Source organism: Canis lupus, chromosome 3 (assembly GCF_011100685.1).
Source record: "Canis lupus familiaris isolate Mischka breed German Shepherd chromosome 3, alternate assembly UU_Cfam_GSD_1.0, whole genome shotgun sequence".
In the NCBI taxonomy this organism is placed as follows: domain Eukaryota; kingdom Metazoa; phylum Chordata; class Mammalia; order Carnivora; family Canidae; genus Canis; species Canis lupus.
Genome location: NC_049224.1, coordinates 64920382 through 64992470, shown reverse-complemented (window position 1 = coordinate 64992470; position 72089 = coordinate 64920382). Strand labels below are relative to the sequence as shown.

General features: G+C 40.4%; 1 protein-coding gene and 1 pseudogene across 1 annotated transcript; both read right to left on the bottom strand.

Annotated features, from left to right (window-relative positions):
- Nucleotides 1-9622: 9622 nt before the first annotated feature.
- On the bottom strand, nucleotides 9623-12709 carry FGFBP1 (fibroblast growth factor binding protein 1). Its single transcript, XM_038532107.1, has 2 exons — nucleotides 12558-12709; nucleotides 9623-10765 (listed from the first exon to the last, which is right to left on the bottom strand). Exon 2 carries the CDS (start codon nucleotides 10743-10745, stop codon nucleotides 9978-9980), a length of 768 nt encoding a protein of 255 aa, XP_038388035.1. The 5' UTR covers nucleotides 10746-10765; nucleotides 12558-12709; the 3' UTR covers nucleotides 9623-9977.
- An 18967-nt stretch (nucleotides 12710-31676) lies between these two features.
- On the bottom strand, nucleotides 31677-50652 carry LOC119876161 (annotated as a pseudogene).
- Nucleotides 50653-72089: the final 21437 nt, after the last annotated feature.

Genomic DNA, 72089 nt, shown 5'->3' with positions numbered 1-72089 from the left:
TGGAGGCCACAGTCTTAAGACCTGGATCACGTGGAACAAAAACCCCTTCCTCAGCAATCTTTGCAAGTGACCAAACCTTTAGTTGTTCTGGGAGAGAAATTCAACTGAAAACCTAAAGATGCCTTGAGAAAAAAACTGACTCCCCCAACCTCCACCACTCCCAAGGTAAAAAGTGAAACAGCATAATCACCATACCCTCTTCCAAGCCAAATTAAATGAGCTAATAAAAATCAGTGCTGGGGCAGCCTGGGTAGCACCACTTTTGGCCCAGGGCCTGATTCTGGAGACCCAGGATTGAGTCCCATGTCAGGCTCCCTGCATGGAGCCTGCTTCTCCCTCTGCCTGTGTCTCTGCCTCTCTCTCTCTCTCTGTCTCTCATGAATAAATAAATAAAATCTTTAAAAAAAAATCAGTGCTACTGAAATGTTCAATTCATCTAAACACAAAGACTATTGGTTTCCAGCCTCTCTGATTCTAATCCAATAACACTCATCAGAGGTCTTCAACCAGATTGGTACGGTTGGGGGTTTTGTTTATAGATGTGTGTACATAAAGGAAATCTTGAAGATTTCCTCACTGTAGACTGTTATCTTGCTCAAGGTGTCTGGACTTCTGTTGGATGAGTTCATGTTTGAACCTTAGCCTTCTTATGTGAGTTGCAGAAAGAAGCATCTTTTCTTCTACTCTGATCTTATAGTGTGACTACCCATCCAGCCATCCACTCAGTCATTCATTCACTCAGCAAGCATTGACTGAGTACAACCATGTGCTGGACAATGTGCCTGGCACAGAAAATATAGAGTTCCCAGCATAGCAGTGGGATTTGGGGGTCTGGGCAGATAACCTGGCAAAGCGTGTAGAAGGTACTTGGCCCTGGTCCCTCTATGTCTGGGCTCCATCAGTGATCAGTGATCTTTGCTCTTCTGAAGTATGATCAGTTTCTCCCTCTGCTTCTCCTTCTCTACCAGCTCTTTTTCAAAACTAATTTCATACCAGAAAATTCCACTGACCTGGAGTGGTCCACTCCAGTGGACTCAGAAGGAGTTGTCCTTCTAGGTAACTTTCCACTCTTCTCCCTCATCCAGATTTGTACGCAGAAGAATCCATTTCTTCATCTTCACTTCATTTCACAACCCATGGCAATCCATCTACCAACTTCAGTCATTACTGCTCTTTCTTAGAGACACCCATGACTTACTTCCAATCTGCAGTCGCTCTTATCTTTCTCTTCCTAGTGTATTTAACAGTGTTGGTCCTCTAGCCTCTGCTCTCAGAAGCTTCATTCTCCTGATTCTCCTTGCCTTCTGTCTTTTCTTTTTAAAATCAAAGCTTAATCTTCTTTCCTATCAATGCCTTTTTCCAGCCCCTTGTTATCTCTCACCTGGACATGGTCCATCTCATTCCATCTCTATCCATATTCTTCTGTCTCTATCCCTTATTCCTCACCATCTCTCACCTTGCCCTTTCTTTTCCCTGGACCAACAGGTCTAGGAAGAAAAGAATCTTTTCTTATTCAACTTTCATCTCCCAAATACAATTTAATAACTGGTATAGAGTGGCTGCTCAATGAACAAGTGTTGAAAGAAAGAAGGGAAAAAAATTTTTAAAAATTAAAAAAAGAAAGAAAGAAGGAATAAAAGATGGAAAGTAGGAAAGAAGAGAAGTAAGGAGAGAGAAAGGGAAGGATGCCAGACTTGAGGGAAGCATCAGGAGCCAAAGAAGACAAGAAAAGGAGTCTCTACTTGGTTGGGGATGGGAATGGAGTGGAGGCCAGGAGGGAGCATTAGAAAAGGACTCTTACAGTTGGCCGCAGGTGCAGTGTGGGGGAAGGGCACTCCAGGCAGAAACAAGCATGCAGTATGCAAAGGCAGTTGGCTTGCGAGGCACAGGGCACCCTGGAAAGGGCAAGTGCTTGGATTCTGTTGGGCATCTAGCAAGAGCTGAAGGTCATGGGGAGAGGGGAGACTGGCAAGGCAGATGGAGCCTAACACTCCTGCATGCTGTGCTAAATTTGGATTGTATTCTCAAGGCAATTGGGAACCATTGAGGAGTTTGAAGCAAGGGAATGACTTGACCAGATGTGCTGCCCACCACCTTTTCATCTCTGAACAGCCCATGCCCAACAAACAATACCTGCCCAGCACCACCTCTTCCAGCTGGCACCATCGTCACCAACTGACATCCAACTCTTGTCATGTCCACAGTGACAACTGGGAGAATGAGCTTTGAAGTAAGACAGATCTAGGTTCCAGGTTATTGGACTTACTGAAGCCTCACTTTTCTCCGCTGTAAAATTGCCACAAGACATTGCACCTTCCTGAGGGAGATTTTAGATAATGTGTGTAAGGCTCTTCTTGCTGAACCGATGTCCCCTGTTTTTCCCAATGTTAATGTTACCGCCATGGAAGTTAGCTGTTCTGACTGCAACACCCTCCCCTGTGAAGTGCTCCTGGTGAAACAGAACAACTTCCGTCATCTGAGAGACTCTCCAAGTCCCTGTGAGGCTCTGGAATGTGAAGAGCTTCAGGCTATTTTCATCAGAAGCCATCAAGATTGCCTAAGTTTCTTTTCATCTAACTGAGGAAAATTGTACTTAAGCTCTGGGAACAGAGAGCTACCAATATCCTCAAACAGTAGCAGAGGGATGATTGACTTCCTAGTTGGATTTGTTTTGTGCCTTTGGCAGCATGTAGAGCTGACAGGAGAGCATGCACAGCTCCAGCTTGCCTCTCAACTGTCCATTAAAAAATGTTTTAAGAGAGAACATGTGCACATGAGTACGCGGGCGGCAGAGGTGTGGGATGGGGAAGGTGGGTACAGAGGAAGAGAAAGAAGCAGACTCCCCACTGAGCAGGGAGCCTGAATGCGTAGTATTTCAGCCCAGGATCCTGGAACCTGAGCCGAGGCACCCACTTAACCAACTGGCCCCCAGGGCAGTGGTCAACTGTCCTTCATTTTAAGCAGATTTAAAAGTCCATATAGTCTGGAGAATCAAGAAGCCATTCTTGTATACTCTTCTGAAAGAATCAAGCTCATGGGATGTCACATGGCTTTTTAACTTAATTACTGAGGAAATAAGGAATCATCCTGACAGTGGATGGGGTAATATCTCACCTGTCACCTTCTTATCCTACTGAAAATGTCAACCAAATTCACATTCCAATGTCACAGCTCTTCTTGATCTTTTAGAAGTTAATTACTTCTTTTATTGATAAAGAATAGTACTGTAGACCATTTGAAATTGCTGTTTTGTGGGTCAAAAATGAGAATGTCAGCAATTTCTTATGATTTAGATTAATATAATGCATAGTGAAAACATTTTAAATGTACAAAAGGTAACTAGATCTCTCTCCTATTCTAATTGCCTGCTTCTTTTCCCCAAAGGCAACAGCTGCCACTAATGACTTGAGAAAAAATTGTATATAATTTGAGAAATATTTTACACACATTTAATTTATAAACACACAGAAATATGATATGCAAGCTGTTTTTTTAAAAAATCTTTCTTTAGCTGCATCTCTTAGAAATCATTCCAACTAACTCATCAATATCTTTAACCAGTGCCTATGGATACGAAGATTGTTTCCAGTGTTTTGCTCTTATAAAACAATGCTGTAACAAATATCCTCACACACGTATCTTTGGTTTGTGCAAGTATATGCAGCATAAATCTCTGAAAGGGAAACCATTAGGCTAAAGAGCTTGTGATTTAAAATTCTGAGAAATATTGACAAATTCCCCTCAAAATAGGTTATACAATTTACATTCTCTCCAATAGCATGTCTTTCTTGCTCTATAGTTAACACTTTATACTTGTCAGACTCATGCCTTCCCTCATAATTGCAGATATTTTTTGCCCATAAATAGCTTATTTTAATTAACAAAGCTAAACTAAAGTAGCAATGCTCAGAGTTCTGGTCATGGGTCTGTTGGCTCTCAGACCTATCACCATCCTCTCTCATGCTGCTTGGTATGGGGGGGGGGTGAAGGGGTGAAGGGGGGGCTAAGCAAACTAATTTCCCAGACTCCCTTACCCACTGGCTTCTGTTGGATAGGGCAGTGCAGCCAGGACCCTGTTCCCTCACTCTGTGTCTGGTGGCATTCCCAGTAGCCACTGACTCTAGTTCCCCTCAGGGGTTCCTCCCTTCAGGGTCCCAGATCTCACTCTGCATCCTGGCTCCTGGGCTCACTGTGCCTTGTTTGCCCTTTTAGCTTTTCCAATATCTTTGTAACTGGTTCCCCATACTCAATCATCTCTCTTGAATTATCTGCTTTACTTTTGTGCGTTTGATTCCTATCCCCCACCCACCCTTAACCAAACACTGAATTGGTATACCCAGAATTGACAGAAATGAGGGAAAATGGCCATGTTTCAATACTATTGGTAGGAATGGAAATTGTTGCAAAATTTTTTTGGCAGGCAGTTTGGCAATCTGTTCCAAGAGCTTTAAAAATGAGCGTACTCTTGCCCTATCATTTTAGATATATGTGTTGAAATACTTATGAGTGAAATGATGTATATCTGTGATTTACTTCTAAACAATCTGAGAGGAGGATAATTGGGAAACTGTATAGATCAAATGAGATTGGCCACAAGTTGATAGTTGTTTAATGTGGGTGAAGGATACTTAGACATTTGTTACAGTCATCTCTTTACTTACAAATATTTGAATTTTTCAGTAATAAAAAGTATCTTTCAAAAGCCAAATCTTGGACCTTTCAGTTTACTTTCTAGGAATTTATCCTAAAGAAAACAAATTCCTAAATGTTAAAAAAAAAAAAAAGATTTATCTTTAAGGATAGTTTTCAACAGCATTGTTTATAATAAACAATTGGCAACAATCGAATTTTGCAACAGTGGGAAGGTCTTACCATAATTTCAATATATCATATACTGCAAGCTATTTAAACTTAAAAAGATGTTGCAGTCACAAGTGTATTGTCAAAGATGTTCATGATTTTTTTTTTGTAATGATTTAAGTAAAAAAAAAAGTAATAAAGGCAGGAGATATTATAATCCAATTAAGAATATTTTAAAATGTATCTAAGGGAGGATGTGAGAGATCCACACTCAAGTATAATTGGTGTTATCCCTTGATGGATGGGGCGGGCAGAGTTCTTTCTTTCTAACTTGTGTGCACTTTCTGGTTTGTTCATTGCTGTTCTTATGATGTACTACTTTTGAATTACCAAAAATGACTAGCATATTCTTTCTACCTTACCCCTTCTCTTCTTTCTTTTAACGGGTCCTTTTTGAATGAACGCTCTTCTCCACTGAAGGTGTGCATGCACTGGGCAGTCACACCTTAGCTTCTTTCTAGCAAATGCTAGTTATCTGTTAACCTTTGTGCAGAGGGCTTAGGAGAAAATGAGCAGTTTGGGGACCAAGGGATGAAAGAGCAAGGTGGGTGCTAAGGGAGATGGGGATGGCAACCTAGAGGCTCTGGGAACCCTCGTGTGATAGAGCAGACCCCACCCTGTCTGGTCTCATTGGGTGCTGTCACTGGACATTGGAAGCTAGTTCTGACATACAGTACAAAAATGCCATTGCCAAGTCACATGACACATGGTGGTCAGGTTCTAGCGTCAGTGCCTGCTTTGTTAAAATTGATTTTAGTCAAAATTGCCTTTATGGCCTTCCTTTGGTTGAGTGCCAGAACAAGTCCTTGGTTTGCATTTAAAACTAAAATAAAATGCATAATTCTAATTCACTGAGCAGCAGCAAACTTACATTTTTCATGTTGTGTGTAGTTCCCTGTGGACCAGGGCAGACAGAATTGTCAGCTGCCTTCATATCTTTACATGTCTCTCTCCACCCCTGGCCTTCAGCAAAATACCTGCTTCTGAATGAACTGAGCAAGCTGAGAATGTGGTACAACTTTCCCATTGTCTAGTGGGGGTAATTTTGTCCTCAGAGCATCTAGGAAACCCACACCTAAAGGTGTGCTGCCTCCTTGTGCAGACTAGCTTGTAGGAGAGAGGGGATAGAGTCAGAGGACCCCAGTGTAGCCAGGACTGCCAATCAATGTTTTGGTTCTTTTGTTTTGACAATTGAGAGAGTGCCCTCCAAACTCCACCTGGGCCACTCTCTGTGCTCATTTGGTTTGTGTTATTTCCCACATACCCAATTACCTGATAAAAACTCCCCTTGGATAACCCACTTTGAACTCACCAGCCCTTTTCTGAAATCTCCCCATCTTCATCCGGATGCCTCATTTATCAGGGCTCCTAATGAATGTTTTCTTCCATATTGTTCATGAACTGTTTCGGAGTGAAACATCTGAAGGTCAATGTTGTATGTGTGGTGCTATGGGAACCAACACCACAGATGATGGCTGCCCTTGCGTTTGTCAGTTCCAAACACTTTTGCCTCCCTTCTTTGTTCTGCCAAAAACAATTCAGGAGAGAGGTGGGGGAAGTAGTGGGTGGGTAGGAGGCCAGATGACGTAGGCTGGACTCCAGATATTCAAGTTGGCACTGGTGTAGTTGTGAGTTACTACATAAAGCCAGTGCCGCAGGCAGAGCAGAGGCCCTCTTTATGCTGAGAGGTAGTTTTATGATGAACATAAGACAATCCCATTACTGAGCTGCTTTAGGGGGTGCAGACATGCCATCCTGAAGCACCTCTTACCTACCTGAAATCTTCCTGTCTCTTGCTATCAAGAAGAACCATATCTTAAACATGTGTACACACACACGGGCACACATGCAAGCTGGCCCCTCCACTTCATATTCAGAAAGTCTCCAGAGAGAAAATATGGAGTGCCAAGTTGGATGGAAGCTAATGTAAAATCTATGTTGTCTTTAAAACAATTTTTTTTTACTGTGTTTTTAAAAACATTACACTGGGATGTAAATCTGTAGGAAGGCTAAGCATGAACAAAAGCTTAACTTCTGGAGCTTTCTTTTTGTAGGGCATGAAAGGGGATGTACACATGGAAAGGGTGGAGGCATTTATGGCCTGGTCCATGTCTAAAACCACAAATTTCATTCTTCTCCCATCAGGTAAAGAAAATCATGAGCTTCAAACATGGAAAGGGTTGGGGAAACTCCAGACCTGGGTTTCTCACTTACAGATCTGCTTGGTGACCTTGGGAAGTTGCCCAGCTCTTCTGTGCCTCAGTTTCCTCATCTAGAACACAAGGATGATAACACCTATCAGACAGGGTTGTTGAGGGGGATTTATATAAGCCAAGGGCCAAAGCCACTGACACCTGCTAGATTATCAATAATCACTGTTCTTCTTTGCTTATTGCATTAGGGAAAAAACCCTTCACACTTTTTAAAAGTTTCAATAAGGAAATTTTGAACTCCCTTGGTCCTGTGCTGTGGACTTTAGGCAGTCAGTTGTGTTGAACACCTTCTGTGCAAGCAGTGGGGCACTAGGTGCTTTAGATTTATTGACCAATGTAAGACTTACAGCAGCCCTTCCAGATGGGTTTCACTGTCCCCATTGTTGAGATGAGCTCATTGGAGTTCAGAATAGTTAAACCATTGGCACAGAGATGTTGTATGGGAAGCAGCAGAAGCAAACCTCTAACCCAAGTCTAGGAAACTCTGCCATGTTGGAAACAAACCTCCTCCCAGTTCTGCAGTTGTCAAAGGCCATGAATGAACTAGAAAAATCATCCTCTCTTGGGCTGGAAATGGCCTTAAAAAGTCTTTGCATCTAATCTAATCAGTGCTTCAATGTTCATGTCATTCTGGCTAGAACAGGGTTAATATTTAATGAGACCTAGAAGTGTTCAAGTGTTTTCTTGTCTCAGGACTACATGAAACTGAGATGTAGGAGTAGAGGAGATCCAGAGGACTTACAATCTGTGTAGACTTTAAGGGGAAATGTCCCTTACATGGGGTGGCTAGGAGAGGCCTCGGATGGACTGGAAAGTTGGTTTAGTTCTTTTGCAAATGTGGGTAAGTTTCATTAATCAGGTCCTGGGCCCTATCCTACAAATGATTCCGCAACCTTTGGTGTTCCTGAACATGCCAAACATGAGTCAGTCATTGGAATATAAGCACCATGAAGAGAAGGATTTTTTTTCTTTTTGTTCGCTGCCATTTTCTACCCCTAGAACAGTGTCTGGCACATAGTAGGAGCTCACAATAGGCCATTAATTAATTTCAGGGCATTTGCACTGACTGTTCCCTTTGCTTGGAGCATCCTTACTCCAGAATTCCTCACTTCTTACATATCTAGACTCAAAAGTCACCTCCAAAGAGAAGCCTCTTCTGACCATCTAATCTAAGACTGATTACCTATCATCACTGTTACCTCCATCTCCTCTTTTACTTTCCCTATCTCTTGTACGTTTGTGATTTTATCATCACTTTCCCCACTGGTAGTTCCATAGGGGCAGAACATCCATATGCTCATCTGCTGTGGACCGCTGTATCTCTCTCTAGCACCTAGAACAGAGCCTGGCAGTCAGTGCTTAATAAATTACATATTGAATGAATGAGTGAGTGGATGAATGCATGCAGACTCCATGGAAAGAGCTTAGCACAGTGCCTCGCACATGGCAAGTAACAGATAAATGTTATTGCTGACATTGTGAATAACAACACATTCTAGATTGGCTATTGACAATTCTCAATGTAGGTCCTGGTAATTTGGTGAGTGTAAATGGCCACTCTTACACCCCACTTGCCATTCCTCCTTGCAACTGACAGAAACTCTACAGTACAGTGGGGTGTTTTGTTTTGTTTTGTTTTGGTGTTGGTTTTTTTTTCTTTCTTTTTTCTTTTCTTCTTTTTTTTTTTTTTTTTTTTTTTTACCATTTTTTGCTCTTCATTTTCTGCTTTTAGTGAAATTGTGACAAGGCATTGGGGGCACAACCTCCTCTCTCCCCAACTGTTGAATAAAAACACTTTCAGATCCTTCTTAATAACATGTAAATGACTAACAATCGCATCACCCCTACATCCCACCATATTCCAGCCACCTGGCCTCTCCCAGTTTCTAGGATTTTTATATCTCTTCACTTTAACACATGTTGTCATTTGCCCAAAGTGTCTCCATTCTGCCCCATTGCTACCTATGGATACTCTTTCCAAAATCCAGCTCCAATAATAACTCCTCCATGAAGTTCATCCAGAATTCTTCCAGCAGCTTCCACCTCCTCTCTCCACACTGCTTTTTCCTGTTTCCATTGAAGTTTTCATCATAGGATGCTGTACTTAATCAAGCCTCTATCCTTCAGGCCAGAAATGAGCCCCTGAAAATCAGGGGTTTCACATATAGCAAGAAGTAATGCCCAGCTCTGACCTGAGTCAGTGGAGGACGTCTCCCTAGCTTGTGGACTTGGCTTTACGGATATCCTGGGTTCAAACCCTTCCTCCCTTCTTACCATCTGTGAGATCCTGATTTGTGTTTTTAATCACACCATGCCTTATTTATCCCACTTGAAATCAGGGATCCTAATTATTACGGCACAGTAAGCAACAAGCACCACAGACCAGTGGATGAAAGGATAAAGGTAAAGATTCTGGAATGGGTCACATTTGGAAATGACGTAGGATGGGTAGGGAACAAAAAGTCATTACTTACATATTTTTCCCACTGATATATGGGGACTGTTTATGAGTTCATTGAAAGTATACATAAAGAAACAAAAAATGGTTGAACATATTTCTGAAAAACACCCAGAGCTTTATTAACTTTGTTAGTTTAGCAGAAAGTGCAATGCACTGGAATCATCATTCTGGTTCATTTAGATCAAAGAATGTATACTGCTTATATACACATAGCTTTGTCAGCCGTAGAAACATATGCTGAGGTAAACAACCTCTGAAAATAAAATTTAAGGAAATGAATATAAAGTAAACTCCAAAACACAAAAACAAAAGTTATAAAACCCATTTAAATATTCCACTGCACTCTCATAGCACAAATGTTCATCTTATTCAGAGCACTGTACCACATACTGAAGGGCTTTGACATAAAACCTCCTAAAGAACTTTGTTCTCTTTTGATCTCATTAGCATGAATTCCCCTGGACCATGGTGATGAAGAATTTGCAGAGAGACCCCCAGGATTCCCCACAGTAGTCCAGGGCTATCTTTGACTGCTTTATTAAGTCCGGATCTTCCTCACACTTGGGGTCTTTGGTGGCTATGGTCTGGGTCTCCACTGAGCCAGAAGGGATGTTCTCTTTGACCTTTATCTGCTCCTTAGGGAATAACTCTTTGACCTTGTTAGGTTCCACCAGGGAGGCCTTACTGACTTTGCTCTGCTCCCTGGGAGAGGGCTCTGTTAATTCCTGGCTGGGTTTCTTGGTCCAAATCAGAGTGGAGTTCACCAGCTTGAGATTAGACTCTGGAAACTTCTTTCTGCACACCTTGGTTTTCAGGATGGTTTTGGCATCCCCACAGATGACCTTTTGAGAACGCAGGTTCCGGCCAATTTGTTTCCAATAGACATTCTTTTTGTTTGACTCTAGGCAGAAAGTTGGATTGCCAGTAAAGACACAGGAAAACTTGTTATCCTGTCGAGTACACTCAACCTTCAGGGCGATACCCTCTTCTTGCTCAGTCACCACCCATCTGCAGTTGGCATGGTCTCGAGTGACAAATTTGCCTTTGGTCAGTTGCTTGTGTGGCTCAGTATGGGTCTCTCCCAGAGCACGCAATTTATCTCTGGTGCCTTTGCTGACATGTCTATTTTTTACTTCCTTTTTGCCCTTTACCAATGATACCTGAACAGCCAGAAGAAGGAAGGAGAGCAGGGTGAGGCTATGGATCCTCATGTCTTCAGCTTGGTGGGAACCTGTTTGACAAGAGCAGGTGAGTCAGTGCTGGGCAATAGTTCAGCAATACAGTGCTGCAGGATGACCCTCCCTATACCCTGACACATGCCTCCTTGCTTAGAAGTGAGATCAAGAATTCTTCTGGTTCCTGGAATTACTAGACTAGCGGCCTATCTATTCACATTTCTGCTTGACTTGAGTCCTGAATGTCAAAAACCTCCTACTCTTTCTCCATTCCTTCACCACTCTCTGAGCCAAATAAAGTCTCATCCCTCATTTACTACTCCTTTACCCCTGCATTCACTCACTCACTCACTCACTCACTCACTCACTCCTTCATTTACTCATTAAACAAGCATTTATGGAGCATCTGCTATATACCATGCCTCAGACTAGATGTTGGCTTTATTAATGTGAATGAGTAGGTCACATCTTAAAGAGATTAGAAGCAAATTTTTGAACAATATAAATAGCATTGACAAGGAGTCTGTCCCAATCCTGTCCCCAACTTGATCTTGGCCAAGTCACTTTCCCCTCTGGTCTCAGTTCCTCTGGATACTGAGGTTTTAGGTGTGATCATTCCCAAAGTCTCCTCTGGCTCCATGTGATAGATTTCTAACCTAGTTCTACATGGACTCAGGTGACCACACAACAAGAATGGACATGGCAAATGACATGAAGGATGACGTTTGATCCGACATTCAACATGTGTGGGATTTGGACACTCTGACATAGATGGGTTTGTGAGGGGGGCATTTAGGGTGCAATAAAAGCATAAGGAAAGGCATGAAGGAGGGGAGGTCATACCATTTGACTACGCAAAGTGAACCAGCCTGGATGGGGTGAATTTTTACCACAACATTTAGATTAGGAAGTTGAAGGGAAGGATGATACCTAAATGATTTCTGGAGCCCTGGGTGGCACAGTGCTGGGCATATAGAAAGCACTCAACCAATGCTTTTAAAAATAAATCACTGCATGGGTGCCTCGGTGGCTCAGTCCATTAAGCATCTGCCTTTGGCTCAGGTCATGGTCTTGGGATCCTGGATCCAGCCCCCATCAGGCTCTCTGCTCAGTGGAGAGTCTGCTTCTCCTTCTGGCTCTGCTACTCCCCACCGCTTGTGCGCGCTCTCTCTCTCTCTCTCATGCATACATGCTCTCTCTCTCTCTCAAATAAACAAATAAAATCTTAAAAAAAAAAAAAAAAAAAGCTGTGCTTGGTAAGTAAAAATAAATCACCCCAGGTAACAGATGTGAAAATTCAGGCTCATACTGTAAATAAATTGCTCAATATCCCTTATTGGGCAAGTGACAAACCTGGGAAAGGAGCCAGAACTTATCTCTTTGATCTTTTATACCACCAACCACCAAGTTTGCTCACTTATTGCGTTTCAGCTTTACTCTGTCCTTTGGAAAATACTGACAACAAATAAAGTTACAAACTACTCAGGGTTTCATTTGGTATAATTCATGATAAGATGATTCATACTGTCAGTGCCCCACTTAAAAAGAAAATATAGATTTTGCTTGTATATGGGGCAGGCCCAGAAAATGGTCCAGGTCTTATTTCCACCTTGGGCTTGTGGCCTCTCCTCAGAATTGAGAAAGAGAGACAGTCACAGGTATGTGGGCTCCTGAATGAAGCATGGACAGGTGCCTAGGCATGCCATGTGAAGACCCACTTTTTCATCAGGGCATTGAGACTCAGCCCCCATGTGTCCCTGATAAGATCCATAACCCAGGATCCTGAGGTCCTCAGGGAAGTGAAAAGAAAGGTGGGGACTGAAACTCTTAAAAGAGCCAGACTCTTACCTTGTTCTGAGTATGCAGATCCAGTGTAATCCCAGATGTGAGAGTGAGCTTGCAGGCTTACAGCTGTCTCATCTGCCGTGCCAGGCAGGGAAGGCTCTTTTTATTGAAGACCGACAGGATTTTACAACACACACACACACACACACACACCTGTCTATCTTTATCACACTCCTCCCAGCCACGCCCCTTGGGAGGGAGCCAGTTCCTGCAGGGAAAGTGGTTGGTGTAATGGTGTAATCCTGTGGGAGGGAGGTACTGCAGGACATTAGACCTGCTTCCTCCAAGACCTTCCCTTTCCCCCAGGGGCCGGGATAGGCGAGCAGTTCAGCCTTGCAAAGTCCCTCCTAATGGGATGAGGACTGTGGCAGCAAAATCCGTGGAGAATTATAAACAATAACAAAACTATCATAGCTGCCAAGCCCTAGTGTTGCCCATTTTACCTAACGTGGTCCTTGAATTCCCATAATATCCACCCCATGATATGGTAACAAGGATTCCTATTATTTTACAGATGGAAAATTGGAGCGTATTGATATTCAGGGCTTGTCCAAGGTCACAGAGATGGTAGGATGAGAAGCCCAGAATTGAGCACTGGGACTCCCCACATGCACTGTCTGATCTTTCCCACTGTCTCAAGAAAATGTTTGTGAATGATTGACTGAAACTGGAAAAGCCATCCCAGTTTCTAAGTCCGTTTTCACAGAAGCACCTGAAATTACCATAGGGGCAAAGGAATCTATGGTTTTGAAAGGCTGGTTAAAAGTGGTCTGGGGATTTCTGCTGTAAATATTCACTTTCAGGTCACACAGACAGACTTCCCTTTGGTCAGTGTTCTATAGGGAGAGTCTTACACTAGAATGATCTATGTGGAATCCTGGAGATAGTATTCTTTTGGCTGTGTGACCTTCTCCAACCAGTTAACCTCTCTGAACCTCCATTTGTTCATCTATAGATTGCTGACAATAGCAGTACTTTATTTTGGGCTCACATTAAATATTTTATGGGGCTAAGCTATTCACATAAAATGAAGCAGAACAGATTTGGCTCAAACTGGGGTTTCAAGGTGTATTTGTTAAAAACAGACATACTTAGTTTTCACAAACATATTGAAGGAGACTCATTTCACAAAGATGTGGATCTCACTACATTTTGTCACCTCACCTTTCATGATTTTTGGACTCAAGAAATCATTCATTTTCTATTTAACTCAGGTTTGAAGAAACAATAACACCAGAGTGATAGTAAATGCCAACTGACCCTTGTCTTTGGGGGTCAGGGACAAAAGGAATGATGGGGATTGTGGCAAACTGGGTAGTCCTGATATCTAAGTGTCAACATCCAGCATTGATTGACTGAGAGAATGTTGGCATAGGGGTCAGTATTTTCAGAACTCATGAACTCTTTTCACATATACATTAGTAAAAATAAATGTGGAGACTTCATGTACTTTTAAAAAAATAGATTAACATCCAGATGTGTGGATATGAAATTGGGTTGGTATCTAATAGAGATTTTCTAAAAACAGTGTCCTGGCTCACAATAAAGATGCAAAAGTCCTAACTATGGTTGGCTTTCATCCAAGAGCTACCTATTTGGGAATTTCAAGGTCACAGAGGTATGGATATTGATCAATTCACTCAGTGGTTTAAAGAGTTTCTTCATGAATTGTATTGGAGGTGGCTATTTCCCCCTCGTCCCCATTGTCCTGAACACCTTATTGAACCATGACCTGATGTTTTAGTGGATGATTATCTGGACATAGGCAAAATAAAACCGCTTTGTTTCCCAGAAAGCAATAGACCATAGTGATCTTCTGCAAAATGAGAAATTCATCTTGACCCTTAAGAGGCAGTCGGGTTCTTTCTGGAAGAATACTGTAGGTTAGAACATAAGGCATATTTATAAAGAAAACGTGGACCCCAGGATCTTTTCTGAGAATTATCTCTAAATTTTGCCAGGGAACATGGAACTTCCTCCTCTAGCTTTGCATGGACATTTAGTCTTCTGTGATCTCATCCCAACTTCTGCCTTGCTTGTTCTATTCCAAGCAAGGGTAAAATATTAGACCAAGCTGTATAGTTCTTTCCCTGTTGGCTCAGCTTGTCATTCTGAACTCATTCTGAACGCGCGCACATGCGCGCACACACACACACCCTCCAATCAGGCCACATTAACCACTGGCCCAACATTTCCTGAATACCTGGTGCACTTGCTTGTTCCCCTCCTGTCTTTGATTCTGCTGTTCCCTTACTTGGTGTGTCCTTCCAGTACTACTTTGCCAGGCATACACCTGTTCATCCTTCAAGATTCAGCTCAAATGTCATCTCTTCCCTGTTGGTATCATTGGTCCCTTCATCCTTGTCCATGCCCCTGCACCCTTTTATGGGTGTTCATGGAGAGAAACAGACTGTCACTCCCTGTTAGTTACACAATGTACTAGCATTGTGCTGAAACTGTGTTATTATTTTATGTCTCCATATACTAAGAAAATGATGCACTTGTACTATAGTGCCCTGGGGAAACTGGAGAGGTTTGGAGCCCCACCAAGGCTGTCCACAGCAGGTTCCCACTGCCTCCGCATGCTCCCAGAATGAAGCAGATTACTGCATATTGGAGAAGTATGTAAAGAAAGGCTCACTGACTTTTTCCCACACAAACCCCAAGAGGAAAGTGCACCCTGGGTCTTCATGATATAGACATGGAGCTGAGGCTCATGTGGGCTATGCACATGCCTGGCATACTCCTAGAGAATAATTAAGTGGAAGCCAATTCCAATATTCTTATTAAAAAGAAATTAATGTGCCCAAACTAATAAATTGTAAATTCTTTCTTTCCTCATTCTAAATTTATATAGTTTCAAACATAAGAATATTATTACCCTTAACAAAACATTTGTAAAGTTGGTACCTTACCCTGCATCCCCCCCAGGTCTCTGTATCACCCATTCTTTTTCATTATAGTGCTATAGTTATAAAACTATTGAACCAACATGAATATATTATTACTAGTTAAATTCCATACTTTGTTCAGCCTTCATACTTTTTACCTAGCATTCTTTTTTTAATTTTTTTTAAATTTTTATTTATTTATGATAGTCACACAGAGAGAGAGAGAGAGAGGCAGAGACACAGGCAGAGGGAGAAGCAGGCTCCATGCACCGGGAGCCCAACATGGGATTCGATTCCGGTTCTCCAGGACTGCGCCCTGGGCCAAAGGCAGGCGCTAAACTGCTGCCCCACCCAGGGATCCCTAGTATTCTTTTTATAATCATTAATAGAATTTGTTTTAAAGTGTAGTTTTTGGTTCCCAGCAAAATTCCCAGAGCATACCTATCATCTATCTATCTATCTATCCATCCTCTGTTGCTCTCTGACACAGCTACTCACACTGTCAATATCCTCCATTGGAATGGTACAACCATTATAGTTGATAAACCTTTCGTGACACATTGTAATTACCCAAAGTCCAGTTTCTTTCATATATATATATATATATATATATATATATATATATATATACACACACACATATATATATATAGTTGAAGATCAATTTGCCAACACATAGTATAACACCCAGTGCTCATCCCGTCAAGTGCCCCCCTCAGTGCCATCACCCAGTCACCCCATCCCCCTGCCCGCCTCCCCTTCCACTATCCCTTGTTTGTTTCCCAGAGTTAGGAGTCTCTCATGTTTTGCCACCCTCTCTAATTTTTCCCACTCATTTTCCCTCCTTTAATCCCTTTCACTATTTTTAATATTCCCTGTATGAGTGAAACCATATAATGATTGTCCATCTCCAATTGACTTACTTCACTCAGCATAATACCCTTCACTTCCATCCACATTGAAGCAAATGGTGGGTATTTGTCATTTCCAATGGCTGAGTAATATTCCATTGTATATATAGACCACACCTTCTTTATCCATTCATCTTTTGATGGATACCGAGGCTCCTTCCACAGTTTGGCTGTTGTGGACATTGCTGCTATGAACATCGGGGTGCAGGTGTCCTGGTTTTTCACTGCATCTGTATCTTTGGGGTAAATCCCCAGTAGTGCAATTGCTGGGTCATAGGGTAGCTCTATTTTTAATTCTTTGAGGAACCTCCACACAGTTTCCTAGAGTGGCTGAACCAGTTCACATTTCCACCAACAGTGCAAGAAGGTTCCCCTTTCTCCACATCCTCTCCAACATTTGTTATTTTCTGTCTTGTTAAATGGTGCTGGGAAAATTGCACAGCCACATGTAGAAGAATGAAACTAGACCGTTCTCTTATACCATAAACAAAGATAAATTCAAAATGGGTGAAAGATCTAAATGTGAGACACGAATCCATCAAAATCCTAGAGGAGAACATAGGCAACACCCTTTTTGAACTTGGCCACAGCAACTTCTTGCAAGATACGTCTATGATGGCAAGGGAAACAAAAGCAAAAATGAACTATTGGACTTAAGATATAAAGCTTCTGCACAGCTAAAGATAACAGTCAACAAAACTAAAAGACAACCTACAGAATAGGAGAAGATATTTGCAAATGACATATCAGATAAAGGGCTAGTATCCAAGATCTATAAAGAGCTTATGAAACTCAACAGCAAAGAAACAAACAATCCAATCATGAAATGGGCAAAAGACATGAACAGAAATTCCACCAAAGAAGACATACACAGGACCAACAAGCACATGAGAAAATGCTCCGCATCACTTGCCATCAGGGAAATACAAATCAAAGTCCACAGTTTCCATAATAGTTTACTCTTGTAAAATCTATGTATTTTGACGAATGTATAATGACATAATTCATAATTATAGCATCATAAAGAATAGTTTCACTGCCCTAAAAATCCTCTATATCCCACCTATTTAATACTCAGTAATATCCAGTCTTTTTATCATCTTCATAGTTTTGTCTCTCATGAATGTCATATAGTTAGAATTCTACAGAATTTATTCTTTTCAGATTGTCTTCTTTCACTCAGTAATAAGATTTTAAGTTTCCACCATGTCTTTTCATGGTTTGGTAGCTCATTTCTTTTTAGCACAGAATAACATTTCATTGTCTGGATGCACCACAGTTTATCCACTTACCTACTAAGGGGATCTATTGGTTTCTTGTGACATGTTTGGCAATTATGAATAAAGCTGTTATAAACATTCATGTGGAAATTTGGATGTGAATATAAGTTTTCATCTCCTAATGGAGGATCCCAGCCAAGATTCCATGTGACATTAAGTGTTCATGACTTTTTAGGCTCTTCTTGCCTATGATGTTTTCCGGCTGTTCCTTGTTTTTAATGACCTTGGGAATTTTCAGGAGGACTGGGCAGGTGTTTTGAGACTATGTCCCTTTTGGAGTTTGCCTAGTGTTTTTCTCATAATCAGCTTGAGGTTATGTCATTCTTTTCTTCATCGAAGATTTAAATGACGGATGTCAGGTTTCTATTGGGGGTTCCACAGAGTCTGGACACAATTGGTGACCACATGTAGGTTAAGATTGGTGGTTGGATACTTGTCTCAAGCAATCTGGTCGCTGGCAGGTGGTATCAAGTTGAAAAGCTGATTTTACAGGAACCTGGGTGGCTCAGTCAGTTGAGCGTCTGCCTTCAACTCAGGTCATGATCCCAGGATCCTAGGATAGAACCCCTAACTAGGCCCCCTGTTCAGTGGGGAGCCTACTTCCCCCCACCACCTGCTGCTCTCCCTGCTTGTGTGTGGTCTCTCTCTATCAAATAAATAAATAAAGTCTTAAAAAAAAAAAGAAAAACTGATTTTACATTTTATTCTCATGTATTTGTTACTGCAATATCATTCCAGGACCCATCGGTACAGTCACCCTTTTATTACTGGGTGAGATTTTGTTCTGAGCTGAGCCTAAACCATGCAACAATACCAAGTCAAACTTGGTAGAAAAATCACTCCTTTCTTCAAAACTGACCTCATATTCAGACAAAATGCTGAGTTGCGGCATCAAAGCGATGTTAATTTGTTGGGTCAAATCATGTGCTTTGAAAACTTATTTGTTGTCAGCAAAGGAGGAAATTGGCTAAACAGCATTAGCTGAAATCTAATTAGGTGGCAAAAACCATTCATCTTAGACCCACTGAAGAGTATTGGCATTCCAAATTTAAAAGGTTCATTAGTCGTGAGATTTCAGAATTCCCATTCAGCAAATCAGATGATGCATACTGCTAAAATTTTACTCTAGAAAAAGAAGAGACTGTAAAGAGTTGATGGGATAGGATTCAGTATGAATGCAAATTAGAAATCTAGTAAAATTTACTTATCTTAAAGGAATACCCTATGTCACACCCCATAATATTGCACCCATTATGTTTGAAGCCATGTGCAAAACTGGCTTCTTGTTCTGAATCCATCTAAAAAATAACTCACAGTTTTGTATTAAATTAAACCAAAATTGCTGTTTGTGGTAGGTAAAAATGGCAAAGAATCGGTAATTTTTAATAGATCAACCTAATAATAATAGGGCTTTTTTTCCCTTAGATAATAAAACAGTTTCACTGTTTTATACATTCTTTAAATCTTTTTTTAGTGTTTTATAACAAATTTTCCATACAAGGTAACTTCACTGATCATCTTTGTGTTCTTCATACCTTTTTTTAAAAAAAAGAAAATCACTCTAACACATCTTAAACATCTTACAAAGAAGTCTAATCCTTTTGGATAAAATTCCCAAAGTACACAGATGGCTGTGCACCTATACACACATACACAGACATACATCACATATGGTATGAACATGTATGCACACTTCCACGTCAGTATCTTCAGCAGAAGAAGGTCCAGAGATTCTCTTTTGAATTTTCAGTCCCTAACCTATGTTTGTTACAAAGAGTGCCAGTTGCCATCCTGGAAAGAAGACAAGCTGCCCTTTCTCTCTGTTACCACTGTGAGTCACCATGCACATAGGTAAATGAATTGCAGCTCTGTTATGTGAAAAGGTAAAAATATTTAGATGAAAGACATCAGAAAATGGCTCTGAAAAGGCCTGTGAGGCACCTGGGGCAAATGGCACACATGCCCAGGGAACAAAACACTCTTACGTACTGACACTATTTGGCTCTAGGAAGAACAGAGCTGACCTCTAACCAGACATCCTTCATTCTGCCAACCAATCATTCACTCATTCTGTCAATTACTCATTCTTCTATTCACCCAAAGAGCACTCATGAAGCTCTGAATGTCCCAGGGTTTCTCTGTCATTGACTCAAATGCACATAAGAATGACACTCATGGTCCTTTTCATTGAAAAGATGTCAAACAATAGGGGGAAAGACAAGGATATCAGTTATGACAATATAGGAATAATTGCTGTATTGGAGGGAAAGCTGGGGTGATCTGGGTGGGGACATATAACGTGACATCTGATGGTCAGTGGTATCTTGTGCATAGCCTATGAATATTCATTGCTGTTCACTCAGTTAATCTCAAGGGGCTTCTCGGGTAGCCAAGGAGTCTGTGGGAGGGGCCACCTCCTCCATTACAAAGACATCTGGTGAAGGAGTGAGAAGAAGAGAAGTCACCTACTTCTTCATGTGAAACATACCAGAGGGCTCACGTTTAGCTCCATCCTTTCTTAAGGAGGATTTAGTAGCTGTGTATAGCCTGTGGGGTACTGTTTCCATGACCCAAACCATAATGGGCAGTTGGATTTGGAGGTACATGGGCTGAAGGCCTGTGGGAGCCTCTATTTCTGGAAGACCTCAGGAGGCAGCAAGTCATTTGTTGTTTTAATGATATATAACATGAAGCTGAAAGAGGCAACTTCTTGCATAATAGCCCTTGGCCAACTTACAGCCTTCAAAAGTGGTCCAGGAACTCCAAGAGGCAGAAAAGGTAGCCTAAGCCTCAGTGGGGAGGAATCTCTGAGGGCACGAATGAGAGTACCTGTTGACTTTGATTTGGAAGTAAAATTTGTAAATGAAGGATATGTTGCCACCAGATTCCAAAAAGAACTAAAGGATGTTGGAGTTGTATGTCCATAATGAGTGTGTCAAATGATTCTCCTTAGAGGAGGATGTCACCAGTGTAATGTTGACCCTGTGTTCCCGGTGAAAGGTAGAGGCCATTAAGATCCTATCTGCCATGGGGCACCTGGGTAGTTTAGTAGGTTGAGCATCTGACACTTGGCTTCTGAGTAAGGGACAGGCAGGACTACATAGGGAGAGGGAGAAATAGGTAAGGGGGCATGGAATCAGGCTCACAAAAGAAAGTCCCAAAAATGCTGAGATGCAAGGAAACTAGGGATAAAGAAACAAACCAGATAACCCTGCCCTAGATATGGGTGGAAAAGATATTTTTTTTAGGACAGTCACCTATGACTAACAAAAAATAATCTGATCCAAAAGGAAGCCATTAAAGATGGTATCACCAGTCCTTACTCAAACCAAGACATCACAAGAATGACAAGGCCACAAGCTCCGTGGTCAGCTCTAAATAAAAGACTGTCAGTGAAGACCCATGTTGGCAACCCCGAGAGCCTTTTCTCACTCCTGAGAGCCTTTTCTATATCCTGGCTTAATAAACTTCTATCACTTTGCTCACACTTTCTTGTGTCCGCAAGATTCATTCTTCGACTCTGTGAGACAAGAACCTAGCTCTTCTGCTTCATTTGGTGCCCAAATCTGGGATCACTCCCACCAAAGGGTGGGTAAAAGTGAACTCCTTTCCTTTCTTTCCTAGAAGACATCATTCCCTTGGATAACCTCTTCTTTTGATAAACAGCCAAATCAAGCACCTATTGGCCAGTTAAAGGTGAATAGCTTGGCCACAGATCTTAAGACTCAGGTGATAGGCTTCTGGAAAAAGGTTTTGTCAATCCCTCTTGCTCAAAAGAAGGGAATGTTGGCCTAACCCTACCCAGTTCTGCTTTCTGTTCTTTGGCTTTTCTTAAATGGCTTTCTCCTGCCTCAGGAACTTTGCTTTATAGTAGGGCTCTTCCAATCTCTGCTGATCAATATGCCCTTTTAATCAGGGATTCATTTCAGGAAGTGTGTTGTCTATGTAGGTACAAGGCTTTTTCCACTAAAGAGGTCTTTTGTGAGAACTTAGGCCAGGAGGGGAATCCTGTCCTCATTTTTGTCGCCTGGTAAGACGTATGTTTTTCTGTGAGTTATAATTTAGGTTTAATCACAGCCAGGAATTAAAATCAAAATTATTGGCAAGCAGGATTAGAGCAATCTCTTTATATGACAAGTTGGAGGCAGCCTGATGTTTCCTGGGTATTTACATCCTTGGAATACTTTGGGCATTAAGGAGGGAATTACAAATTCCCAGCCAGTTCTTCAACTGGTTGCATTAGTGGCTGGGACTTAAGGGGTCATATAGTTGAGGCTTCCTTGCTCCAACAACAAAAATATGGAATTATAATGATGCTAAATCTTAGGGTCTGCACCTCTCAGTAGGGCCATGCTTGCAGATGGGACCTCAGGTTATATGAACAGAAAAAGTGTCAAGAGTAAGGTAAGGAAACATAATTGAAATTGGTTTATAATTGGCCTGATAAGGCACAATGGAGCTAGGAACGCAAGAGAATTTACCTCATCAAGCAATGAGAGCTCAAGCAAGAGAGCTCCGAAGAATGAGTTCATTTAAAGGATTCCCTGCTTTGTATAAGGTTTACCTGGAGAGTGCACAGAGGACTGGCAATCCAGTGCTCTGAACCAGCCCTTTGGTTACCATTGGTGACCTTGGGGTCGCTGAGACTGTAAAAGGATGGAGATCGGCCCTGGGGGTCACACCCCAGGGAAGCCTCATCCATAAACAGCACACGCCTCCTGCTTAGAGACTATAGGTGTTTCACTCTCATTCTTAGCCTTCTAAAAAGAATATCACAGTTTAAACTGTTAACCTCGCTAAGCCCTTTGATTAGGCCAGAGATGAGTTGTCTTTGCCAATGATTTAACTCAAGATTCCCATCATCTAGGAATTCCATAAGCCAATAAGCATAAAGGATAATGTTTTTTAATAAGCCAGTAAAGAAATCACATACTCCAAGTCAATGATAGATAATCACATTGCCATGTCAGGCAAGGGAGATGAAAGGGATAAAGTCCAAATTAGCTGAAGAGTACCTTTATATGAGTTGGTATTAGGGAGAGAAGTCCAACTGCCAGTGCAAAGTAAAAAGTCTCCAGTTGCTAGAGCACGTTGCTGGGGAACAGTAGTGCTGGGTGTGGACAGGCAAGAGGTCTTCTTGGAGCCAGGTGACTGCAAGGCTTTTGCTACTTCAGGTAAAGTGGCCTTTACTGTGGCAGGACCTAATGGCCCCAAGTCTTTGGAGAGCTCTTTCAGATCAGCAAAGTGTAGCCTTGCCAGATGGAAAACTGTCAGATTGTCCTTGCAAACTCTTGGTGTTCAGACAAAATGTCCTCTTGCCACAATTGCTTCATCATGTTTTTCTTGCTAAGTCCCCAGTGGAGCTCCTCACCAGCTGAGCAACTGAGTTCTTATCAAGGACAATGGATGAGATCATGACATGTCTTGCAAGAAGTTGCTTACACACAACTTACTTTATTCTTATACCAAAACAACTTTACTTCTGAAAACAACTTCATTTTTCTGTCTTTGTCGTGAACAAGTGGGTTTGAAATCATATCGAACCAGTACATAATTATATATATAATTTATTTAATGACCTTTTCCCTTCCTCTTCCTATATTTAAGGATTTTTTTTTCTTCTGTTTAAACTTTTAGCTGCTTAAAGTCACAGTGTTCAGATTCTTTCTCTGACTGGTGGGAGGAAAAGAGGGGACAGAAAGGGGCTGGCGACTCTATTGGCAGAAGCTTCTCCCCATGGAGCTGTGTCTGCAGCTCAAACAGTCCCCTTCCTTCTACCTCCCCTTTTTTCCCTTCTTAAACAACATCTTTTAGAATGACATATCTCCAGATGGCTAAAATTGTCTTCATTTTTTTTTTCCTCCTGTCTGTGGGACCATTTTTTCCCCCTTTGAGTATTTATCTGATAAGCTCTTGGTGGTCTCCAATGGCCTCGGTTGGGAGTGGCAGCCTCCCTTTCTGGGGGTCCCAGCCAACCTCAGAGGGGCTAGGACCTGTGGTGTCAGCATCCTGAATTTCAGCAATTTAAGTTAGTTTAGTTTTGTTTTTTATTTATATTAAAAATATATTTTATTTATTTATTCATGAGAGACACAGAGGGGCAGAGACATAGGCAGAGGGAGAAGCGGGCTCCCTGTGGGGAGCCCAATGCAGGACTCCATCCCAGGACCCCAGGATCATGACCAGAGCCAAAGGCAGACACTCAACCACTGAGCCACCCAGGCATCGCTTGCTTTTTGGTTTTAAACATTTTATTTAATTATTCATGAGAGACAAAGAGAGAGAGAGAGAGAGAGAGGCAGAGACATAGGTAGATGGAGGAGAAGCAGGCTCCATGCGGAGAGCCCGATTTGGGACTCAGCCCAGGGAGTCTGGGATCACGCCTTGAGCTAAAGGCAGACATTCAACAACTGAACCACCCATCCCTCAACAATTTAGTTTTAAGAAGATGCTCTTAGCATGTTGGTAAGCAGGAATATTCAAGGGTACCCAAATACATTGGCCAGGAGGTTCACAAATGCGTATAAAGTGATAAACCCCTTCCAAGGTGTTTTAGGAAGAGCAAAACCAAATGCTTTCTCTTCTCCTTTTTCATTAAATACGGAGCCATCAGGCTGCAAGGATGTGATCCCTTTTATCACACCAGGTCAAGAGGTGAATCATAGGATCAGCAAAACAAGCAACAGCGAAGAGATTTGCCTTTAAGCAACACTCAAAGTTTTGGCAACCATGCTTTTCCATGGAGAAGGAGCCCTACACCTAGCTACTGACCAAGAGAAATGAGCTTGTTCAGATTTGGAAACAAAGGGGTATCTTCAGAAAGCGACAATACCCAGCGGACCAATCATCAATGTCAGTTTCTGATGGGCTATTGGAGGGGACTTGTTTGTCCACAAGATTAAGACATTTGTTACATGTTGGGAGTACCCCTGGGCTCAGCTTTTATGCCTTCTGTGGTGGCCTCTGTTGGTGGTGGTCTAATGGTGCTACCAGGTGAGATGGTCAGTCTCAGCACCGTCAGAACACTCTGTGAGAAACCACACCCTGCTTCTTACTCTCTTCAGGAAGCCTTTGCTGTGCCAATTAGCTCCGGAAGCCTCTTTGACCTCTCCTTGGAGATCTCTCATACCCCTTTGCCATGCTAAGCAAGAATCTGGGAGGATCTCTTGCCACAATTTAGGTTAGAAAAATATAGAAGGACAAAGTCCAAGGCAGTGGCAATTAAGCATAACACCCAGAGCGAGTAGTGCCACTTAGGCAGAGCCAGTTATGTAGTAGAGTCAATCAGTGAGCCAAAAACCTCTAACGGCTTGGTCTTCAGCCAAAAACTGAGCCATCCATTCGCTGTACTACTTGTCTCAAAACGTACCCCTGGTACTTAATGTATGGAGGTGATTGGGTGACAACATGGAGAGAATAATGCCATTAAAAGAAGAATGTATTACTAATATTTCCCAAAAGAAGGGGACACAGTATGGCACAGAGGCCATAGGGGAAGCACCTGGCTTTGGTCAGGAGGCAGGAGCAGGAGGGAAGAGAAAGCCAACCCCTAGCCCTTATTGCAGGCATTTGAGAAGGAAGGTACTTTCCTTTGGAAATTTCAACATAACACGAAGGCAAGGCAGATTAAATAGCTTAGGATAGGTCAGAGTGAGCAATTCTGTAAGGCTTGGAACAGAATGGCTGGCTGTCTGGTATACAGCTATGGGTTGACTTAATATTGACTTGGTGTGTTACAGTTAACAAAGGAGACGGTTGGCTTGCATACAAGAGGTGTGTCCCTAGTGATTATCACTAGGAATCAGCTAGCCCTGGGTGGGACATTTTCTTCCTTAGCCTGTAGGTCCTTCAAGATGTTAAAATATCATACAATATAAAACATAAAACGTGTAATTAATACAATTGCCTAGACACACAGAATTGGGAACTGAAGCTTTGTTCTCACATTGCATCTCAGTTTTCTCTGCATGTGTGCTTTGTTTTCTCTCTCTGCTTTTCTCCACGTGGTTGGAAACATGGGTGTCAGCAGAGCTGCAGTGTGGAAATCTCAGGTGGAGACTTTGATAAGTTGAGCTTGAGTCACGTTCCTGCCATTGGACTCTTCCGCCCTGGCAGAGATCCAGATTCTGGGCTGAACAGCTCAGGACCTAAAACATGTGGTTGGATTTACAAAAGGAACAAGTGTTCTCAAAGAATGGAGAGCTCTTCCCAGCTCTGTAGGTTTCAAGCCTTCACTGGAAGGAAGTTATGGATAAGGTAGATGAAGAAGTAGGCAGGAGGGCATTCTAGATTCAGCCTGAGCAGATGTCCCCACCACAGCACTCACACATTTCCTAAAAGTGCTTGAGCAACACTGTGGTGAGGGTGACAGAAACTATAACATGAGCTATTGCTGCACACAGCTTGTGTGATGAGCTCACTCAGTCCCTGCTTAGCAGTTAGATACTAGTTTTATCCATATGAGAAGAAGAAGAAACGAAAGAGCATAGACAGCTAGTGACTGGTGAAGCCAGGGCCCTGAAACAGGTCATGGAAACTCTAAAAAAAATCTGTGCACTTACCTTAGGCTGCCATCAAAAGGTGCCACAAAGGCAATGGAAATGTGGTGATCTATTTGCATTTGATTAACCACAATGCTCTCTGCTATCATTTGAGTATGAGTTGTGCATCTATTGACAACACTATCAGTAAGTCTCCTGTACCCTTGCCACACCTGCCTCAAACCCCACACCATCTCCACTCCTCCCATCCAACAGCCTCTTCTCTGGAGCATTGGGACCAGTGATTTGAAAACTCTGAGATCACACAGGCTGCCACCTCACATAGAAAGGCTTGGAAACTCCACTCTGGGGTGGGGAGGAGGTGAAGGTACCAGTAGTTCATCACTAGCCCATCCAAGTTTACCCTTAGACCTTATACAGTTTCAAATAGGAGATTCAAGCTCTGAGAGTGACAGTGTCACCTGAGTGTGACATCGGGGAGGGAAAGACAATAGGGCTTCAGTCTCTGGGGGGTGGAGTGTGTGTGTGTGGCAGGATGAATTTAATAACGATGCCCTTTTCTGTCAACCTCAGATTATCTAAGAGCAGAAAAGAGTCATTAAACCTTCCTAGTTTCTCTTCAAAGCAACCATCTGAAAGAATTCAATGATTTATCTTGTCTTAGATTTAAACCTGTTTTAACCAACTTCTATAACAGATTATCATGGTTAAGGCTTCTGGCAGGCTGATACTGGCTGATGCTTCCTTGGTGTGATTGGAGGATTCATGTTGCCAGTCTTCAGGAGCATTGGTGACTCCATATCACAGCCATGTGTTGACCATGTCCTAGGAAGGGAGATTGGGATATCAATAACTTTTTCTTCCCCTTGAATATTTCAACCTCTTTTTTCTTGATTGATGATCATACTGCACTTCCACACAGCTCTATATCATTGTTAAAGCTTTCACTGTACCTTATTATATTAGACCTTTATCACAACATTATCAGGAGTGGCTATTATTTTAAACTGAATTAATGATGAAGCAACTGACCTAAGTGACTTCCCTAAAATCCCAGAACTCATTTCTCTCAGATGCACTAGATTTTATGTTACAGGTATAGCCTTCTTTCTGCTTTGATACAAAAAGATGAAAAATGACATCATAACTCCAAACCAAGTTTGACACCACCTGAGTACAAGATTCTGGAAAAATCCATGAGGAGAAATCCTGGTAAGACTTGAGCTTGCAGCCTGGCCTGGTGTTGCTCCAGGCACAGAGAGGGCCTTGAGAGGAAGGAGAGGTAGAAAGGGAACAAGGTTTCCTGGGAGGTTTAGGGTGGAGGCTGAGTAATTAAAAAGGTGGAGATGGGTGGTGATATGCCTTCACATAAACCTGGTCACTATTTGCTACAGCTGGGCTTCTTCCTCAGCTGTGTCTAGAGCTATCCCACCCACTAGCATGCCTTCAGTAGCTACAGTCAGCCTCATCCAACTGTGCCAGGGGTTAGCTCTCCCACCAGTGCACTCAGGGTAGTCATGGCTGGTCATTGCTGACAGCCAGACTGAGGAGAGCCTTGCACATCAGCACATCTCTGGTAGTTGTGGTCCAGCCACAACAGGTGGGTATGTGCCTTGTTCTGGTGATCAGGGTGAGATTGTGCTACTTGGTACCACAGAACACTTTTGACACAAAACCACAACTTTTAAGACCAGGAGACATAGCTTATCTATCTAATAAATAGCAAAAACACAGAGAGCCAGACAAAATGCAGAGACAGAGAATTATCATCCAAATGAAAGAACAAGATAAAACCCTAGAGAAAGAGCTCAATGAAATGAATGTAAATAGTCTACCCAATAAAAAGTTCAAAGTATTAGTACTAAAGATACTTACTGGACTTGAGAAAAGAATGGATACACTCAGTGAGCACTTTAGCAAAGAGATAGAAAATATGAAAAAGAACCAGTCAAATCTGAAGAATATAATAACTGAAATGAAAGATAAGCTAGGGGGAATCAATAACAGAATAGAGGATACAGAAGAATGGTTCAGTGATCTGGAAGACAGGGTAGTGGAAAGCAACAGAGCTGAACAGGAAAAAAAAGAAGAAAAGAAAAGAAAAAAGAAAAAGAAAAGAGAAATGACAAATGAAGGTAGATTAAGGGACCTCTGATACAACATCAAGAGTAATAACATTAACAATATAGAGATTGTAGAAGAGAGAAAAAGAGAAGAGAGGGCTGAAAAGTTATTCAAAGAAATAGGTGAAAACTTCCCTCCCCTAGGGAAGGAAATAAACATTTAGGTCTAGGATACACAGAGACTCCCAAACAAGAAAACCCAAGGAGTCCACACCAAATTACATAAAAATTAAAATGGCAAAATTTAATACAAGGAGAGAATCTTAAAAGCAGCAAGAAATAACAGTTATGTACAAAGGAAACCCCTTAAGGCCATCAGCTGGTCTTTCAGCAGAAACTTTGCAGGCCAAAAGCCACTGGCATGATATATTCAAAGCACTGAAAGGAAAAAAACTACAACTAAAAATACTCTACCTGACAAGCTTATCATTCAGAATTGAAGGAGTGATAGGGTTTCCCAAACAAAAGTTAAAGGATCTCATCACTACTAAATTGTCTCTACAAGGAATATTTAAAGGACTTCTTTAGGTGGAAAAAGAAAAGATCATAACTGGAAGTGAGAAAATTATGAAAGAAAAAACAGGTAAAATCAAAACAGAATATATGTAGCATATCAATCATTCTGAAAGCTAGTGTAAATTTAAAAGACAAAGGTAGTAAAGTTAATTATATCTACAAAAACTAGTCAAGGGATACAGAAAATAAAAAGATATAAATATGACAGCATACACATAAAACATGGAGCATAAACATATACACACATAAAAATGTAGTGTTTTTAGAATGGTATCAAACTTAATCAACTATCAGTTTAATATGGACTGCTGTATAATTTGATGTTATATATGGACTTCATGGTAGTCACAAACCAAAAACCTATAACAGATACATGAAAAAGTAAAGAGAAAGGAATCCAAGCACAACACTAAAAGGAGACATTAAATTATTAGGGAAGAGAGTGAGGGAAGAAGAAAGGAACAAAGAAAAACTATAAAAACAATTAGAACACAGTTAACAGCAACAAGTGCCCACCCCTCAATAATTATTTTATTGTTATTTTTTTAAAGATTTTATTCATTTATTCAGGAGAGACACACACACACACAGAAAGAGAGAGAGAGGCAGAGACACAGGCAGAGGGAGAAGCAGGCTCCACGCAGGAGCCTGACGTGGGACTCGATCCCAGGACTCCAGGATCATGCCCTGGGCCGAAGGCAGGCGCCAACTGCTGAGCCACCCAGGGATCCCCAATAATTACTTTAAATGTAAACGGACTAAGTGCTCCAAAAAAAAAAAAGACACAGGGTGACTAAATGGATTTTTAAAAAACATATTTATGTTAGCTATAAGAGACTCATTTCAGATGTAAAGACTCATAGACTGAAGACAAAGGGATGGAAAAAAGACATTCCATACAATGAATAAAAGGCTGAGGTAGCAGTACCTATATCAGACAAAATAGACTTTAAGACAAAAACTATAATAAGAGACAAAGCAGAGCATTATGTAATGTTAAAAAGATCAGTTCAACAAGAGAATAAAACAATTGTAAATATGTGCTCAACATAAGAGAACCAAAATATATAAAGCAAATATTAACAAACATAAACAAAGAAATTGGCAGTCATAATAGAAGCAGATTTTAACATCCCCCTTAAATCAATGGATAAATCATTCAGACAGGAAATCAATAGGGAAATAGCAACTTTGAATGACACACTAGACCATATGGATTTACCAGATATATACAGAATATTCCCTTTATAAACAGCAGAATACACATTCTTTTCAAGTGCCCATGGAAGATCCTTCAAGATAGATCATGTATTAGCAACAAAATTATCTCAATAAATTTATGAAGATTGATACAATATCAAGCATCTTCTCCAACCACAACAGTATTAAATTTGAAATCAATTACAATTAAAATCTCAAAACCCACAAGGACATGGAAGCTAAATAACATACTAACTAAACAATCAATGGATCAATGGAGAAGTCAAAGAAGAAATAAGAAAATATTTTGAGAAAACTGAAAATGGAAATACAATGATTCAAAGTCTTCAGGATACACCAAAAATAGTTCTAAGAGGGAAGTTTATAGCACACAGGCCTACCTCAAGAAACAAATAAAAAAATCTCAAATAAACAATCTAATCTTACATCTAAAGGAACTAGAAAAGGAACAAAGCCTAAAGTTAGTAGAAGAAAGAAAATAATAAAAATCAGAGTGGAAATAAAACTAGAGACAAAAAAAAATAGAAAAGATCAATGAAACTAAAAGCTGGCTCTTTGCAAAGACAAACACATTGATAAACCTTTAGCCAGGCTCATCAGGAAAAATAGAGAAGACTCAAACAAATAAAATCACAAATGAAGAGAAGTTACAATCATCACCACAGAAATACAAATGATTATGAGACTACTACGAAAAATCATACGTCAACAAATTAGAAAATCTGGAAGAAATGGATTAATTCCTAGAAATATACAGTATTCCAAAGTTGAAACAGGAAAAAAAAAGATAAAAGCAAATAAATTGACTACTTGTAATGAAAGTGAATCAGTAATCAAAAAACACCCAATAAACAAAAGTCAAGGACCAGATGGCTTTGCAGGTGAATTTTACCAAACATTTAATTTTTAAAAAAGATTTTATTTATTTATTCATGGGAGACACAGAGAGAGAGAGAGGCAGAGACATAGACAGAGGGAGAAGCAGGCTCCAGGCTCCTTGCAAGGAGCCCAATGTGGGACTTGATCCCTGGACCCGCGATCACTCTCTGAGCAAAAAGCAGATGCTCAACTGCTGAGTCATCTAGGCATCCCACCAAACATTTATTTTTTTTATTTATTTTTCATTTATGATAGTCACACAGAGAGAGAGAGAGAGAGAGAGGCAGAGACACAGGCAGAGGGAGAAGCAGGCTCCATGCACCGGGAGCCCGACGTGGGATTCGATCCCGGGTCTCCAGGATGGCGCCCTGGGCCAAAGGGCAAGCGCCAAACCGCTGTGCCACCCAGGGATCCCCACCAAACATTTAAAAAAGAGGTAATACCTATCCCACTCATATTATTCCAAAAATTAGGAGAAATGCTTCCAAATTCATTCTAGAAGGCAAGCATTACCCTGATACCAAAATAAGGCAAAAATATGACAAAAAGGAAAATTACAGATTAATATCCCTGATAAGTATAGATGCAAAAATCCTCAATAAATTATTAACTGAAAAAATTCACAAATAGCAGCCTGGGGATCCCTGGGTGGCTCAGCGGTTTAGCGCCTGCCTTCAGCCCAGGGCATGATCCTGGAGTCCCGGGATCGAGTCCCACTCGGGCTTTCTGCACGGGGCCTGCTTCTCCCTCTGCCTCTCTCTCTCTCTGTGTGTGTCTCTCATGAATAAATACATAAAATCTTAAAAAAAAAAAATAGCAGCCTGGCCAAAGCATTCAGTTGTTGGTGGGGACAATCCCAAGGTTCCATCTGGCATCATAGTGGCAGGTTCTGGAGGAGCTGGGGTACCAGCTGGCACTGGAGCAGGGGACATGACACCTCTATTGTTTATGCCCACAGCACCTCCCATAGCCATCTGGCCCATCCCTATCTCCTGTTTTCTCGCATCAGGGAATGTTCCCTTGAATCCTTCCTGCTGTTGCCGCATCATTTCTTCCTGTTGCCACCTTATCTCTTCCTTTCAGCCCTTGCACTTCTCCTCCTGCCTGAGCTCCAGTTGCTTTCGTTTTTGCACTTCTTGGTTGTGCAGCTCTTCTATCTTCCTAAGTTCTTCTTGACGCCTCATCAAATCCTATCTCATTAGCATGACCTGGTGCTCATGGTGAGCAGCCTCCATCTCCATCTCCGGCTTCTCAAGAGCTTCCTTGGTGTTGCGGTCCACTTGGTCCTGCTGCTGCTTCTCCATCTCAATCAGTGCCTTCCAGCGCATGGCATACTCATACTCAAAGGAGCCAGGCTGTGCACATCTGGGGGGTTGCTCTCACTCCTTGTGAAATTGCTGATTCTTTACAACCAGTTTCTCTGGAAGTCCCTCTTCATCATCCAACTGGTCCATGGGCTCCACAGTCACAGGTGGAGGAAATGTGGTTACAGGAAGGAGCCTTCACTGCACCTGTCCAGAACTTTCCGAGTAGCCGGCTTCCTTGAGAATTCAACAATGCCTTTTTCTGAGGGCCTTCCTCGATCATCCACGATGACTACAGCCCTCTCCACCTGGCTACACACAGAAAAGGCTTCCTCCAGCAGTTCATTGGAAACATACTGAGGAAGGCTTTGGACCATAAGGCTAAGGTGACATCAACTTATTAAAATATGTTTTAAGCCTTTTAAACAAAAACAAAACAAAACAAAATTCAAAAATATAGTAAAAGAATCATTCACCATGATCAAGTGGGGCTTATTGCAGGGATGCAAGGAGGGTTCAATATCCACAGTGCAATCATATGATACAACACATTAGCAAAATGAAGGATAAAAATCACATAACCACCTCAAAATGTGCAAAAAAAGTATTTGACAAAATTCAACATCCGTTCATGAAAAAAATTCTCAGCAAATGGCTATAGAGGGAACATACTTAACATAATAAAGGCCATATATTACAAACTCATAGCTAACGTCGTACTCAATGGTGGAAAACTGAAATCTTTTCCTCTAAGATCGGGAACAAGATGAGACTGTCCCCTTTCACTACTTTTATTCAACACAGAAGACAAAAAATAACAAGCATTGGCAAGTATGTGGAGAAAAGGGAACCTCTGAACACTGCTTAGTGGGAATGTAAATTGGTGCAGCCACTATGGAGATTCCTCAAAAAATTAAAATTAGAAATTCCATGAACCCAATAATTCCACTATCAGGTATTTACACAAAGAAAACAAAAACACTAATTTGAAAAGATATATACACCCTTATGTTTATTGCAGTATTATCTACATAATCAAGATATGGAAGCAATCAAAGTTTTCATTGATAGATGAATGGGTAAAGAAAGTATGGTATATAGATACACAATAGAATAATACTTGGCAATAAAGAAGAAAGAAATTGTTCCATTTGCAGTAACATGGATGGATCTAGAGGATATAATGATAAATGAAATAAGTCAGAGAAAAACAAATGCCTTATAATTTCATTTATATGTAGAACCTAAAGAACAAAACAAATGAGCAAATAAACAAACAAAACAGACTCATAAATACAGAGAGCGAACTTGTATGGTTGCCAAAGGGAAGGGAAGGGGAGATAGGCAAAACAAGTGTAGGAGATTAAGAGGTATAGACGTCAGTTATAAAATAAATAGATCACAGGAATGAACATGACAGCATAGGAAATATAGACAATAAGATTGTAATGACTATGTTTGCAGATGGTAACTACACTTAGTGTGTTGAACATTTTGTACATGATTATGAAATCTTTATGTTGTACACCTAAAACTAATATTGTGTATCAATAATATTTCAATAAAAAAATAAATAAAACCTATTAGCAAAACAGAAGTAGAAAGGAAAAAAAAAACCTGGTCAGTATCTGTAATAAGTATGAAGTCTTTTCCAACTCTATTTTCTAAGTATTGATAGATATATGACTTCAAGGGGAAATAAAAAAAATATACTACTAATGCTCTAGTCACAAGACCTACCAGCTGCAACCAGGATCAAACTTGAGTTCTACAGTCAAGAAAAAGTCCTTCATATATAGTATTATATCATCTGCAAATAATGAAAGCTTCATTTCTTCCTTATCAATTTGGATGCCCTTTATTCTCTTTTCTTGTCTGACTGCTGTGGCTAGAACTTCCAGTACTATATTGAATAAAACTGGCAAGAATGGACATCCTTGTATTGTTCCTGACCTTAGGGGAAAATATTCCAGTTGCCGCCATTGAGTATGATGTTAGCTGTGGGATTTTCATTTATGTTCATTATTATATTGAGGTATGTTCCCTCTAAACCTACCTTGTTGAGGGTTTTTATCATGAATTGGTGTTGTACTCTGTCAAATGCTTTTTCTGCATCTATTAGAATGATCATATGGCTTCTATTCTTTCTCTTGATGTGATGTATCATGTTGATTGATTTGCAAATATTGAACCACCTTTGCATCCTGGGGATAAATCCCACTTGATAATGGTAAAAGAAATTGAAGACAACACAAAACAAATGGAAAGGTAATCTATGCTCATGTATTGGAAGAACAGATATCGTTAGAATATTTAACTACCCAAAGCATCTACAGATTTAATTCAATCCCTATCAAAATACCAATAGCATTTTTCACAGAACTAGACAAAACAATTCTAAAATGTATGTGGAACCACAAAAGACCTCAAATGGCCAAAGCAACCTTGAAAAAGAAAATCAAATCTGGAGATATCACAATTCCAGATTTCAAATTATACTACAAACTGTAGAAATCAAAGCCCTGTGGTACTAGCACAAAAATAAACACATGGATCAGTGGAGCAGAATAAATAGTCCAGAAATAAACCCATGATTATATGGTCAATTAATCTTCAACAAAGGAGGCAACAATATGCAGTGGCAAAGAGTCTTTTCAACAGATGGTGATGGAAAAACTGGATAGCCATACGCAAAAGAATGAAGATAGATCACTTTCTTACACCACACACAAAAATTAAATAGATTAATCCTCAAAATGGATTAGGCACCTAGATATGAGACCTGAAACCATAAAAATCCTAGAAGACAGGACAGGTAGTAATTTCTCTGACGTCAGTGGTAACAATATTTTTTTACATAGATCTCTTGAAGCAAGGGAAACAAAAGCAAAAATACACTATTAGGACTGCCTCAAAATAAAAAGCTTCTGCACAGCAAAGAAACAATCAACGAAGCTAAAAGGCAACCTAAAGAATGGGAGAAGAGATTTGGAAATGACATGTCCAATAAAGGTTAGTATCCAAAATAGATAAAGAACTTATACAAATCAACATATGACAAAACCACACAATCCAATTTAAAAATGGACAGAAGACATGAACAGAGATTCCCCCCAAGGAACACATACAGATGACCAACAGACATATGAAAAGATGCACATCGCCCATCATTAGGGAAATACAAATCAAAACCACAGTGAGAAACCTGTCAGAATGGCTATAATTAAAAACACAAGAGATAACAAGTGTTGGTGAAGATGTGGAGAAAGAGAAACCCTTGTGCACTATTGGTGGGAATGCAAATTAGTGGAGCCACTCTGGAAAACAGTATGAGGTTTCCTCAGAAAGTTAAAAATACTCTCAACTATGGCCAACTAATCTTCTATAAAGCAAGAAAGAATATCCAATGGAAAAAAAGACAAAAAAAGACTTTCTTCAATGAATGATGCTGGGAAAATTGGACAGCCACATGCAGAAGAATGAAACTAGACTATTCTCTTACACCATACACAAAGATAAACTCAAAATGGATCAAAGACCTAAATGTGATACAGGAATCCATCAGAATCCTGGAGGAAAACACAGGCAACAACCTTTTTGAACTTGGCCACAGCAACTTCTTGCAAGACATGTCGTCTCTAAAGGCAAAGGAAACAAAAGCAAAAATGAACTATTGGGACTTCATTGAGAGAAAAAGCTTCTGCACAGCTAAGGAAACAGTCAACAAAACTAAAAGGCAACCTATGGAAGGGGAGAAAATATTTGCAAATGACATATCAGATAAAGGGCTAGTACCCAAGATCTATAAAGAACTTATCAAACTCTACACCCAAAAAACAAATAATCCAGTCAAGAAATTAGCAGAAGACATAAACAGACATTTCTTCAGAGAAGATAAATGGCCAACAGACACATGAAAAAATGCTCCATATCACTTATCATCAGGGAAATACAAATCAAAACCATAATGAGATACTACTTTACACCAGTTAGAATGTCTAAAATTAACAAGACAGGAAACAACAAATATTGGAGAGGATGTGGAGAAAGGGGAACCCTCTTACACTATTGGTGGGAATGCAAGCTGGTGCAGCTCCTCTGAAAAACAGTATAGAGATTCCTCAAGAAGTCAGAAGGGAAAAAAAAAAAGTTAAAAATAGAGGGGCACTTGGGTGGCTCAGTTATTAAGCAGCCAAATCTTGATTCCTGAGGATGAGGTCAAGCCTTGTGTTGGGCTCTGCACTGAGCATGGAGCCTGCTTAAGATTCTCTCTCTCTTCCCCTCTGCTCCTCTTCTCCTGCTCACATGCTATCTCTCTCTCTTTAAAAAAAAAGTTAAAAATAGAGCCACCATATGATTCAGTAATTACACTACTGGGTGTTTACCCAAAGAATACAAAAAACATTAATTTGAAAGGATATATGCACACCTGTGTTTAGCACAGCATTATTTACAATAGCCAAATTATAGAAGCAGCCCAAGTGTCCATTGATAGATGAATGGATAAAGAAGTGGTATTTAAAAAAAAAAGTGGTATTTATATATGATAGAATATTATTCAGCCATGAATAAGTATGAAAAGTATGAAATTTTGCCATTTACAACAACATGGGTGGAGCTAGTGAAGATAATGTTAAGTGAAATAAGTCAGAGATAAATACCATAGAATTTCACTCATATATGGAATATAAGAAACAAAGGAACAAAGGAAATAAAAAAGACAAACAAAAAAACCCCCAGATTCTTGACTATAGAGAACAAACTGATGGCTACCAGAGGGGAGGGGGCTGGGGGATGGGTAAAACAGGTGATGGAGATTAAGAGTTCCCTTATCATGATGAGCACTGAGTAATGTATAGAATTGTTGAATCACTATATTGTACATCTGAAACTAATTTAACACTTTGTGTTAACTATATGGAATTAATATTTTACACCTTTGTCTTTTTCTTAGAAAGAGAGCATACATGAGCTGGGGATAGATGGGTAGAGAGAGGGAGAGAATCCCAAGCAGGGTCTTTGCGCAGTGAGGAGCCTCATGTGGGGCTCAATCGCACAACCCCGAAATCATGACCTGATCCATAATCTAGACTCAGATGCTTAACCAATTAAGCCACCCAAACACCCCTGGAATTAAAATTTTTAGAGAAGTCCTTCAAAGGGTTTCTTTAGCTGATTATACACTGCAATCATTCTAAAACTCAGAGACCTGAGTATATTTGCAACTAGACACACAGCAAGGGATTTCTCATGCTTACATTTCTCTTAGCCATTTTATACAAAGCAATTACACCCTATCCATAATATATGCATCTCTCAGGTATTTCTTAAATTCTCCCCACACAGTGGGATGGCTGTTAAAAAGGTCAATAATAGTCCCAGGGCTTAAATTGGCCCAATGTTCAAATACTCTGGATCATGAATGTGAGAGGAGTAATATATACCTTGATAATGTAGGTAAATTTCATCAGTTTAAATTTATCAATTCAGTTAACTTAACAAATATTTACTGATATTCCTATATAAAGCTCAGACAGATTACCTGCCACTCATAAGGTCCTAGAGTCTGTGAAGCAGCAGACTGTATTAGCCAGGTAATGCCAGTTGCTAGAACAATAGAACTCCAACCATGGGCACTCCAGACATTGGAAACTCATTTTTTGCTTAAATCCAAAATGGGTGTTTCCACAGTGGATTATCATGAACAAAATTCAGTTGTCACCTCTAGAACCCCAGCCTTGTCAGACTTCCAACTGCAACTTTATTGATTATGTATTTTGGCAGGATTCGGTCTTGGATGTGGCTAATGCCTTTAGTTTAATCTCTTTGGCACAAAGTGTCAAAGATCATTTGTCTGCAAGCTCACCTGGACCTGCAAACAGATTTATTGCCCTGCCTTAGGTGCACCTGGATGCTTACATTCTGTGCCACCAGAGCAGGGCCAATAATGGGGCAGGCCTTTCTCCATCAGGGGGTAACTGCACGGATGACATCAAGCTGATGAGCTCCCAGAAGAGCAGGTGGCAGCAGCTTAGGGATAGGGTTCTGAGGGATCAGCCTCCAGTCAGTTCTCAGGAGGACTGTGTACTGAGGCTCAGAGGTTGATTCCTGAGACAGTAAAAGAAAAGTTACACGCTCTAGAGCCCTCACAAGCCAAGAGGGAAGCCCAGACTTAGTTGGGTTGCTTGGGGATAGGAGACAGTATGTGCCTCATCCAGGTAATTTGTTGAGCCCTGTGTACAACTTGACCAGAAGATCTGCCAAATGTGCCTGGGGACCTGGATAGCAGGTATGCTAGAGGCAGCCCCATAGGCCACCTAGCTAAGGCCTGTAGACCCCAAGGACCTTGGTGGAACCCAGCGATCTGACACAGGGACATGTGCTGAGTGGCACCTCTGGTAGCTGAAGGCACCTCTGCCCAGGGTCACCCCTTCGGGGTCCTACTTCTTGCCCACATGTCTCCCTGCTGCACTGCACTTGACACACTGCTGCTGGCCTACTACTGGGCACTTGTGGAGAGTGAATAGCTTAGGGACAGATGACTGACAGACATCACTGTGTCCAGGTGTCCCCATCCCCTCAGATCCTGGGAAAGCAAACAGATTTCTTCTAAAAAAAAAAAAAAATGGAAATGGAACATCCCAGAACAGCAAGTCAGCTCCCAGAGACAGGGAAGTGTCACATCTTTAGGGACTCATTATATTTCTCTTGATTACTCACATGGGAGCCTTTGGCTACCTGGAGATGGCTCCCAGGAAGGTCTGATGATTCCTGGGCCTGGTTTCCTGAAGGCTCACCCTATATACTATATCACTAAAAGGTGATGGAGTCCACTGGGTGGCGGCAGCCTTCTAGTGCCAATGACAACTCTGGAGGACTTACTATGGTAGAAGCATATCAACCATAGGCTAAATTCAAAGCAACTGCCCTTCTCTTACACAATACTCTTAACTATCAGGAAAGGCTTTTAGCCCCTGTTCTTAGGCTCTGACTAGCAATCTTGTTAGTATTTGACAATGATAGATATATTAGACACTCTCTGTGGAACTTAGTGTTCTAAAGCTGCTCCTGCAAGCTAGTATAACATCATCTGTACCCTATGTGGATGCCCATGGGAAAGTAAAAGCTAGGATGAGATGGACTACAGCAATATAGCTGATCAGCCTTCATTGCCCAGGTGGCAGCATCATTACCTGCACCCATTATTGGACTGGGGATGTTAATCCTGCTAGTAACTCAATGGGCTGGCTCCATCTGTATGCCAAGGTGACTGAAGTGGCTTATCAGGACTGTGGGTGCTGTCAGCAATTGTTCTGTTGAAGGTGAACAAGGATCTCTAGGTCTCTGGTTGACCATGGGCAGGTCTCCAACTTGAACACACTTGTCTTCTACTGCCATCATGTGGCTTCTTCTGGGATCTCTTGGTTTTTAACAACCCTGTAAGGAGATGTCATTCCTGTGGATGTGGCCCGTTGTGGCCACACCAGAGTAGCACTTGATATTAAACTGTGTCATATATTTTAGATATGCAGATCACTTCTGGTCACATGACATCATGTCATTCATAGCAAAGAGGCTCTGACAATTAGCTTAAGAATATGACATTCAATGGACATTTCATGTTCTTTCTCATTCAGAGGCTGGTGGCATCATCAAGGGATGAAATAAATTTTAAAAGAACTGATGGAGGGACGCCTGGGTGGCTCAGCAGTTGAGTGTTTGCCTTGGGCCCAGGGCATGATCCTGGAGTCCCAGGTTTGAGTCCCACATCAGGCTTCCTGCATGGAGCCTGCTTCCCCCTCTGCCTGTGTCTCTGCTCCTCTCTCTCTGGTCTCTCATGAATAAATAAATAAAATCTAAAAAAAAAATAATAATAATAATAATAATAAAAGAACTGATGGAAAAAGATTGCTGAGAGTTTGAGAATTAATGCAGGTGATGCTCAGAAGGAACATTCCCTTTGAAGCTATTGATTGGGGGAGAAGAGATAGGGGAATGGGAAGACTGGCTCTTCATGTTCATGATTCCACCATAATAACCTAACCACTGCTCTTTTCTTTCTTTTTTCCCACTAATCCTAAAGTGTGGGAAACATGACTCTTCATTATCAAATGGCAACTTTGGTGACAGCATGGAGAAAATGTTGCTTCTTTATTATCTGGATTTGATAACTGGATATAAAACATCACACAGCATGAGAGTTATGATCAGTAGATAGAATTTGTAAAGCTTAGAGTACTCGTACATTGGTTCATTTGGGAAGCAATAGGTGGTAGCATTGAACATTGCAACTTCTACTATGGTGCCCTAGCCCCTATGGTTTTGACCCATCTGGATGAAAAGTCTGGATGTGAGTAAATAATTGGCTGGCAAAGGGACATGTAGTAGTTGCTAGATTAGGATAGATTACATAATTATGAAGGAAGGCACATACCTAATACCCGGGGAGGGAACACCTTTTACACTTGGGTATATGATTCATTTTCATTTAATGTTTATGTATAGAGTGAGGTAATTTTTATTTTTTCCTCATGTATATTTAGTTGTTCCAGTGTAATTTCTTTTCTTTCACATTTGTAAAAAAATTATTTTTTTAAAAAATTGTGGTAAAATACACATGACATAAAACTTACCATCTTAACCATTTTCAAGTGACAGTTCAGTAGTATTAAGTACATTCACATTGTTATACAACATCACCACCTCCATCTCCTCTTTTCATCTTGCAAAACTGAAACTCTATGCCCATTAAACAGTAACTTCCACCTCTTTCTATCCCCTGGAAACCACCATTCACTTTCTGTCTCTAGAATTTTGACTGCTCTAGGTACTTTATGTGAGTAGAAACATATAGTATTTGCCTTTTTTCACTGGCTTATTTTTTTTAGTACAATGTCCTCATGTTTTATTTATGTTGTAGCATAAGTCAGAATTCCCTTCCTATCTAAGGCTGGATAATATTCCACTGCATGTATATACCACGTTTTTTATCCATTTATCTGTCAATGAACATTTAAGTTGCTTCCTCATTTTAGCTATTATAAATAATGCTGCTGTGAACATGAGTGTACAAATAACTTAGAAATCCTATTTTCAATTATTTTAAGTACATACCTAGAAGAGGAATTGTTGGATCATATGGTAATTCTATTTTTTTTTTTTGAGGAAATGCTTCATATTGTTTTCCACAGAGTCTGTACCATTTTAACATTCCTACCACAAGAGCACAGTGTTCCAATTTTTCCACATCCTCACCAACACTTGTCATTTTGTTTGTTAATTTTTTAAATTGTAACCATCCTAATGATTGTGAGGTTATAAATCATTGTGGTTTTGATTAGTGATATTGATAGTGGACATTTTTCATGTGGTTTTTTGGCCATTTGTATATCTTCTTTGGAGAATTGTCTAATCAAGATCTTTGCACATTTTTGTATTGTATTGTTTTTTTGTCGTTGTGAGTTTTAGGAGTTCTCTATAAATTCTGGATATTATTTCTTTATCAGATATACAATTTGCAAATGTTCACCTAGGTTATAGGTGAATACTTCCTTTTGTTTAAACTTAGTTTTTTAAATCATGTAGAAAACTGAGAATGAACTTACAATTTTGTTATAATCATACTAGTTCTTGTAATTGCTAAAGTATTTGCCTTAACCTAGATCTTTATTTCTTCATATAGCTTGAAGTTACTGTCTAGCGTCCTTCATTTCTACTTGCAGGGCTAATTTAGTAGTAATGGACTCCTTCAGCTTTTGTTTATCTGGATAAGTCTTAATTTCTCTTTCATTTTTGAAGGACAGTTTTGCTGAATAAAGGATTCTTGCTTGACAGGGTTTTTGTTTTCTTCTTTTAGAACTTTGAAGATGTCAGCCTTCTGCCTTTTGGCTTCCAAAGTTTCTGATAAGAAATCTATCAATAATCTTTTTGAGGATCCCTTGTATGTGAACATTCAAAAGTGAACATTCAAATGTGAAAAACTACTTTCAAGATTTGTCTTTGTCTCTTGACAATTTGATTATAATGTGTCCAAGTGTAGGACTCTGAATTCATCCTACTTAGAGTTTGTTGAACTTATTGGATGTTTGTATGCATGTCGTTCACCAAATTTAGGAAGATCTCAGTCATTTCTTCAAATAATCCCTCTGTCCCTTTCTCTTTTCTTCCTTTTCTTCTAGAACTTCCACAATGCATGTTTGTCCATTTTTTGGTCACACAGGCCCCTTAGTCTCTGTTCACTTTTCTTAAATGGTTTTTCTTTCTGTTTCTTAGACTCAACAATTTCAATTGTCCTATCTTGAAGTTTGTTGACTCTGTCTTCTACATACTCAAATCTGCCTTGATTCTCTCCAAAAATTTTCACTTAGTTTATATTTAAGCTGCAGAAATTTTTTATTTCTTTTTAGGTTTTATATCACTTCTTTGATATATGTTTCCATTTTGTTCATACATTGTTATGACCTTATCGATAACTTCAGTTTTTTTGGCATCTTTAAGATAGCCGTTTTAAGTCTTTGTCTAGCATGTCTGTCATCTCCTCTTTCTCAGGCACAGTTTCTGTTGCTTAACCTTTCCCCCTTTGAATGGGACACGATTTCTGTTTCTTTATATATCTTTTTGTTGTTGTTGTTTTGAAAATTGGACATTTTAATCTAATAATTAGGTAACGCTGGAATTTAGATTTTTCTCGTTTCTCAGGGCTGGCTCTTTTTATTGTTATTGTTCTTTCTGAGTGTTTTAGACTGTCTTCATGCCATGGATCAGTCTGAGGTATAAATCTAAGATCTCCATTATTTTCCAAATCTGCCCCTTTACTGGGTATGCCAATGATTTTGTAATTTCCTCTTATATGTGGGGTTGCTTTTGAATGTTCTACTTTTTAATGTCTGGCTCTGGAAAGGAGAAAAAGAAAATAAATAAAAAGAGAAAAAAGGCACTAGATTTCTAAACACCCTGGAAATTTCTTAAGCCAGAGAGTCAGGGATTTGCAAGCACGGGGAAGAAGTGAAATCACCTCTCTGTTTGCACTTCTGTGATTAGGTGCAGCAATTTGTGATCAAAACATATATCCATATATTTGGAAGACAGATGCCTTATTTTCCAACTGACAACCATAAGCTGCATGCAGACAGAGTCATGAACATGTGCAGAGCTGCCTGCCACAGGGCTGGGGTATATAATGGATAGCCCCTGCCCTGCTAAGAGAGGAAATTGACTTCAGTCGGTCACAACTTACTGTCCAAGCCACTCCCTAGAATTTGCAAGTTCTCAATAGCCTTCAGAGTGCCAAAAATACTTACATGGGACAGATTCTGCTGGTGCAATTGCTGATTGAGTAGAGAAGCAGATGCTTGGTGCTACCTACTCTGTGATTTTTCCTTCCCTTTGCTTTTTGAACTGAATGAAGACACTTCTTCATGATATCTCATGAATAAGTCAGCCAACCTATGGATCCTCCAGTAGTAAAGGGTTTACTGTGTCACAGAGAACCTTGATCTGTTATTTATGGAAAGCCTACTATAGGCAAGTGATACTGGCTCCTATTTGTTAAGCCTTACCTTGTGCTCAGCATTATGTCAATCATCGCATTTGCCCAAAGAGGTGGGTGCAATCCCCTCTCCATTTTTCAGAGGAGGAAACAAGACTAAGGACCTTATGTTAGTTTCTTATGGGAGACTCATATTTAAAACAAGGTTGTGAATTGATCATCAATACATACTGCACTTAATGGTGGAGGAATCAAAGAAATTTAAGATACGAGTCTTGTGTACAAGTGTGTGAGATCTTGCTGGGGGATAGAGTTATGAAATAAATGCTTGTTTAGGGAGGACAGAGAAGTGATAGAACAACTGCTCTCACCTGGGGGAACATAGCAGTAGTTCAGGAAAGACATGGTGTGGTGCAGGAGCACCTACACAGAAAGATGGGAATGGAGACAGACATTTCAAATGGAGAGTGGACTTTGACCTTGGTGGTTAGCTCTGTAAAATTCTTCATGAAAACACTGTCCAGATTGTCTCCACCTTCTCCTTTATCGTGTATAATAGTTATACATGCACAGATTGCTCTCTGCCAACAACCTGCAGTTTTTGATCAGGCTAAGCCACGGCTCTTAGGAAAGTATTATTTTTTAAATACATCAAGACCTTTCCCTTTAGGGTGATTTGAAATATCACTTGGCCAACTTCACTGTACTTCAGACTCCTCTGGAAAGCTGTTAAAATATACATTTGTGTGTCTCATCTTCAGAGACGCTGATGATGTCTGGGATGGGACCTGATAATTAGCATTTCTAAAGCTGCCCAAGTTATGCAGATGCTTCCACTCCTCAGGCCACATTTTGAGTAGCACTGATTTAAATTTCATTTCATCATTAAAAAAAAATACCAGATAGCTATATGGTGGTTTTTCTCTGTACTTTTTCTTGTGAGTTGCTCTAATAAGTTTGAAGTTGGGTATAAAGCAGTCTGTGCCCAAACTCATCCTAGACCCTGGTATTTATGTATTATTAAAAGCTATAAGATACAGAATTGAGCAGATCCAATTTCTCTTCTAATGTAAAACCTTACAATCTGTTGGATGTTGGACAACTCATACCCCTCTTAGTTATGGGGGTGTAGTTTATAATTAGGAATAAAACTGCTGGCCTCATATGATGAGGACTATTTTAGGGGACAAGTGAAAGGTAGAGAGCCTTTTTAAGAAATAAAATTGTCAAATGTGTCATAGTAGACACTTAGTGTGTATTTTTGTTAGAAATTCAGTGGCAGTAAATCTCTCCTGTCCCTCACCACTCCCCCCCCCGTCCCACAGACTTCTATGTTTCTAAGTACTCATAAAATATGCCATCTTCATTCCACCACTGACACTGAGTTCCTAGGAGGTTAGACTTAGTCTGATACATCATAGTGGGTCATAGGTAAATATACATAAAGAGGATAAAATACATATACAGACCATATTAGTATTTCTCAGCAGATTTCATATGAAAATTACCTAGAAATTAAATCCAAATACCACTGCCTGGGCTACACTCCAGAGATTTTGATTTGATTAATCTAGAGCAGTGTTTCTCAAACTTGGGTGTACATTAGAATCACCTGGAGAAATTTAAAAATGCACATCTCTACCAATTCCTTCAGAATATCTGGGGAAGGGACCCAAGCATCAAGTAGTTCTAAAAAGTTCTCATAGGTAAGTTCATTGCATAATATGGGCATCATTTGGCTAAATGGAGGGCAATTTAAATACACAAGCAGTGGACTCCTAATGTGTTCATAGAGATAAATACAAAATTGAGAGAATGAGTCACTATTTTGCACATGCTTGATAAAATTTTATTTTCTGTCCTTTGCAACTTTCCTAATTCAATGTATATTTTGAGTCTTTAGGGGTGCTCTCTTTCAAGTTCACATCTTTCTTTTGGTTATTTGCTATTGCTATTGGGTACTGTAGTAGGTTGAACAATGTCCCCCAAAACTTCATGTATATCTGGGAGTTATGAATGTAACCTTATCAGGAGATAGGAACTTTGCAGATGTAATCAAGTTAAGATGAGGTTATACTAGATGAGGATAGACTCCAGTGCATGATTGGTGTCCCCTAAGAAGAGGGAAGTTCGGACACAAGCACATAGGGGATAACTCCATGTAATTATGGAGGCCAGGATTAGAGAGATACTCTATAAGCCAAGGTATGCCAAGGCTAACTGCAGCCACCAACAGCTAGATGACAGGTTTCCATCATTTGTTTGGCCAAAACCAATTTAACAAGGAGGCTGGGGAAGAAGGTGGATAGATGGATGGCCAGCGGGATGTGTTGGCACTGCTGTAGCTGTGGGTTCCTGCACAGAACAAGTGCTGAAATGTGGTTTTCTAAGGGAGGGGAGAGATTTTCAAACCTAAGCAGTTTTAGGAGATACAGACATGCCATTCCTCAGCACCTCTTACCTACCTGAAAGCCTTCCATCTTTTTTTTTTATCAAGAGGAATCATTCCTTAAGGGACACACACACACACAGGCTCTTCCACTTCGTATTTAGAAAGTTCTCAAAGAAAAAATACGGAGTGCCAAGTTGGATACAAGCTAATGCAAAGTTTGTGGTGTGGTCTCTTTTTAACTATTTTTTTTCTATGTTTTTTTTTAATTTTTATTTATTTATGATAGTCACACAGAGAGAAAGAGAGAGGCAGGGACACAGGCAGAGGGAGAAGCAGGCTCCATGCACCGGGAGCCTGACATGGGACTCGATCCCAGGTCTCCAGGTTCGCGCCCTGGGCCAAAGGCAGGCACCAAACTGCTGCGCCACCCAGGGATCCCCTGTACTATGTTTTTAAAACAACCTTTCAGGACATGACTATGACAGAAAATAGAGCATGAAGGGAAGCTTTAGCTTATGGAACTTTCTCTTCATAGGGAAGGGAAAGGGGATGTACATATGAAAGGGACTGAGGCATCCTGTTTACTTTATGGCTTGGTCTGCATCTAAAACCACAAATTTCAGGCAGCCCGGGTGGCTCAGCGGTTTAGCGCTGCCTTCAGCCCAGGGTGTGATCCTGGAGACCTGGGATCGAGTGCCATGTCGGGCTCCGTGCATGGAGCCTGCTTCTCCCTCTGCCTGTGTCTGTGCCTCTCTCTGTGTGTGTGTCTCATGAATAAATAAAATCTTTAAAAAAAAAAAAATAAAACCACAAATTTCATTCTTCTCCCATCAAGTGAAGAAAATCATGAGCTTCAGACACAGAAAGGGCTAGGGAAACTCCAGACCTGGAGTAGTTACAGCTCTGCCACTTCATGCTTGGTGACCTTGGCAGGTTGCCCAGCTTTTCTGGGCCTCAGTTTCCTCATCTAGAAGACAAGGATGATAACACCTACCAGACAGGGTTGTTGAGGGGGATTATATGAGCCAAGGGGCAAAGGCACTGACACCTGCTAGATTATCAATAATTATTTTTCTTCTTTGCTTATTGTGTTAGGGGGAAAAACCCTCACACTTTTAAGGAGTTTACATAAGGCAATTCTGAACTCCCTCCACAGCTGGTCCTGTGCTGTGGACTTTAGGCAGTCAGTTGTGTTGAACACCTTCTGTGCAAACAGTGGGGCACTAGGTGCTTCAGATTTATTGTAAAATGTGAGTCTTACAGCTGCCCTTCCAGGTGGATTTCACTGTCCTCATTGTTGAGATGAGCTCATTGGAGTTCAGAAGAGTTAAATCATTGGCACAGAGATGTTGTGTGGGAAGCAGCAAACCTCTAACCCAAGTCTAGGAAACTCTGCCATGTTGGAAACAAACCTCCTCCCAGTTCTGATAGTGGTCAAACATCATGACTGAATTAGAAGAGTCATCATCTTCATGGGCTGGAAGGGATCTTAAGAAATCCTCAGGTCTTATCTGGTTGGTTCTTCGATGTTTCCATCACCCAGAACAAACCAGAGTTATTATTTAATGAGCCCTAGGAGTGTTCAACAATCTTTTTCTGTCTCAGGGCTGCATGAAACTGAGATGTTTTAGTTCAAGAGGAGGGTCACAGGGATGACAATCTGTGTAGACTTTAAGGAATATGTCCTTTCAGTGGCGTGGCTAGGAGAAGCTGGGGGGAGGGAATGGAATATTGGTTCAGTTCTGTGGTGTGGAGGTAAAGTTCAAAAGTCAGGTCCTGGGCCCTATCCTACAATGGTTCTGCAATTTTTGATGTTTCTGAACATACCAAGCATGAGCCAGTCATTAGAATACAGGCGCCATGAGAAGAGGGATTTTTTTTTCAGCTATTTCCTATCCATAGAACAGTGTCTGGTGCATAGTAGGAGGTTAGACTACCCTCCTTCATTTTTACCCTTTTATCCTTTACTTTCTCTATCACTTGTATACTTGGGAGTTTATCATCACTTTCTCCACTGGTAGTTCCATGGGGGCAGAGCACCATATGTTCGTCAGCTGTGGACTACTATATCTCCAGAGTATATAACAGAACAGAGTATATAACAGAACAGAGTCTGGCAGAGTCAGTGCTCAATAAATTGCATGTTGAATGAATGAGTGAATGAATGATGCATGCAGACTCCCTGGAAAAAAGCTTCGCATAGTGCCTGACACATGGCAAGTGAGAGATAAATGAAAGTATTGAAGATGTTGATGAGGACATCATCATTTTGATGAATTATTCTTTGTAAGTATACTTGAATTATCCTCACAATTGAATTTGGTGGCGATAACCTCTATGTGGTGATCTCTCTGATTATGGTCTACTGTGTAGTGATGGTCTCTTCCACAACCAACTACTCTGTGGGGGTGGTTTCTTCAGTTACAATGGATGCTGTGGGAGTGGTCTCTAGGACTTGCGTCATCCTTTTAGGGAAGGATGGAATAGTCTACATCCACTGCTTGGGAAAGTAATGCTTCACATTTTTAGAACTTGTTGGGGGTGTCCATTTGACTATGATAGGCCACCACGGGTTGAATTCCACATTATCATAGCAATTATTGATCAGAATGAATTACAGCAACTTGAGACTGGACTCTAGAAATCTACCACAGTACAGGGTAGACCTCAGGACAGGATTGGAGTCCTCATAGATGTTTTTCTGGTGATTCAGAGAATGAGCAATTTGTCTCCAGTACATCATCTCGGATTTAAAACACTCCATGCTGAAAGCTAGATTACCAGCAGGGACACAGGAAAACTTCTGGTCCAGTTGAGGGCACACAGTCTTCATGGCAATGTTCTTTTCATGCTATAACACAGTCAAATGACATGTGGCCTGGGCTGAGGTGACAATCATGAGAAGGACCATGTACTTTTGTTGCCAGCTTGCCTGCACATATTGGAGCTTGCCCAGAGGGACCCACTGATCTTTGGTTGCTATGCTGCTTTGCCCTTTTCAAAATTCTTGTTGACCCACCACCAAGAATACCTGAGCAGCCAAAAGAAGGAAGGAGAGCAAGGTGAGGCTATGGATCCCCATGGCTTCATCTTGATGGGAACCTGTTTGAGGAGAGCAGAGGGGTCAGTGCTCAGCAGGAGTTCAACAATGCAGGGTTGTAGGATGCCCCCTCCCCACCGCCCCGTCTACCCTGACATATGTCTGCCTAGTTAGGAGTGAGGTCAAGAATCCTTTTGGCTCCTGGAATTACTAGACCAGCAGCCCATCTATTCACATTTCTCCTTGACTTAAGTCTTGTATGTCAAAGCCTGTTTCGCCTTTCTCTGAGCTAAACTAATTCTCATTTCTCTCTCATTCAGTCCTTCAGTCCTTCACTCATTCATTAAGTAAGCATTATCTGCTGTATGCTATGCACCAGACTAGATGTTGAATTAACTGAGGTGAATAAGAAATTCTCACATATTAAAAACTTAGAAGCAACACTGTAAGGGAATTTAAATTGCACTGACCATGAGTTTGCCCCAGTTCTGTCACCAACTTGATTTTGGCCAAGTCACTCTCCCCTCTGGTCTCAGTTCCTCTGGATATCGAGGTGTTAGATATGATAATTGCCAAAATCTCCTCTGGTGCCACGTGCTGGATTTCTAACCCAGTTCTACATGGATTCAGGTAACTAAACAAGAGAAAGGACATGGCAAGAGACATGAAAGGTGATGTTGACCTAAGGTTCAACATGTGTAGAGTTTGGAAACTCTGATATAGATGGGTTTATGAGAGGGGACATTTGGGGTGCAGTAAGAGCTTAAGGAAAGGCATGAAGGAGGGAAGGCCATCCAACTTGACTGGGCAGAGTGAACCAGAATGGGTGGGATGAATCCCTACCATAGCATTTAGACTGGGAAGTAGAAGGGAAGCATAATGCCTAATTGATTTCTGGAGCCTGTTGTGGCATGGTGCTGGGCATGTAGAAAGCCTTCAACCAATGCTTTTAAATATAAATCATTGCATAAATAGGACTACCTTAAATGGTACACTAAACTTTATGGATTTTGTCAGATGGATGATAAAAAAAAAAAGCTTGAAAGGAGAAGAGATAGTACTTCTAATTAACACCTACTATGTGCTTTGCTCTCAGCCACTGTTTGTCACCTTATTTAATCCATTCAAGAAATTGTTCGTGTTCGTTTTAACTTAGCTACAAGGAATACGATAGCACAAGTGTGACAATAAATGATAGGTTACATTTGGTGCTAGGACAGGACAGTTGGAAGTGGCGGAGGTTGGAGAAAGTAGAGAATTACTGCCTCTTTGAAGACTGACAGCAGCTCCAGTGGAGAACAAGTGGGTGTGATTCTCAGTATTGTCAGATTTTCTGAACACTTGGAATGCCCCAAATTCAAGGTATGTATATATGAAATTGGGTTGGCATCTAATTCAAATTTTTCAAAAACAGTGTCTTTGCCAAATATATAAAGACCAAAAGTTGTGATTGTGATTGGATTCCATTCAAGGTTCACCTGTTTGAGAATTCCAAGGTCACAGAGATATGGATGTTGACTGGTTCATCCACTGTTTCAAAGGGTCCTTGCATGAATTCTATAGGAGGTAGCTATTTCCCCAAACTCCAGACCTCTTGTAAAATTGTTCACTTAGGCGACATCTCTATTGTTCTGACCACCATCTCACTGAAGCCGTTCACCTCCATAAATAGGCACTCACAACGTGGTATTTTAAAGATTATTTGGATGTAGGCAAAATAAAGCTGTCTTGTTCCATAGGGAGATAAGAAATTAAAGTGGTCTCCTAAAAAATAAAGAGAGAAATTCATCTTGATTCCAGGAGGCAGCCAGATTCACTCTGAAGGAAGACTGTAGGTCAAAACACAAAGTAAATTTAGAAGGAATCGCGTGGACTCCAAGATCTTTTCTGAGAAGTGTCTCTAAGCTTTAGCAGAGATCACAGAATGTCCCATGGACTTTCAGCCTTCTTGTGATTCCATCTCAAGTTCTATCTTAGTCTTTTTGTTCCAAACATATGGCATAAGGTTAGACTACACTGTATAGATCTTTCCCTATTGGCTCAGTCTGCACTCAATACTCATTTGCAGACACACACACACACACACACACACACACGCACGCACACATGCACACACCAATCTAGACACACTAAACCACTCCCCCAACATTTTTTGAATGTTTAGCGCACTTGCTTGCTCCCTTCCTGCCTTTGATCTCGCTGTCGCCCTTACTTGGAATGTCCTTCCAGTCCTATTTTGCAAGGCACATAGCTGCTTGTCCTTCAAAATCTAGCTCGTGTCATCTCCTCTCTGCTAGTGTCATTGGCCCCTTCATCCTTGTCTATGCCGCTCACCCCTTCATGGATGTTCATGTAGAGAAATAGGCCATTGCTCCTACTTAGTGCATATATATGCTAGCATTGTGTTGAGTCTGTGTTAATATTTTACATCTCCATATACTGAAAAACTGATGCACTTGTATTTCAGTGCTCTGGGGAAACTGGAAAGGTTTGGAGCCACAGCAAGGCTGTCCACAGCAGACTCCCACTGCCTCCCTATGTTCCCAGGATGCATCACTGCCTCCTGGAGAAGTATGTAAAGGCTCATTGATTTTTTCCCACACAAACTTCAAGAGGAAGGTGAATGCTAGATCCTCACAGTATAGACATGGAGCCTTTGAGGCTCAGGTGGGCCAAGTCCCTTGGCAAACACTCTGAGCTCTGAATGGCAGAGCCTGCATTAATAGTGGGTCTGTTGCTGATTAACCTTCCAGCAGAGTATTCTGGATGTTGCCTTATTGATCTGAGACCTGAATCTGCCTCAATTCTACATTGTGAGAAGACTCAGCCCTGCTGTCTTATGCACCTCAATGTCTCCATTATCCACAGCAGTTCTTGGCATATAGTAGGTGTTTTTATCAGAATTATTGAAGTAATGAGTTGAACAATTCAACTTCAACTAGTTTAAAAGACAACACTTATTGGCTTATTAGACTGGGTAAGAGAGGGAATAAAGCTGGTTCATATATGCATAGATTCAAAGGTTTAAAACTCTCTTTTCTCTGTCTCTATTTCTCTCTGGATCTCTGACTGTCTCTATCACATTCTTTCTCTGTCTTCTGCACTCTCTGCTGTCTAGTTTCATCCTCAGGCAGGGTCCTTCCATTTGTCATAGTAAAGAACATGACCTTTCATCCTAGCATCATATGAGTGCCCAGGAAAACTCGGATAACCCCTCCCTGGTACATTCACTGAGTCTGTTGCAGGGAGCAGAGACAGAGGTGGACAGCCCACCAGAAGCAAGAGGAGTGGAGGATGGGCAGTTCTCAACAAGAAAGGGGGCTCCTGTTATCCACAGAAGCAGGAAAAGTGGACAAAAACAACGAATCTACATCTCAACAGGTTCTCACTTAATGGGAACAAATGCAGATAATAAGTTATATCGGAATTTCACAGCTGTTGGCTAACCTATTGAGAAAGACTTCCTTCTGGCGAGGTAGGACTTAGTTAATTAGGGAAGCCATATCAGATTCATGGGACAGAACTGTTTCTAATCTGGTTGAGGATCAGTAAGTAAACAGTTCCCTAAGGAGAAGGTTTGTGACAGGAGAAGGTGGAAGATAAGATCTCAAAGTCAAAGAGAGGTCTTGAATGCAAAGCTGAGCGTTTTATTTCACAGGCAGAGGATGACTGATATGCAACCCAGGAGCCATCACCTTCCCTTCCAGTGTCCTTGGCTGACTTTCCAGGAGGCAGTGTAGAGTATTCCTGCTAAGCCTGGACATAGCCTCAGAAGACATTTCAACCCAGTCCTCCAGGAAGCCACTAGTCATCTACCAGTGTTGGCATGAAGGACAAAGCCTACTTGCCATCCCTGCCATTGATGGGGCTTTTGAATATTTCCAGTATTTTTGCACAGAAGAGTGAGCAAATTCACACCTTAGAGAATCCACAACCTTGCACAAGTGAGCCTGTATCAGAAGTGGGACTTACATTGAAGATTTACCTTTCTTCACATTTTGAGTCAGATTAAATAACCCTTGAAAAAAAGAAAAGCAAGTAGCGTGTACAGCCCAGGATCATGTGTCTTTCACTGACTTGAGAAAGAATTTGTCTTTGGCCAACCAAAGCCCTAGTGGAGATGGGAGACAGAAACTATGGTATAGAGAAGAAGCCAGGAACAAGAGTTCAAGGAGGGGTGCCTGACTGGCTCAGTCAGTAGGGCATGTGACTCTTGATCTTGGGGTAGTGTGTTTGAGCCCCATGATGGGGGTAGAGATTTCTTAAAAATGAAATCTTATAAAAAACAAAAAAGAGTTCAAGATATCAGAAATGTGAACACTGCCTCAATATCATCAAGACTATCTCTGTTGGGGATTTGAAGTTTAGAAATATTCACATAACTAAAATCACTTTATCCTTTCATCAAACTAGGGAGACATTATTCCCATTTTATAATTGAGATAAGTGTTTTAAAGATAATAATATCCCTCAAGATACCTAACTGATAAAGATGATACTGATAATAACATCATTACATAATACTTCTGCATTCCAACCATCAGTGCAAAGTGGCCTCACTTCAAATCATGACAACTCTATTATGATTCTGTTTATACAAATAGAGAAACAAAAGCACAAGCAAGATAAGAAAGTTTCTAGACAAGTTACTTAAACCTGGAATGTCAGATTATTTCATCTGCAAATGAGGGAGAGTTGTACCTACCTTATAGGGTTGTGTCATTCTTAAATCAGATATGACAAAAGTGCTTAGCACAGTACCTTACACAACTAAAGAAGAATGACATTAGAGCTACTTTCATCATTTTTATTAGAAATGAAGTAATGTACCCACACCAAAATTCTCCTGTCCTTTTCTATTTCATTTTTTATTACTCTTATTCTACTAAAATGTTTTTTCAACCTTAGAATAGTTTCAGATTTACAGGAAAATTGCAAAGAGACTTCCATTGCCCCACATCTCACCTAGGCTGCACTATCATTAACCCCCTACATAACTAAGCTACATTTATAAAAACTATTAAACCAGTATTTATATATTATTATTAAAGTCCAAACTTTATTCTGACATCCTTAAATTTCACCTAATGTTCTTTTTTAAAGTTATTAATATATTTTTACTTTTTGGGGCAATTTTAGGCTAACATCAAAACTGATCAGCAAGTACAGTTTCCATACACCGTTTCACCACACAGGCACATCACCCTACCAAACATCCCTACCAAAGTGGTGCATTTGGCACATTTGCCTTATCTACACTGATGCCTCATTATCGTCCTAAATCAGCAGTTTCCATTATAGTTTACTCTTGGTGTTGTGCAATCATGAGTTTTGACAAATATATAATGACATGAATCCATTATTAAAGGATCATATGGGAATAGTTTCATTGTCCTAAAATTCCTCTGGGCTCCACTTATTCCTTCTTCTTCTCCCCAATCTATGGATATTCCTGATCTTTACTATCTCTTTTGTTTTTCCTTCCTAAAGGTCATATAGTTGGAATCATGCAGAATTTAGTTTTTCAGATCAGCTTCTTTCACTCAGCTTTATAATTTTAAGGTCCCTCCAAGTTTCCTTTTTTAATGGCCTGATAGCTCATTTCTTTTTACAGTCGAACAGTTTAACATTGTTTGGATGTATCCCAGTTCATTTATCCATTCACCTCTAGAAAGACATCTCAGTTGCTACCATATTTTGGCGAAGTAACCATAAATATCAGCGTGCAGGTTTTGGTGTGGAAGTAAACATTTTCAACTCCTAATGGTCATTTCTCTCCAGAATCTAATTGAAGATTAATTGTGACAGTTTCTTAGCTGTTGCTCATTTTTCACGACCTTAAGGGTTTTCAGGAGGACTGGGCAGGTGTTCTAAGGAAGGTGGCTTTTTGGGGTTTGCCTGGTGTTTTTCTTATGATTAGATTGGTGTTAGTCATTCTTCTCTTCATCCATCAGATTTAAATGATGGATGTCTGTTTCACTGCGGGTTCCATAGGAGGTCTGAAGATAAATTGGTGACCATCTAGAGGTTAAGGCTGGTGATTGAATGCAAGTCTCATGCAGTCTGGTCACTGGCAGGTGACTTTAAATTCAAAAAGCTGATTTAATTTTCATGTGTTTGATACTGCAGTATGGTTCCTTGACCTAGGGGGCTAGCACCTGTGGGTGAATTATCAGAGATCCTGCAGTGAGTGCGATTTTATTCTGAGGAAAGCCTTCAATATGCAATAATACCCATCCAAATTTGGTCAAAACCAGTTTCTCCTTCAAAAGGGACTTCATGAACAGGCATAAAAAATGCTTAGTTGCTACATCAAAGTGATACTAATTTTTTTAGGTCAAACCATGTACATTCATTGTCAGGAAATGAAGAAATTGGCTAAATAAACTTCAGTGAAAATCTTATTAGTCTGGCAAAAAGCATTTATATTAGACCTACTGAACAGTATTGGCATTCCAAATTTAAAGTTCTCATTAGTCATGAGATTTCAGTATTCTTGTGCAGCAAATCAGATGATGCATACTGCTAAACTGCTTTAGAAAAATGAAAAATGGTGAAGAGTAGATGGTACAGCATTCACTGTGAATGCAAATTGAAAGCTATGAAGTTTATTAATCTTAATAAGATTGCTCTGTTTCATGCCCATATATTGAATCCATTTTGTTAGAAACAATGTGGAATGCTTGGTTCTTATTCTGAATCCACCTAAAAAGTAACTCATAGTTTGTGTATTAAGTTAAACCATGTGAAATTGCTGTTTTTAGTAGGTCCAAAATGTAGAATGGCAACATTTAAAAATGAATCAAACTAATGACAGGGTGGGTATATTTCTCAATAGGATTGTTTCAAAGCCTTATATGTATTAAAAATGATGATTTTTAGCTCTTTGTAGCAAATTCTCCCTCTAAAGCAAGTTCATGGATTATCTCTGGTTTTTCATATTCTTGTTCTTAGGGATATCAATCTTAGAACATCCTTTTAAGGAAATGTGCTCCTTTTAGATAAGATTTTCCAAGACACACCAAAGCCTGTGTTTCTTTACACACACACACACACACATACACACACACCCCACTTTAGTATTTTGGGATAGAAGAAGGTCCTAGAAATTCTTCCTTTCAAATTTTCAGACTCTAATCTATTTTTGTTACAAAGAGAGCCAGTTGCCACAAGGAAAGTGGCAAACGGAGAAGAGAAGATGTTCTTTCTCTGTGTTACCCCTGTGAGCCACCATGCACTTGGGCACATGCATGGCAGCTTCTGTCACAAGAAGAAGTGAAGATGTTAAGAGGAAAGGCACACCCAGGACAAGTGGATGGCACTCACACCCAGAGGACAAAGCACTCTCGGGTGCTGTGGGCTATTGGGGGCAAGTCAGGGTTGGGCAAGGGAATAAGACACTGGTTGGCTCTAGGAAGAATGGGGTTGCCCTCTAACCAGATGTCATTCATTCTGCCACCAATCATTCATTCACCTGTCTTTCACTCATTCTAGCATTTTTCCAGAGAGCACTCATGAAACATGTAAGGTCCCAGGCTCTCTGTGTCATTGCCCAGAATGTAATCAAGGTGACATGGTCCTTGTCCTCGAGGAGATGCATACAGTAAGGGAAAGACAAGGATCTCAACCTTGACAACAAAGGGGTAATTGCTGTGGAGGCAGGAACATGGAGTGATCTGGATGGGGACATCTAATCTAGCCAGAGGCAGAGAGAATTTCTTAAGAGCCTATAACTGGCTAAGGGCTGCTCAATAGCTGGTGGAAAAGCAATGTCATTTATTCAATCCTGACTCAGTAACTGCTCCATAGCAGTTGCTCCTATCAGTTTAGGGAATCAAAGTGAATAGGGTTTGGCTTTTGCCCTCAAGGTGGGCTGGCTGGTTTAGTCTGTGGCTCACTATCTGATGATGGCTGTAGTGGTGACACCAGTCACTTCCAAACATTAAGCACCAGTTGGCTTTCATTTTTCCACAGCATAAAGTCCTAATTTCTGAGGGCAACAAAGAGAAACTTACTCCTTTAATCCCAGCCAGATATGATATAGTATCCAACACCCTCTATAGGTATGTCCTTGGGCTGCAGTTATATCTGAGTGTTTATTTTTCTGCCCAGATTTCAAGCTATTCAATAAGACTTTGCCTCTGCCAAATTGTGTCCAAAATTTCCAGCCCACCATAATCTACCTGGAAAATAGTTATTCTTGTTCTCACGACAGAATCCATGTTTATGTGGGATCACCTAATTTTTTAGACTTCATAGTTATTACAGTTCATTTGTCATCTAACTGTAGTTCATTTATATTCTTGCCACTGTCTTCATTCTGGGAAGTGACATGTCTAATCTAGATCTCCAGCATGAAGCCAGAAAATACTTAGCAAATATCTTTTGGATTGAGTTGGATTTTGTATTAAATAAGACTCTTCTACTTGCAACAATAAAATAATTGAATTTCACATAGTAAAACAAGAAAACTGAGAATTTATTAAAAGTTATTTATGAATCATGGAGGCAAGTGCGGGGTAGGACCTCATAGACTCAGAGTTTGGGATTGAAAATCATGAACTCCATCTGTCTCACATCATATCTCAGTTTTCTCTGCATGTGTGCTTTGCTTCTCTCTCTGCTTTTCTCCACACGGTTGGAAATATGGGCATCGACAGCTCTGAGCTGAGCTGCAGTGTGGAAATCTCAGGTGGAGACTTTGATAAATTGGACTTGCGTCACATTCCTGGCATTGGATCTCTCCATCCTGGCAAAGAGCAGGCTTCTGGGGGTGAACAGCCCAGCACCTAAAACATGTGGCTGGATTTACAAAAGGAACAACTGTTATCAAAGAGCATCTGTTCCCAGCACAGAGGGACTCTGCAGTTTCAAGGCTCCACTGGAAGGAAGTTATAGATAAGGTAGATGAAGTGGGCAGGAGGGCATTCTAGATTCACCTGAGCCTGCACCCAGACCAACGACTCCCCATCTTCCCAGGTATGAGGACTGCTTTTGACACCCACAGCCTGGGCAGACCTCCCCACCACAGCACTCACACATTTCTAAAAGTGCTTTAGCAACACTATGGTGAGGGTGACAGCAGCTATGACATGAGCTATTACTGCACACAGCTTGTGTGATGAGCTCACTGAGTCTCTGCTTAGCAGATAAATGCTACCCTCAATCTACCTGTGGAGAGGAGTAAATGAAAGAGCACAGATAGCTAGTGACTGGTAAAGCCAGGACTCCAAAACAGGTCATGGAAACTCTGGAAAAACAAAAAACAAACAAACAAACAAAAAAAAACTGTGCACTCACCCTTAGGCTGCTGTCAAAAGGTGCCACAAAGGCAATGGAAATTTGGTAATTTATTTGCATTTGATTAACTAAATTACTATCCACTCTCATTTGAGCATGAGTTTGCATCTATTTACAAGATTATCGGTCAGAGTCTCCTGTACTTCTGCCACATTTGCCTCACACCCCACACTCTCTCCACCCCTCACACTTGACAGCCTTTGCTCTAGGGCCTTGGCACCAGTGGTTCAAAAACTCTGAGATCACACAGGCTGCCACCTCCCATGGGAAAGCATTGGAAACTCCACTCTGGGATGGGGAGGGGTTGAAGGTACCAGTGGTTTGTCACTAGCCTTCAGATTTGCCAGGTTTGCCTTCAGAACTCAACACAGTATAGGAGAGTCAGGGGCAGCCCTGGTGGCTCAGTGGTTTAGCGCTGCCTTCAGCCCGGGGCCTGATCCTGGAGACCCAAGATCAAGTCCCACATCAGGCTCCTTGCATGAAGCCTGCTTCTCCCTCTGCCTGTGTCTCTGCCTCTCTCTCTCTCTCTGTGTCTCTCATGAATAAATAAAGAAAATCTTTTAAAAAAATAGGAGAGTCAAGCTGAGAGTGACAGTGTCACCTGCACGGGACAGTGGGGAGGGAAAGACAATAAGGCTTCAGCCATACGGGTTCAGGTTGTTTTGGTAACTCTTGAAACTGTCTGGTTTCTTTTGCTCAGTGAAGATCTCCATTGTAGCCTAAACTGGTCAATGAAAGTGATGTTTATTAAAAAGAAGTTAAGCTGAAAGCAGTTAGGCTCTAATCATAATATATGCACTCCTAGACAGGTCTTAAGTCCTGCTGGCAGATGGTGGGATGGTTTTTTAAAAGATCAGTAACTGGCCTGTTGCCCAAATTGTCCCATCTTCATACAAACTTTGAACACCAATGTAAGAAGAAGAGTATGTATTAGAGATGAGGAGGTCAATACCATCTGTTTAAATTCATTAATTCAAGGGGGCTTGGTGGCTCAATGGTTGAGCATCTGCCTTTGGCTCAGGTCATGATCCCGGGGTTCTGGGATTGAGTTCCACATCGGGCTTCCTGTGGGGGAGCCTGCTTCTCCCTCTGCCTATGTCTCTACCTTTCATTTATTCATGTCTCTCATGAATAAATAAAATATTTTTAAAAATTAAATCCATTAATTCAATTAACAACTACTTACTGATGTTCCCAAATGGAGCCCAGATTATGTGTCTCTGATAAGGATTTAAGAGCCTATAAATAACAGGATGTGCAAATCAGGGGAATCAGTAGGTATTACCAATAAAGCTCTACATCTTGGAGGCCTCACACACTGAAAACTCATTTCTTCCTCACATGAATCTAAAATGGGTGTTTCCATAGTGGATTATCATGAACAAAATTCAGTTGTCACCTCTAGAACTCCAGCCTTGTCACACTTCCAACTGCAACTTTATTGATTATGTATTTTGGCAGGATTCGGTCTTGGATGTGGCTAATGCCTTTAGTTTAATCTCTTTGGCACAAAGTGTCAAAGATCATTTGTCTGCAAGCTCACCTGGACCTGCAAACAGATTTACTGCCCTGCCTTAGGGGCACCTGGGTGCTTACATTCTGTACCACCAGGGAAGGGCCAATAACGGGACAGGCCTTTCTCCATCAGGGGGTAACTGCTCGGATGACATCAAGCTGATGAGCTCCCAGAAGAGCAGGTGGCAGCAGCTTAGGGATAGGGTTCTGAGGGATCAGCCTCCAGTCAGTTCATAGTCCTCCTAAGAACTGTATACTAAGGCTCAGAGATTGATTCCAGAGACAGTAAAGGAAAAGTTACATGCCCTAGAGACCTCACACACCAAAAGGGGAGTCCAGACACAGTTGGGCTGTTTAGGGATAGGAGACAATAGTGTGCCTTGTTCAGGTAATTTGCTGAGCCCTGTGTACAACTTGACCAGAAAATCTGTCAAATGTGCCTGGGAACCTGGATAGCAGGTATGCTAGAGGCAGCCCCATAGGTGACCTAGCTAAGGCCTGTAGACCCCAAGGACCTTGGTGGAACCCAGCGATCTGACACAGGGACATGTGCTGAGTAGCACCTCTGGCAGCTGGAGGCACCTCTGCCCAGGGTCACCCCTTCGGGGTCCTACTTCTTGCCCACATGTCTCCCTGCTGCACTGCACTTGACACACTGCTGCTGGCCTACTACTGGGCACTTGTGGAGAGTGAGTGGCTTAGGGACAGATGACTACCAGACATCACTGTGTCCAGGTGTCCCCATCCCCTCAGATCCTGGGAAAGCAAACAGATTTCTCCTTTAAAAAAAAAAAAGGAAATGGAACATCCCAGAACAGCAAGTCAGCTCCCAGAGACAGGGAAGTGTCACATCTTTAGGGATTCATTGTATTTCTCTTGATTACTCACATGGGAGCCTTTGGCTACCTGGAGATGGCTCCCAGGAATGTCTGGTTTCCTGATGCTCACTCTATGTACTATATCACTAAAAGGTGATGGAGTCCACTGGATGGTGGCAGCCTTCTAGTGCCAATGACAACTCTGGAGGACTTAATATGGTAGAAATTCATCAGCCAATTAGTAAAATTCAAAGCCAACCCTGCCTTTAGGCAATATTTTTAAATACCAGGAAAGGCTCTTATTCCTTGTTCTTGGGCACTGGCTAGCCACCCTGCTAGAGAGTGACAACTTAATGGTGTATCTTTTTGAACCTATGTGGGTGTCCATGGGAAGGTACAAGCCTAGGTGAGCCTGACTTCAGTGATGTGGTTGATTGGGTCTTCATAGCCCAGGTGGCAGCATCAATACTTCTGCCTATTACTGGACTGGGTATAGTAATCCTGCTCCCATAAAATGAGCCCTAAACATAGGCCTCTACTATATGCCAAGAAGACTGAAATGGTCTATCAGGACTGTGGTACCTATAATTGATCTATCTACCTAAAAGTATACAAGGACTCTTTAAGTCTCAAGAGGGTCCTGTCCACATCTGGCAAATAGAACACATTGGTTTTCTGCTGCCATCATATGGCTGCTCTGGCATCTAGTGGCCTTTGACACTTAACCCCACAACTGGAGTTGTCATTCCTGTATATGGCGGATTCTGGCCATACCACAGTTGCATTTGAAACCCAGTTCTGTCATATTTTGGATATCCGGGACACTTATAATTATATGCTGTCACATTATTCCTAGCAAAGGGGACCTGATGGTGGGCTAATGAACATAGATTTAGTGGATGTTTTGTGTCCTTTCTCAATTTAAGGTGGGTGGAATCATAAAAGGTGTAATGAATTTTAAAAGACTTGACTAGAAAGGATTGCTGGATAGATCATGTTGTCAGTGTTGGAGACTACCCAGATAGCCAGACAGTGTGAGTATAATGCAGGTGATGCTCAGAGGGAGCATTTGGACAAAGTGTTTGGAGAAGTGTAAGACAGAGGCAGTAGGGAGACAGCTCTCCATATCCATGATTCTACCCTCACAACCCTAACAATTACTCTGTATATTTTCAAATGACAATACTACTTTGGAAGCCTGATTCATTTCATCAGCAGAGAGCATCATAGATGACAACATAGAGACTGACTTCAGTCTGTTGCTTCTACCACCACCTGGTTTTGGTTATTAGATGTGGAATATCACAGGCCAGTAGAATTATGATGAACTGGTTGAGTTGGTAACCCTAGGTACTCTTACACTGGCTCACTGGGAAACAATAGGGGCCATCATTGAACATTGAAAGTTCTTTTATTTTGCCTCTGCCCCCATGGCCTCAGTCTATCTGGATGGAAGATCAAGTTTTGGATGGGTAAATGGCTTACAAAGGAGTAGTGTGGCTACTGGATTAGTACAAACGTTGTGGTCACGGTAGGAAAGCAACACACCCAGTGGTTGGTTAAAGGAATGTCTTTTACGATTTGGTCTAGAATCCATTTTCAGTAGATTTTTTTATGTGTGTATCCTGTGAGGTAATGGTGAGTTTTCTTTTTTTTTTTTTCTTATGGATATCTAATTGTTTCAGGACCACTTGGAGAGAAGAATTTCCTTCCCTTTCTGAAATGAATGGAGACATTTCTTCATGATATCTCATTGCAAGGTGACGGTTCCTCAGCCTTTGCTTTAAGTGCCAGTGAGGAGTTTGCTGCCTCAGAAAGAAGCCTGATCTGCTGTTTATTGGAAGCCTGCTATGAGCAGGTGGCACTGTCTCCCCTTTACTGAGCCCTACTCAGAGTAAAGTAGGTAAATCTCTTCCCCACTTTATAGAGAAGTAATGAGGCTAAAGGAGCTTCTCTAAGGGAGAGCCACATGTGAACCCAGGCTTCTGAGTCCAATATGAGCCCATACTGTCCCTAAAGGACCATGGGGAATCAAAAGAATTTAAGACATAGATAGGTTTTGTGCACATGTATTTGAGATCTTGTTGGAGGAGAGAGCAAAGAAGTAGTTGCTCATTGAGAAGAGGATGGAAGAGCAGTGGAGTGTCTGGTCTGACTAGGGAGTGGTAGCAGCAGCTCAGGAAAGGCACATGGGGCACAGGAGCCTCTGCAGGGGGGAGGACAGGAAGGGAGATGGGCATTTCGGATTGGTGGTGGGCTTCGGTGTGATTAGCCCTGTAACATTCCCTGTTCTGCTTTGAACACACGCTTCAGACTGCCTCCACCTCTCCCATTTCCCCAGCAGTTATGTAGCTACCAATACTCTGCCAACAATCATAGCTTGCAGTAGGGCTTGGCTGCATATCTTAGGCAACAGCTATTTTCTAAATGGATGAAGACCTTTTCCTTGAGGGTTATTTAAAATATTGCTTGGCCAACATTACTTTGCCTCAGACTCATCTGGAAGGCTTGTTAGAATACATATTCCTGAGTGACATCAGCAGATTGGCAAACTAGGAAGCTCTATGCCCTCCTTTTCCAACAAAGTTAATAACAATGTACGACCAGAATGGTTTCATGAGAACTCAAGAGACCAGCTGAAAAGCTACAGTTACTGGCTCCAAATAAAACTAAGAATGGGTTCTTGTGAAAGCAGTAGACAATTGCATGACACTTTGCACTCCCATCCATAGTGTGGTACGACTAAAGGAAACCTCTCATGCTGGGGCTTTTCCCTAGGGATTGGAACAAAGTGCTGGGCCCTTGTCCAATGTGCTGGTATATCTGGGGGCTGCCAGTGGAACATGTCCCTGTCCTGCCTGACTCAAAGCCCTGATGGGACTAGGCTTAATTTGGAAGTCAGTGAAAACAGGAGCACGTCAGCAAGTTAGTTAGAGATGCAGTTCCAGATGGTGTTGGGAGAACTGATCACCCAGTTTTTAATTTATTAAGGGTTGTTTCACAGCCCAGAATATATTCTATCTTGGTGAATGTTCCAGGTGAGCTTGAGAAGAATATGTACTGAGCTGCTTGGTAAAGTAGTCTGTAACTGTCAATTAGATCCTGTACAACTCTGGTGATATGGAGTTCAACTGTGTCCCTACTGACAGAGAGAGGACCAGATCATGGGCTTCTGAGAAGGGGGGTGGGAGACAAGCTCCTCAGGGAATTTGAGACAGTTTAAAGCACAAGCAGTGGGAAAAATTAGAGAAGGAGAAAAACCATGAGAGACTCATAACTCTGGGAAACAAACAAAGGTTTGCAGAAAGAGAGGTGGGTCAGGGGATGGGATAACTGGGTGACAGGCACTGAGGAGGGCACTTGATGGGATGAGCACTGGGTGTTATACTATACTTTGGCAAATTGAATTTTTTTTCAAATTGAATTTAAATTAAAAAAAAGTTTTAAAAAGACATAAATAAAATAGACCAAATAAATAATTAAAATCTTTTTTAATAAAGAAAAAAATAAAACACAGGCAGGATAAAAAAAAGAAGACTCATTCACATATGTGTTGTCTACAAGAAATCCACTTTATATAAAAAGACATTTACAAATAATAAAATTAGGTTGATGGAGAACAATATACCATGCTAACACTAATAATAAAAAAATTTAGGATAGTTACATTAATTTCAGAGAGAAGAGATTTTACACAAGGAAACTTATAAGGAATTTTTTAAAAAGGGCATTTCATAATGATAGAGGGGTCAATGTTCTAAGAAAGCATAACTATCTTTAATGTTCATATGTCTAACAACAGAGCAGCAAACTATGTGAGGCCAAAAGTAATAGATTTGCAAAGAGAAGAAGGAGTCCACCATCATGGTTGGAGACTTCAACATCCCTCTCTCAGAAAGGGACAGATTGAGAAAGAAAATCAGTAGGGACACAGTTGAACTCTATATCACCAGAGTTGAACAGGATCTAATTGACAGTTGTAGACTACTTTACCAAGCAGCTCAGTACATATTCTTCTCAAGCTCACCTGGAACATTCACCAAGATAGAATATATTCTGGGCTGTGAAACAACCCTTAATAAATTAAAAACTGAGTGATCAGTTCTCCCAACACCATCTGTTAAAAAGACTTTTTCCCATTGCATATTCTTGCCTTCTTTGTCATAGATTGACCATGTCATTGTGGGTTTATTCCTGGGCTGCCTTTCCTCCTGTTCCATTGATCTATGTATCTATTTTTGTGCCAGTAACATACTGTTTTGATTACTACAGCTTTGTAGTACATTTTCAAATCTGAGGTCGTGATACCTCCAATTTTGTTCCTCATTTTCAAGATTGCTTTGTCTATTCGGGGTCTCTGGTTGTTCTATACAAATTTTAGGATTATTTGTTTTAGTTTTATGAAAGATGGTATTGGTATTTAACAAGGATTGCGTTAAATCTATATATTGCTTTGGGTGGTTTGAACATTTTAACAATATTGTTCTCCCAATCCATGAGCATGGAACATCTGTCCATTTGTTTGTGTTGTCTTCAATTTCTTTCACCAATATTTTCAGACTACAGGTCTTTCACCTTCTTCATTAAGTTTACTCCTAGGTATTTCATTATTTTTGGTGCAACTGTAAATGGGATTGTTTTCCTAATTTCTGTTTCTGCTATTTCATTATTAGCATATAGAAATGCAACATATTTCTATATATTGATTTTGTATCCAATCAACTTACTGAATTCATTTATTGGTTCTAGTAGTTTTTTGGTGGGGTCCTTAGGGTTTTCTATATATGGTATCATGTCTTCTGCAAATACTGAAAGTTTTACTTCTTTGTTACCAGTTTGGGTGTCTTTTATTTCTTTTTCTTGTCTGTTTGCTGTGGCTAAGATTTCCAATCCTATGTTGAATAAAAGTGATAAGAGTGGTCATCCTTGTTTTGTTCCTAACCTTAGGGGAAAAGCTCTCAGTTTTTCCTCACTGAAGATGATGTTAGCTGTGGGTTTTTAATATATGGCCTTTATTATTTTGAGGTATGTTCCCTCTAAACCTACCTTGTTGAGGGTTTTTATTATAAATGGTTGTTGTACTTTGTCAAATCCTTTTTTGCATCTATTGAAATGATCATATGGTTTTTATCCTTTCTCTTGTTGATGTGATGTATCACACTGATGGATTTGCCAGTATTGAGCCATACTTGCATCCCATGAATAATTTCTACTTGATCATAGTGAATGATTTTTTAATGTATTGTTCAATATGGTTTGCTACTATTTTGTTGAGGATTTTTGCCTCTATATTCAGCTACATTAAAAAGAATAAAACTGGACTGCTTTCTTATTCCATACACAAAAATAAAGTAAAAATGGATTTAAGACCTAAATATGAGACCTGAAACCATAAAAATCCTAGAGAGAACATAGGCAAGTTTTCTGACATTAACTATAGCAATGTTTTTCTAGATATGTCTCCTGAAGCAAGGGAAACAAAAACAAAAATAAACCATTGGGACTATGTCAAAATAAAAAGCTTCTGCACAGCAAAATAAACAGTTAAAAAAATAAAAAAAGACAATGTATTGAAAGTGATAAGATGTTTGTAAATGATGTATCCAATAAAAAGTTAGTATCCAAAATATACAAAAAACTTACACAGCTCAACACCAAAAAACCTCAAATAATCCAATTTAAAAATGAGTAGAAGGCATGAAAATATATTTATTCAAAGAAGACATACAAATAGCCAACAGACACTTGAAAATAATGTTCAACACCACTAATCATCAGAGAAATGCAAATCAAAACCACAATGAGGTATGACCTTCCATCCATCAGAATGGCTAATACTGATAAGACAAGAAATAACAAATGTTGGGAAGATGGGGAGAAAATGGAGCCCTCATGCACTGTTGGTAGGAGTGCAAATTGGTGCAATCACTGTAGAAAAGTTTGGAAGTTCCTCAAAAAAGTAAAAGTGGAATTATCATATGATCCTGTGATCACACTACTGGATATTTACTCAAAGTACATAAAAACGTTAATTTGAAAAGATATATGTACCCCTATGTTTACTGAAGCATTATTTACAATAACCAAATTATGGAAGCAGCCCAGGTATCCATCAACAGATGAATGGATGAAGAGGGAATGGTTTATACATACAATGGAATATTACATAGGCACAAAAAAGAATGAAATCTTGCCACTTGGCAACAATCTGGATGGGTTTGGAAGGTATAATGCTAGGTGAAACAAGTCAGTCAGAGAAAGACAAACGCCATATGATTTCACGCATAAGTGGAATTTAAGAAACAGAACAGGGCAGCCCAGGTGGCTCAGCAGTTTAGGGCTGCCTTCAGCTGTTTAGGGCTGCCTTCAGCCCAGGGCGTGATCCTGGAGTCCCAGGATCGAGTCCCACGTTGGGCTCCTTGCATAGAGCCTGCTTCTCCCTCTGCCTGTGTTTCTGCCTCTCTCTCTCTCTCTCTCTCTCTCTCTCTCATGAATAAATAAATTAAAAAAAATAAGAAACAAAACAAATGAACAAAGAAATAGAGACAAACAAAAAACAGACTCTTAAATATAGAGAGCAAACTAATGTTTACCAGAGTGGAAGTGGGTGAGGGGCTGGGTGAAATAGGTGAGGGAGATGAAGAGTATACTCGTAGGGATGAGCATGGAATAATGTATAGAATTGTTGAATCACAGGGTATCATGGTGGCTCAGTTGGTTAAGCACCTGCCTTTGGTCATGATTCTGGGGTCCTGGGATCTAGCTTCGCATTGGGCTCCCTGCTCAGCAGGGAGTCTGCTTCTCCCTCTGCCTCTCCCCTTGGCTTGTGCTCTCTCTTCCAATCACTCTCTCTCTCTCTCTCAAATAAATAAATAAAATCTTTAAAAAAAAAGAGTTGTTGGGATCCCTGGGTGGCGCAGCGGTTTGGCGCCTGCCTGCCTTTGGCCCAGGGCACGATCCTGGAGACCCGGGATCGAATCCCACATCGGGCTCCCGGTGCATGGAGCCTGCTTCTCCCTCTGCCTGTGTCTCTGCCTCTCTCTCTCTCACTGTGTGCCTATCATAAATTAAAAAAAAAAAAAGAGTTGTTGAATCACTATATTATACACCTGAAACTAATATAACACTATATGTTAGTCATACTAGAAACAAAATTTTTTTTAAATTTAAGAAGTATAATTTACATACTATAAATCACACATACTGAAAATGAAAAAAAAAATACCAGTGCATACAACTACATGCTAAACATTTATATTAAAGAGAGCAGATTAAACACACTGCTTAGTTCTTCATATTTTTTCACATAAAAATACATCTTGGATTCTTACTCTAACGGCATGTAGACACTTTCTTCATCCCATTTAGTTAAAAAATAGTAATTATATAATATCTGCTCTCAGGCCACAATGAAATTAAATTAGAAATCAATAACAGATAACTGGAAAATTCCCAAACACCTGAAGATTAAACAACACCATTCTAAATAATACATGAGTCAACAAAGCAATCTCAAGAGAAATTTTAACTGTTTTGAAGTATATGAAAATGAAAATACAGCTTATCAAGAACTTGAGGTCCAAAGAAAGTAGTGCTTAAAGGGAAATTTATGACTCCCGAATGCATGAATCAGAAAAGAAAAAAAATATATATATAATATAAAATATCTAAGTTTGTCCTTCTCTGATTGACTTACTTCACTCGGCATAATACCCTCCAGTTCTATCTACGTTGAAGCAAATGGTGAGTATTCGTTGTTTCTAATGGCTGAGTAATATTCCATTGTATACATAAACCACATCTTCTTTATCCATTCATTTTTCGATGGACACCGAGGCCCCTTCCACAGTTTGGCTATTGTGGACATTGCTGCTATAAACACTGGGGTGCAGGTGATCTTGGTTTTTCACTGCATCTGTATCTTTGGGATAAATCCCTAGCAGTGCAATTGCTGGGTTGTAGGGTAGCTCTATTTTTAACTCTTCGAGGAACCTCCACACAGTTTTCCAGAATGGCTGTACCAGTTCACATTCCCACCAACAGTGCAAGAGGGTTCCCCTTTCTCTACACCCTCTCCAACATTTGTTGTTTCCTGTCTTGTTAATTGTCACCATTCTCACTGGTGTGAGGTGGTATCTCATTGTGGTTTTGATTTGTATTTCCCTGATGGCAAGTGATGCGGAGCATTTTCTCATGTGGTTGTTGGCCATGTTTATGTCTTCTTTGGTGAAATTTCTTTCATGCCTTTTGCCTATTTCGTGGTTGCATTGTTTGTTTCTTTGCTGTTGAGTTTAATAAGTTCTTTATAGATCTTGGATACTAGCCCTTTATCTGATAGGTCATTTGCAGATATCTTCTTCATTCTGTAGTCTGTCTTTTAGTTTTGATGACTGTTTCTTTTGCTGTGCAGAAGCTTCTTATCTTGATGAAGTCCCAATATTTCAGTTTTGCTTTTGCTTCCCTTGCCTTCATAGATGTATCTTGCAAGAAGTTGCTGTGGCCAAGTACAAAAAGGGTGTTGCCTGTGTTCTTCTCTAGGATTTTGATGGATTCTTTTCTCACATTTAGATCTTTCATCTGAAATGGACTAATTATTGAAAGAATTTACATAAGAAGAAATAGACCATCTGATTAGGCTTATATCTATTAAAGAAATTGGATCAATAATTAATAACCTTCCACAACAGAAAGCACCAGACCCAGATGCATTCACTGGTGAATTCTACCAAACATTTATGGAAAAAATATACCAATTTTCTACAACCTTTTTCAGGGCATAGAAGGAGAAGGAATACTTCTGAGCATATTTTATGAGGCTAGCATCACCCGAATACTAAAACCAGACAAAGATATTACAAAACAGAAAACTGCAGAGCAATATTTCTCATGAACATGAATGTAAAACTCCTCAACAAAATTATTAGTAAATCAAATCCAATAATGTATAAATAGAGTTATATACCACAACCAAGTGGGATTTATCCCAGATATGTAAAGCTGCCTCAACATTTGAAAACCGATTAATGTAATTAATCACAACGATAGAATAAAAAAATCACAGATAATTGTATCAATAAATGTAGAAAAGGTGCTTGACAAAATCTAATACCTATTCACAATAAAAACTCCCAGTTAACTAAGAAAAGAGGGGGATTTCCAAACTTGATAAAGATTTTCTACAAGATCTACATTAACATCATACTTAATAATAGGAAACTTGAAGTTATTCCACTAAGACCAGATACAAGGAAGGGATGTAATAGAACGTTATAACTTTAAGATGTTATATGTAATTGCAAAGGTAGCCACCAAGGAATTGGAACTATACACAAGAGAAAGTGAGAGAGAACCAAAGCATGCCACTACAAAAAGTCAACAAAACACAAAGGAGGCAATAAGAGAGGAATGGAGAGATGGAAAAAGTTACAAGGCATACTGAAAAAATAATTGTTTTAAATGGCAGCAGTAAGTCCTTCCTTATCAGTAAAGCAGAATCAAACTGCGTACGGTCTATAAGAAAGTCGCATTATGTCTAAGGACACCCATGAATTGAAATTGAAAGGATAGAAAGAGATATTTCATGCTAATGGCAACCAAGAGAGAACAGGAGTGGCCACACTAATATCATATACTTTAAATCGAAAACTGTTACAAGAGACAGAGAAAGTCACCAAGAGGGTGAATTCACCAAGAAGGTAAAACAATTATATTTAGGCCAAACATCAGAGCTCCTAAATATATGAAGCAAACTTTGGCTTGAATTCAAGGCATGTCAAAATTGAAGTCTAGTCAAAAGACTAGAATTGAAGGGAGAAATAGACAACACATGACTAGCAGGAGACTTCAGTACTCCACTTTTAATAATGGACCAAACAATTAGTCAGAAGATAAGGAACTGAGGGATCTGAACAAAGCATAGACCAAATAGGCCAAGAGACAGACAGAGAACACTTCACCCAACAACAGAGTATACAGTCTTCTCAAGGGCACACAAAGTGTTCTCCTGATAGAGCACATGTTAGGCCACACAATTTAATGAATTTTAAAAGATTAAAATTATACAAAGTATTCCCTCTGATCTCAATGGAATAAAACTAGAGATGAATGCCAGAAGTAAAATTGGGAAACCTACAAATATGTATAAATTAAGCCACACACCTTTGAACAACTAATGGCTCAACGAAGAAGTCACAAGAGAAATTAGAAAGTACGTTGGGACAACTGAAAACAAAAACATGATATACTGCAATGCACTGGATGCACTGAAAGCAGTGTAAGAGGGAAATTTATAGCTGTAAACATGTCCATTAAAAAAAAATCTCAAATCCAATGATCTAACTTCACAACCTCAAAGAACTAGGAAATGAAGGAACAACTAAACCCAAAACTATTAGGGGAAGGAGATGATAAAGATTAGAGCACAGATAAATGAACTAGAGAATAGGAAAAAAGTACATGAAACTGGGTTGGTTTTTTGAATAGATCAATAAAATGGACAAATCCTTAGCTAGATTAAGTAGGAAAAAAAGAAAGAGGAGACCCAAATAACTAAAATCAGAAATGAAATGGGAACATTACAACTGATGCCAGAGAAATTTTAAAAAAGGACTATAAATGATTACTATGAATAATTGTACACCAAGACACTGAATAACCTAGAAGAAGTGAATGAATTCCTAGAAACACAAAACCTGCCAGGACTGAATTATGAAGAAATTTAAAATCTAACAGACCCATAACTAGTAGAAGATTAAAACAGTAATCAAAAACCCCCAATGAAAAAGAGCTGAGGACTAGATGGTTTCATTGCAGAATTCTACAAACATTTAAAGAATTAACATCAACCATCCTGAAGCTCTTCTAAAAAGTTGAAGAGGAGGAAAACTTCCAAACTCATTCTACGAGGCCAGCATCACCATAACACAAAAGCCAGACAAAGATACTACAAGGAATGAAAACTACAGACCAATATCCCCAATAAATATTAATATAAAACTCTTTAACAAAATACTAGCAAATAGAATTCAACAGCACATTGAAAGGATTGTATTTCATGGCCTAGTGGGATTTACTCCTGGGATGCAAAGATAATTCAAAATAAAGTAATCAATCAATGTAATACACCTCGTTAACAGAATGAAAGACAAAAACTACATAATCATTTCAACTGATGCAGTAAAAGTGTTTGACAAAATTCAACACCCTTAAAAATACCCAGCAAACTCTGAATAGAAGAAAACTATTTTTGGCATAATAAAGGCCCTGTATGAGAAGCTTACAGTGGTACAACATACTCAATGGGGAAAGCTATTCTTGTATGATCAAGAACAAGATAAAGATGCCCATTCTCATCACT

Bases quoted from the DNA above. Each gene is read 5' to 3' on its own strand.
- FGFBP1 (XM_038532107.1), bottom strand. From the start codon at position 10,745: ATGAGGATCCATAGCCTCACCCTGCTCTCCTTCCTTCTTCTGGCTGTT.